Source organism: Cervus elaphus, chromosome 33 (genome assembly GCF_910594005.1).
Source record: "Cervus elaphus chromosome 33, mCerEla1.1, whole genome shotgun sequence".
NCBI lineage: Eukaryota > Metazoa > Chordata > Mammalia > Artiodactyla > Cervidae > Cervus > Cervus elaphus.
In genome coordinates this window covers 17,520,720-17,574,745 of record NC_057847.1, presented here as the reverse complement: position 1 = coordinate 17,574,745, position 54,026 = coordinate 17,520,720, and the positions used below count along the sequence as shown (strand labels likewise).

At 38.8% G+C, this 54,026-nt stretch overlaps 1 protein-coding gene and 1 non-coding gene across 3 annotated transcripts; both read right to left on the bottom strand.

Annotated features, from left to right (window-relative positions):
• Nucleotides 1-13,617: 13,617 nt before the first annotated feature.
• LOC122688847 lies at nucleotides 13,618-13,724 on the bottom strand. Its single transcript, XR_006339590.1, has one exon. It is a non-coding gene; the product is annotated as a U6 spliceosomal RNA (small nuclear RNA).
• Nucleotides 13,725-19,637: 5,913 nt separating this feature from the next.
• Nucleotides 19,638-53,277, bottom strand: FRZB (frizzled related protein). 2 transcript variants are annotated; one of them, XM_043894493.1, is made up of 7 exons: nucleotides 53,157-53,277; nucleotides 51,683-52,456; nucleotides 44,117-44,164; nucleotides 28,208-28,273; nucleotides 24,270-24,474; nucleotides 23,817-23,880; nucleotides 19,638-20,887 (listed from the first exon to the last, which is right to left on the bottom strand). In XM_043894493.1, exons 2-7 carry the CDS (start codon nucleotides 52,158-52,160, stop codon nucleotides 20,771-20,773), a joined length of 978 nt encoding a protein of 325 aa, XP_043750428.1. In that variant the 5' UTR covers nucleotides 52,161-52,456; nucleotides 53,157-53,277; the 3' UTR covers nucleotides 19,638-20,770. The 2 variants fall into 2 exon arrangements, with proteins under 2 accessions (XP_043750428.1, XP_043750426.1); XM_043894491.1 differs by having other exon boundaries at nucleotides 53,093-53,231.
• Nucleotides 53,278-54,026: the final 749 nt, after the last annotated feature.

The following is a 54,026-nucleotide window of genomic DNA, read 5'->3' as shown; positions in this document are numbered from 1 at the left end:
CAGTTTTTTGGGTCTTTAAGCCCCAATTGCTTCTAATTCTTGTTTCTTTACAGAGTTGAAGTTAGGTTGCTATGGTTCTCCTAAAGAGGAGAATGAAGGTGGAAAAGTAGGGGATGTAAAGAACCTGCCTGCCAATGAGGAGACCTAGGAAATGAGGGCTTGATCCCTGGGTCCGGAAGATCCCCTGGAGGAGGGCATGGCAACCCACTCCAGTATTCTTGCCTGGAGAATCCCATGGACAAAGGAGCCTGGAGGGCTACAGTCCACAGGGTCGAAAAAAGTTGGGCACGACTAAAGCAACTTAGCATACATGCGCACACACAGTGCTTATAAAAGCCTGATACACACGGTTCATCCCAGAGAGATGCGGCACTGGCAAGATGTGACACAACCAAAAGCCATCCTTTGCTTGCATTTCTCATCATACGGGGGGAAAACAGAGACTTTGACAACACTTCTTCAAAACTTCCTTTCAATCTTTTTACATCCATTAAGGCTTCCCATAGTCTGCTCTCCTCAAACTTCTTGGGTAAAACTTCTCTGCCTAGCTCAGACTTCAAAAGTTCAGACCTTCCCCTCTTCAGTTTTGATAACACACATCTTAACTTTTTTCTTAAAGTCCCTTCCCTCCACTTCCTGCCCTTTGGCACCAACTCTGTGCTCCTTCTCCAAATCTCCCCCCTCAACAACAGAAACACTACCAAAAGCTCTTCTAGGAGTGCAAGTACCTTAGGATACGCAGGATCTCCTTTGGGGCTGTGGTTCTCAAACTGTTGTCCTTGGGGCGGCATCCATGAGCACTGGAACTTGAGGGAGCCAGAAGCGCTCAGGTCCCACCGAGACCTACTTAAAAACTCTGGGGGTTAAGGCCCGGGGAGTGGCTTTCACGAGCCTTCCAGGTGTATCTAATGTGAGCTAAGATTTGAGGGTCTAATAGCAACCATCGTCAGGTGGTTCTCATTCAACACAGTGAGTGTAGATCAGAACTCCAGGGGAGCATTCAAGTCCAACCCCCAGAGACCAGTTTCAACTGGACTACAATCTGGTTCAGAGTTTCTAGGCGATTTTACTGTTTGACCAGGATGCTGTAACATTGCAGCATCCTCAAATAAGAACCAACTAGGGAAACAAAAATTTTTTTAATACTTTGGAGGGTTTCAGGGGTGGGGGAGAAAAGGGTTGGTTGTGGTTTCCTGGTTTAAGTTCAAAACACTTAGCTGTCTTTATAACCTCAATTCTAAAGTAGTTGCAGAGTATGGAGCAAAACTACATGTCCAATTTCTTAAATTTTACTTCAATAAAAAAAATATAAACGATCGTTAGAATTTCTGAGCCCATGTGGAAGAACTGCTTAAAATAAGCAGAACTATTCTGAGCATCATGGGCACCTAGGCTGGCAACAGAGCATTTGTGGTCCTTGATGGCTGGCCGGGTGCCCTCCCCCTCAACAAATTTAGCAACCCCTCAGGTCGGTGCCCTGGGCAGCTGGCCTTCTCCCTCCCTCTCTCAGCCCCCAATCCTTTGGAACACAACTACAATTCTGCTAATGTCTTCAGACAAAGGCATCATTTTATTCAGCTTTTATTAATAGCACCAAGTGTTAGAGACTTTGTAGACTGAACCCCGTGGGGGAAAAAGTTAGAGACTGGGTGTGGATTTAAGCATTATGCCACCTCATCAGGACATTTTTCCACTTTCTTTTCATAAGGACCAAAATAGACAATGGAAAAAATGCCAATTGCGATTTTCCAAACGGGAATGAGACATTGCTTTGTGAGTTCACTAGTGAAGTTTATGTTTAGATAAAATAACACAATCACACAAATCCTACCTTTTCTGGTTTTATCTGCCTCTATTACTATCGACTGATTTGATTTGGGGTCTTTTTTTCTTTCAGTTTAAGTAATCACTTGGCATTGTAGTTAGTAGTAATATAACCTTTTTGTTGCAAGGAACTTAAAAGTTGACCAACATATTCAAATTTTAGTATTTTCATTTTGGTTGCATGAATTACCCTGATTAGAACATCAAATACAACACATCCCCAAATCCTGTGTGTTATCTGGTTACCCCACAAAAAAATGATCAAGCTGCAGTTCAGGGAGAATCACTGAAAGTACATGTTATTTATAGGGAACTTGAGTGCCAGCCTGTCTCCATGCCCAATGACAATAAAACGTTTACAATATCTATTCTGTGCTTGCAGGAGGCTCAATGAGCATAAAGGAAACATAAGAGGAGCACTGTGGTTATCCTCCCGAGGGAAAGCACATCTGTTATTTTGCTCACGATATTCTAAACAGTTCTGGGAATGGATACTCACTGCAAAAACTACCTGCTGAGAATTCCATAAAGTCTTGGACCTTGTCTTTGAAATCATTTGCAAAACTCAGGGAAAACAAAAGTTGGAAGAAATGCTGTAGGGAGATAGAACTTGAACTCTGAGCTCACCCTCCTGACCATGAAGCGATTCTACTGCCTTATTGTTATGACCTCCTCCAAAGATAACCAGTGTATTAAGATCCCCAAGGATGTTTATCACCAAAACACATGTAGTACGAGAATGAATTTCTCGGTACAAGTTGTAAAAGTGAAAGGTGAGAGGTGCTGGGCTTTCAGATCCCTCTTTTTTTCACTATTTTCTGGGTACTTTACAATTTTTGATGCTTTAAATATATTTTTTTTCCCTCTGCATCTTTCTCAAATCATATGCAGACTGCCAACTATACTTTCTAAATCAGTTGTCATTCATTTGCTAAGTCGTATCTGACTCTTAAAGACCCCAGGGACTGCAGCATGCCAGGCCTCCCTGTCCTTCGCTACCTCCTGGAGTTCACTCAAACTCATGTTTTGAATCAGTACATTTGGCTTAAGACAAATGGGAACAGAAAAAAAGATATTTTGATGTTCTAACATTTTTTTAACCTCAGGGTTTTTTTTAGGCAATTATAATCATCTATGGCAACTTTGAGTCCTGCTTTACTCATTTAAATTATATCATAAGAATTTATTGCATTATTAAACACTCTTGCAAAAATGTTTGAATAATTGGTAGTATTCTCTCAGGCAAGTAAATCTTTTAACCAATCCTCTGTCATGTGACAGACATAAAGCTAAACTAAAGTTACCATAACTCTTACCTTCGCTCTAGACATCTAGAAACTAATCAGCAGGTACTGGTCTCAGAGCTGGTACCTAAAAGGCTATTGCAATCAGTAAATTACATAGCCTGTCACACTTGATCAATTTTTACCATATTAACAGTGATTACACGTTTCTCGTCTTTCACTGGGAAATCAAATAATTGACCACAGCTGGTAGTATTTTATTTTACATGGAACACGCGGCTGGAGGAATGCCAGGCTGGCCTTGAACAGGGCTTTAATTGATGCAAACATTTAGGGGCAATGTCTTGTGTTGGCTGAATTTTTTTTTTTCTTTGCTAACCTTCTACATTGGTGTCTGAATATTTTCAAAAGTACACACTGGAGTTACATAGCCTTCACCGAGGCCTAAGGAGAACCCAGGAGCCCAACAAGCTTTACCCCCAAAATGCAAAACAGCCCTCTGACCATTCAAGATATGTCATAGGAACTTCTAAATAGCAGTGTTTGGAAACTCACGTGATCCCCTCAGGTTTTACAGCTGCTTCATGTTGGTAAGTAAGAGTAGTAACTTCAGAGGCTATATTTTGGATACCAGTAATTCTTGCCACAGAATTTTTATACGCAAGAATGAAATAAAAATGAGAAGAGCAAAAGAAAAATAAAAACTTTTCCTACAATTTAGGTTTATAAACTCTTCCTGATATACACCATGTTGTACCTGAAATGATTCATTAAACAAAGAAAGGTTCTATGAGTGAGAAGGGGAGAGAGATGCAGATTATCAGTATCATATTTATTCATTCAGCAGAATATTAACATGTAGTTGCAGTCATTTTGTTATTAGAAAGAAATACCAAATCTATTCTGCCTACATAATCCACAGAATTTGGATTAACATGTTATATAATTTAGACTTCAATTTTCCTAAAGTTGATTCACTGGACACCGTAAGAAAAAAAAAGATCATAGGGAACATTCTCTAGGACATATCCTTGATTTACTAAAAATAGAGACAGAAGCAAAGAACCCAATCTTATTACAGCTGTTTTTTACTTCACAGAACAAAGAATGCTGGTGTCTACAGTAAAGGCACAGTTGAAGAAACAAAAATAACCCTTAAAAAATTAAATTACTATAATATGTCATCCTCGAATCTTTAAAAACACAATTAAGGATAAGTTTGAATGAACCGATTAAACTATTTTTACTTCTAATAAATAGCTATACACACACACACATCTACACTCCCACAGACTCTAGCCTTCTATGTTAATTTTAAAACTTTGATAAGTCAGCGTTTTAAAGCTTGTATATACTTTCATTATGTGCACATTAACATAAGAATGATTGTTAATTATTTACTTTTAATTTTAAATCCAGGGTTAAAATGTTTTTTTCGTGGGGTAACACTTTTTAAGCTTGTCTACTTTTAGCAGCTTTCAAGTTTTTACTTCAGTAGTTTCAAAATCTTACATTTAAGCAAATTGTTGACTGGTATCTTTAAATATTTCTCCAGGTCCTGTGGGCCAGTTTTCATGGCCTCTCCTGGGTTAACATGGTTATGTGGTTATCCCTCACTGTAACATACACTATACCACCAGGGAACAGCTTTAGAGGCAAAATATTAGTCTTATAGGTGTTCTGTTCCAGGGATTATATCAATAACACCTCAAACCGAGATGCCTTAGGAGTTTAGAACAGTTTATAAATACCTTTCAGTGATAAAACACATGTCAAAATTGTAACCGGTTAGTAACAAGAGAATGACTTCACAAGATTTTAGAAACTGGTAACTTAAATTTACATTACCATGGCACATCTACTTGCCAACAAATGTAAACTTTATTTTATGTTTATCTCGGCCTAGGCCTCTGCAGTCCACCGGTGTTAGATGGAGCTGTTGTGTTCAGACAGTGTCTTTTGTATCATCACATGTGGGAACTTAGTAACCTTTTCACCACCACAGTTAGAAATAACAAAGAAGCTTCATTCAGTATCAATTCTGAGCAGTAATCGTTGGCCCAGGACTGGTAGAGTTATTAGACTGGTTCATGTCCGTTCACTGTGTTTCCATCTTGGTAAAATAAGCATTCAGCAAGGGTTCCCCTGCTTGAGGCTAGACACCAGTTTATGGGGCAAAAGGCAATGGGATAATTTAACTTTTAGTTCAGTGTTTTTCCATTAATTGGGCCACACATTCTTACAAGCACCATTGCACACAGTTTGGTTCTGAGAAGATTTGCAGGCGTTTTGTGTGTCTTTTGTTAGTTCCAACATACAGTTTATCCTTGATTTAGCAGACTACAGTTACACAAGACTTTTCTTAATTGCTTTTCATGCACAGTTGGGAGAAACAGCAGGCAGCCTCTAAGTGAAGGTTTTGTGGCCCTGAAATGGCAGCCTGAAGTGCCTCCTTTCCTGTGTTTATTATTGACAATTCAATTAGCATGCCAAAGCAGCTGCAGGCTGCAGAAGGCAGGGTCGACTGAACTGCACAACAACTAATTTTATTAATACACGAAGCGGAGGGGCAGACCTGGCTGCCATGTATTTTTGTCACGTACTTACTGAAGAACACAACAGAGAGGGGCAAGTCTAGCTAGTTTTCCCAAATTTTAACCTTATGGAAAGTCACATATTTAAGTTTATTTTTCCCCATTAGTGGCTGATTAAAGTCATCCATTTTCTTACTCTTCAAGCTTTAACAAAAACCATACCATACTGGGCAACAATGAGATAAAGACCTCATATTCACTCAGGGTTTTCTTTTAATAAAAAGTGATTTTTTTTTTTCTTTAACCAAAGGCAAACAAAATAAGTATCATATAAGGGCTTCCCAGGTGGCTCAGTGGTAAGGAATCTGCCTGCAATGCAGAAGTGGGAGACACGGGTTCAGTTCCTGGGTAGGGAAGATCTTCTGGAGAAGGAAATGGCAACCCACTCCAGTTTTCTTCCCTGCAAAATCCCATGGACAGAGGAGCCTGGGGGGCTACAGTCCTTGGGGTCGCAGAAGAGTCAGACATGACTTAGCGACAAAACAAGGTTATTTTATGAACGACACATCCAGCGATGATATTTTGGGGTAGCCAGTGAAAGTGAAGGTTGCTCAGTTGTGTCCTACTCTTTGCAACGCCGTGGACTGTAGCCTGCCAGGCTCCTCTGTCCATGGAATTCTCCAGGCCAGAATACTGGACTGGGTAGCCATCCCCTTCTCCAAGGGATCTTCCCAACCCAGGGACTGAACCCAGGTCTCCCACATTGCAGGTGGATTCTTTATCATCTGAGCCACCAGGGACGCCCAAGAATACTGGAGTGGGTAGCCTATCCCTTCTCCAGCAGATCTTCACAACCCAGGGGGAGCCATAAGCATACTGAATTGTTTAGTTGTAGCAATAGTCCAGTGTAACCGGTGAAACAACCCAAACAGTGCCAACAGCTACGTCAGCTGAGGGGACTCCAGGGGCAGAGTGGGAGATGCTCCTGGGTGGAATCAGGCTCTGGGGGTGGATCTGGGGCAGTTTCCAGACAGATGCTTCATGTTCTACTGGTGCAGCCACTCTCCATAAGCCATGTAACATTGGTTCCCCGGGATGCCTGGTAGGGCTCGGAGGTGACAGCTGCAAATCCAGGAGTCGGCACTGAGATTGGCTCCAGCAGCAGGAATGACCCTCAGGTCCTCGACATGTCACAGCCAGAAGGTGGGAAGGGTTACTTTTCAGAGTTCATATTTGGTGGCATTGGCTTTCCACATAATAACACTCATGTTTTTTAAGCTAACACCAGTTATTTTATTTTTTGACTATGGTACACAGCTTGTAGGATCTTAGTTCCCCAACTAGAGACTGAACCTGTGCCCCTGCAATGGAAGTTTGGAATCCTACCCACGGGACTGCCAGGGAATTCCTAACACTTAATTCTGATGCCTTAGTTTGACTTTGCACATAACTCTTGGCTGATGGCTAACAGGAATCAGCGTAGGGTGGCTGTTCTGCTTGCTGTTTAGTTTACATACCAAAAATTCTGCAATGGGCAGAATTTCAGATTGCATTACTTTTCTTTCCAGCACCATCAGCAAGGTCTCCTGAATCATTCCATTCTAATTTGCATCATTTTGCCTCTTTTCCTACATTTATCGAAAATGTTTTTATCATACCTACTTTGCACTTCTTCAAGGTTTAACACTCCAGTGTAAGCAATCCCAAAAGTATTAATTTCACCCCTACTGGTCTTACGTTGGCTTTCCTGACGGGCTCATTTGTCTTCTGTTACCTTCTCATGCCTACCTTTTTTCCCCCGCTAGATTAAACTTCTTGTCAAATACACTAGGCTTCAAAATAAGTATTTCAGAAATTGTGTGTGAGGATAGTGAAGGGCAGAAGTTCCATAATGACAAGATATAAAAACTCCTAGATCACCAACTCTCATCAAAAAACAGGGAAGAATATAAAGAAAAGGGCTCTGAAATAAGATAGAAACTCATTTATATAAAATCCACTCTTGGAAGATTTCATATAGAGTTAAATGCTAAGTTGACTGTCATTCTTCACATTACATAGTTAAAGATGTCAGTCCTTAAGAAACTTATTTTGCAGCCTAATGATCTCCTTCCTGAATTCCAAACTTATTTCAATACCTCTATTTTCTAAAAGCCTAGTTAATGAATATAATCATTTAAGAAAAATATGACTTTTATTGCATTTGCAACTACCAGTTATGTTTATTGCTTTATATTCCCTAAGGAAAAGGTAAGAATTTTCTTAAGACAAGCATCGCAATTACTCTATCCTTACAGTTTTTTCTCTTCACAGCTCTTTGGAATTGTCTCTCATGCTGTATATACCACACACAAATATGGATTTTTTAGGATCCTAAACCCTCAGATTGTGTTTAATTATAGTTAACCTTAGAACTTTCAGTTATACTTGGAAGAAAGTAGAGAGCCAGATTAGCCAATACTTCTCTTCACTGCTTTTTTTGCAAAAATGTGTTTCTAACTCTAGAAAAACATCTCCTAATGAAACCTCCTAAAGTCAAGGTCTTAAGCCACAGGCAAACACAATGTTGGCCACATTTCACGTGAGCTTTCAAAGGCTGGTCTGTTCATTGATTGGAATGATTCAGTAGTGGTCATGTAATTGTTTCCCACAGGCCACTAAGAAATGTAAACGAACTCCGATGACAAAGTTAAAGTCTGATTTATGAAGATGGTATACATGTTTCACATACCTAATTCATTCCTGGGCACTCGAGTGGGATTAAGTAACGCAGAATCATGTCTAACTCCGTAATCCTGCTCTTACATCACCTTCAAAGAGATGTCAGCATTGCCATATTCACATATATAAAGCCCTAGCCATGATATTAATAAATGCCTTCCTAGATTTTCCTAACACAACTTGTGATTATTGCAACCTCCTGGCAATATTTCTGCCCCACCTCCAATATCTATTTATTAGTTCACCTTTTCTGTTTTATTTTCCCAGCTCCCTACAATCCAACCCATCAGCTATGATTTCAAAATCTGATATGTATCCTAAATCTTTCCACCTCCCTCCATAACCACTACAATCACCACTCGAATCTAAACCACCGTCTCTCACCTGGAATATTGCCACAGTCTCCTTTCTTTAATCATGCTGCCAACCTTGTATCAATTCTTATAGTCTGAGAAATCTTTTACAAACATAAATCTGATCGTGTCGTTTGCCTTCCCAGAACACTCCAGTGGTTTTCCGTATCACTTTGACATAAACCAGACTCCCTCCTGTGACCCCCATGACCCCCCAGGGTTTGCCCCTGGTACTTTCTCCAAATTTGCCTCCTCCCTCTCTCTCCTTTCTCCATTCTACTCCCTCCACACTTCCTCCAAGTGGTTAGGCAATTTCCAGCTTCAGAATTTTCAAATGGCCTTCAACCCAGCAGGACTACTACCCTCCCATCAAGCATGGCAGTCTCCTTATCCTAGTGGAATCAACCAAAATGTCTGTTCTTCAGAGAAACCTTCCCTGACCACCAGGCATGAATTCAGATGTTGCAAACTCTGAAGCTTATGTAATTTGGGAGAAGTTTTTCTAAAGAAAAATTGTAAATCTTAAATTTGTAACTCTTATTAAAAAACACACAATCATGGGGCTCCATGGCTGGAACAAGTGAAGGACTCTAAAGCTTAGGATCATTACCTTCGCCGTGATTCTTACTCCATGACTACCCTTGTTAAGCAGGTCCTCTCCACCTACCCTCACCTCCAGCCCACGGCCTCTATTAGCGAATCCTCTTTACCCTTCTTGCCACTTCTCACAATTTGTCAGCTGTCTTGTCTGTCTCCAACATCAGACTGTGCATTCCAGCAGGGTGGGTACCTTGCAAAAACTCCTACCACCAAACGTTGCATCAATGTGCCATTGAATAAGTGGGTGACGAAATGTCCTTTAACAATTAACAATGCTAGCTAAATGTAAAGAACTAATTTAACTCTGTACCTGATCAAAGCAGGCTTGTTTTCTGTCCCTCTCTCCCATAATAAGAAGAACCTTACAATATGTCATGATTCCTGGTATGGAGGAAGCAATTGCTACGTCCTCTCTATCTACTTCACGCCTCAATAATTTTTTTTTAATGGTTTAATATTCTTTTTTTTTAATTTATTTTTTAATTGAAGGATAATTGTTTTACAGAATTTTGTTGTTTTCTGTCAAACCTCAACATGAATCAGCCATAGGTATATATATATCCCCTCCTTTTGAACCTCCCTCCCATCTTCTACCCCATCCCAACCCTCTAGATTGCTACAGAGCCTGTCTGAGTTTCCTGAGCCATACAGCAAATTCCCATTGGCTATCTATTTTACATACGGTAATGTAAGTTTCCATGTTACTCTTTCCATACATCTCACCCTCTCCTCCCCTCTCCCCATGTCCATAAGTCTATTTGCTATGTCTGTTTCTCCCTTGCTGCCCTGTAAATAAATTCTTTGGTACCATTTTTCTAGATTATCCGTATATATGCATTAGAATACGATATTTAGCTTTCTCACTTCACTCTGTATAATAGGTTCTCATCAGAACTGACTCAAATGTGTTCCTTTTTATGGCTGAGTAATATTCCACTGTGTATATGTACCACAACTTTATCCATTCATCTGTTAATGGACATCTAGGTTGCTTCCATGTTCTAGGCATTATAAATAGTGCTGTAATGAACAATGGGATACAGGTGCCTTTTTCAACCCTGGTTTCTGCAGATATATGCCTAGGAGTAGTAATGCTGATCATATGGTGGTTTTATTCCTAGTTTTTTAAGGCATTTCCATCTTAAAAAACTGTCTTCCATAATGACTGTGTCAATTTACATTCCTGCCAACAGTGCAAGAGCATTCCCTTTTCTCCACATCCTCTCCAGCATTTATTGTTTGTAGACTTTTTGATGATGGCCATTCTGACCGGTCTAAGGTGATATCTCATTGTAGTTTTGATTTGCATTTCTCTAATAATGAGGGATGTTGAGCATCTTTTCATGTGTTTGTTAGCCATCTGTATGTCTTCTTTGGAGAAATGTCTGTTTAGGTCTTTTTCCCACTTTTTAATTGAGTGTTTTTCTGGCGTTGAGTTGTATGAGTTGCTTATATATTTTGGAAAATAATTTTTTGTCAGTTGTTTCATTTGCTATTATTTTCTCCCATACTGAGGGTTTTCTTTTAACCTTGCTTCTAGTTTCCTTTGCTGTGCAAAAGCTTTTAAGTTTAATCAGTTCCCACTTGTTTACTTTTGTTTTTATTTCTGTTACCCTAGGAAATGGGTCATAGAGGATCTTGCTTTGATTTATGTCATCGAGTGTTCCGCCTGTTTTCCTCTAAGAGTTTTATAGTTTCTGGTCTTACATTTAAGTCTTTAATCCATTTTGAGTTTATTTTTTGTGTACAGTGTTAGAAAGTGTTCTAATTTCGTTCTTTTACTGTCCAGTTTTCCCCAGAACCATTTATTGAAGAGTTTCTCTTTGCCCCATTGTATATTCTTGCCTCCTTTGTCAAAAATAAGGTACCCATAGGTGCATGCATTTATTTCTGGACTTTCTATCTTGTTCCACTGGTCTATATTTCTGTTTTTGTGCTAGTGCCGTACTGTCTTGATGACTGTAGCTTTGTAGTATAATCCGAAGTCAGGAAGGTTGTTTCCTCCAGCTCCATTCTTCTTTCTCTTCTGCTTTGGCTATTCAGGGTATTTTGTGTTTCCATATAAATTGTGAAATTTTTTGTTCTAGTTCTGTGAAAAATGCCATTGGTAATTTGATAGGGATTGTAGTGAATCTGTAGATTGCATTTGGTAGTATAGTCATTCTCACAATATTGATTCTTCTTACTAAGGAACATGGAATATCTCTCCATCTCTTTATGTTGTCTTTGATTTCTTTTGTTAGTGTCATAATTTTCTGTGTACAGTTCTTTTTGTCTCCTTAGTTAAGTTTATTCCTAGATATTTAATTCTTTTTCTTGCAATGGTGAGTGGAATTGATTCATTAATTTCTCTGATATTTTATTGTTAGTATATAGAAATGCAAATGATTGATTCAAGTTTATTGATTTTGTATCCCGCAACTTTGCTAAATTCATGGATTAGCTCTAGTAGTTTTCTGATACTACCTTTAAGGTTTTCTATGTACAGGGTCATGTCATCTGCAACCAGTGAGAGCTTTATTTCTTTTCCAATCTGGATTCCTTTTATTTCTTTTTCTTCTCTGATTCCTGTAGCTAGGACTTCCAGAACTATGTTCAATAATAGTGGTGAAAGTGGGCACCCTTGTCTTGTTCCTGATCTTAATCTTTCAGTTTTTCATCGTTGAGAATAATGTTTGCTGTAGGCTTACCATATATGGCCTTTACTATGTTGTGGTAGGTTCCTTCTGTGCCCATTTTTTGAAGAGTTTTAATCATAAATGGCTGCTAAATTTTGCCAAAGACTTTTTCTGCATTTATTGAGATGATCATATGGTTTTTATCTTTCAATTTGTTAATATGGTGTATCACATTGATTGATTTTCATATACTGAAGAATCCCTGCATTCCTAGAATAAACCCAACTTGATCATGGTGTATGAGGTTTTTGATGTGTTGCTGAATTCTGTTTGCTAAAATTTTGTTGAGGAGTTTTGCATCTATGTTCATCAGTGACACTGGCCTGTAGTTTTCTTTTTTGTGTCGTCTTTGTCTGGTTTTGGTATCAGGGTGATGGTGGCCTTGTAGAATGAGTTTGGAAGTGGTCCTTTCTCTGCAATTTTTTGAGAGTTTTAGAAGGATGGACATTAGCTCTTCTCTAAATGTTTGACAGAATTCTCCTGTGAAGCCATCTGGTCCTGGGATTTTGTTTTCTGGGAGACTTTTTTTATCACAGCTTCAATTTCAATGCTTGTAATTGGGTTGTTCATAATTTCTAATTCTTCCTGGATCAGTCTTGAAAGATTGAACTTTTCTAAGAATCTGTCCATTTCTTCCAGGTTATCAATTTTATCACCATATAGTTGTTCATAATAGTCTCTTATAATTCTTTGTATTTCTGCATTGTCTGTTGTAAAATTTCCGTTTTCACTTCCAATTTTGTTGACTTGATTCTTCCCTCTTTTTTCCTTGGTGAGTCTGGCTAAAGGCTTGTCCATTTTGTTTATCTTCTCAAAGAACCAGCTTTTAGATTTATTAATCTTTACTATTGTTTCTTTCATTTTTCTCCCGTTTATTTCTGCTTGGATTTTTATGATTTCTTTCCTTCTCCTAATCTGGGGGTTTTTTGTTCTTCTTTTCTCAGTTGTTTTAGGTATAAAGTTAGGTTGTCTATTCAATGTTTCTCTTGTTTCTTGAGGTAGGATTGTATTGCTATAAACTTCCCTCTTAAAACTGCTTTTGCTGCATCCCATAGGTTTTGAGTTGGCATTTTTTCATTGTCATTTGTTTCTAGAAATTTTTTTATTTCCCTTTTGATTTCTTTAGTCACCTGTTGGTTATTTAGAAATGTGTTGTTTAATCTCCATGTGTTTGTGTTTCTTACAGGTTTTTTTTTTTTTTTCTTGTAATTGATATCTAGTCTCATAGCACTGTGGTCAGAGAAGATGCTTTATATGATTTCAATTTTCTTAAATTTACTGAGGTTTGATTTGTGACCCAAGATGGGGTCTATCCTGGAGAATATACCATGTACACTTGAGAAGAAAGTGTATTCTTCTGCATTTGGATGGAATGTCTTGAAGATATGAATGAAATCCATCTCATCTAATGTATCATTTAACATGTGTTTCCTTATGAATTTTCTGTTTTGATGATCTGTCCATTGGTGTGAGTGGGGCGGTAAAGTTTCCTACTACTATTGCGTTACTGTCAATTTCTCCTTTTATGTCTGTTAGGGTTTGTCTTATATATTGAGGTGCTCCTATGTTGGGTGCATAGATATTTACAATTGTTATGTCTTCCTCTTGGATTGATCCCTTGATCATTATGTAGTGTCCTTCCTTATCTCTTGTAATATTCTTTAAATATATGGAATGCTTCATGAATTTGCATGTCATCCTTGCACAGGGGCCATGCCAATCTTCTCTGTATTGTTCAAATTTTAGTATATATGCTGCCAATCCAAGCACAAGCCTGAGGAATTTTTAAGGCCACCTAATTTCTGGAGATAAAAAATCAATTGTCCAAGAGGGTGGGCCTGTTTACATGGATCAGAATCACCATCCTCTGTGTTTTAGGGGGAGGATCTGCATCAACATGGCTGTGGTGATGCTAGTCAGGGGCCAGGGCTGCATCCTCTGTGGAGCCCTCAGCTCTCAGCAGGCTCAGGCCTCTCCTCTCTGGACATTTTGTGCATCCATTGCCTCATTATGTTCCCATTTTTGTTTGCAAGCCTGTCCATATCACTGGAAGAATCATTAAATGACTTCCAGCATACTCTTTTTGAAAATGGTTTAAGTTTGGTTTTATCTGGACTAGACAAGGATGATGGCTCTCAAGTTTAGAATGATACAAAAATCTTGTCTGCCTTTTATTGAAAATTCTTCAAAAAAGCATAAGTTACACAAATCCAGAAATGAACTTGAGGTTCTTCTGTATTTATATGAACAAACTGTATTTCACTTGTCAAGTGGCTCAGGATCTTTGCTATTCATTTATTTGTGGCAGATTAAACAGTCACCAGAGTATATATTCTATGGTTAAATTAACCTGACCTAGGTTAATTATGGTAGCAATTGAACCTCCATCAGATACCTTGCAGATTGGACCTTGGTGTGACCGTATTCCACTGTAAGCTACGGCTTACCAAACACAAACTTCTAACTGGGAGCAGTTTCAGAATCAATTTAAATTCAAATAAAAAGGCACTCCAGTGACAGGCACATTAAGATGTTTAAATTATGGGGCATGTGGGATTCATCAAGCAAGGGAAGCTGTTGTAAATCAAGCTTATGGTGAATGGGTTAAACACACAAGGGGGTTTTAATGCATGAGCAACACTTCCTAGTATCTTTTTCTAGTTTGAGCAACTTAAATGGAAATATTAAGGAAATAGCAAGGAGTAAGTAAGGTTTTACCAACTACCAACCACCATATTTATAGTTTTTCACTATTACTGTCACGCCAGCTTTAAAAATAAGTAATAATTAGCCCTAGGAACACATTTCAATACATGAAACTAGAATGAACTGGCGGGGCGGGGCCGGGGGGGGGGGGGGGAAGCGGAGAGAAATGAGACCGGCGGTTTGAGGGACTTTTAAAAAGAATTACCCTTTGTTCTTGCTTCCTTTGTAGATTCTGCCATTTTGTATTATATGTGGATTTTCCCTGCTGGATTATCCTATTCCACTTCTTACCTTCATTTCCTAGCCCTGAGCCTTGCAACTAAATCTGTGTTTGTGCAGAATGGGTGTGCAGTGAACAAAGTGGCACCCTCGGTCTGGATATCTGAGCACTCATTCATGCAGGACTTTATTCCTAAAGAATGTGCCTTTGCAGGAACAACCACAAAAAAATATTACTGGATGGTCAAATGGATCCTATGGATAATTGTTTAAAGCCAGGAGACAGACACGTCTGTTTCATGGCTCTCCCCTTTCAATCCCCTTTTCTTTATGCTAGGTACTATATATTCTCTGGCAGCTTCTAGGGCCTCTTTCAGACCTAGCTACTTAACTAATACTAAGGATGTATTAGTTAGTACTTATTTAATATTAGTTAATACTAATTAATATATTAGTACTTAATTAATACTAAGGATATATTTCCTAAGCCCTTGCATTTTAAGCAGATTCCTAAAGAGAACAATGTTCAACACATAAATTGAACTTCTAATGGTAAAATTTTAAGCAAAGTACTCCTTTAAGCACAAATCTAAATTTTCTTAGTAGTTAATTTCTCTATGCTACCAAAACCATCTATTTCATTAAATCCAACAAATGATGAAATAATTCAAACTAGGTGGGGAGCGTTTGATTAGATCCATGAAGACAGGCAAACTATAGCCCAAAGGCTAAATCCAGCCTTCCTCCTGTCTTTGTAAATAAAGTTTTATTGGAACAGTGCTCACTCATGTATGTAATGTTAGTATTTGCTTTTGAACCTCAGTAGCAGAGCTTGCAACAGAGACTATATGGCCCACAAAGTCTTAAGAATTTACCATGAAACTCCTGGGTTAGGTTGTTCCCTTTTTAGCTGGCTCCTGGGTTATCTTCTATTTTTCCAGTATGTACTAGTCCAAGTCCTTGTGAGTTATCCTTATTTCCAAGTTTCAGTAAAAGCTGGCTCTGTTTTGAGAACCCTCAGTGTGTAGCCTGGAATGCAGAGCCTGCACTTTTGAAACATAAACACTTTGTCTCGATATAATTTTAGTACTTCTGGAACTCCCCAGGAAACGAAAAACACCAAGAAGCTCCTCTGATAGAATTCAGCTCATATTGAGAACACGTATCTTTGCCAGAGGTCTCTCCTTGCTCACCTAAACCATGAACAATAACTTTTTCAGAGAGCCAAACTTTTACCAATAATTGAGAGAAAACTGTTTGACCTGCTTTGTCCCTTGATGTGAAGTAATTTCTTACTTCATGCTTATAATGGAAAATAGTAAAGTATAAATCCCAATTCCACTTTAGCATTGAGAGATTAAGTGAATTAGTTTAGAAGCTGACATCTCCATTGAGACAACCAGCACAGAGATAGGAAGTTTTCTATAGGTTTACCATCCTCTGTATTTAAAAGTGATTGAAAAAGTATTTTGGTGGGTTTCCAAAATTAATCATGTTTGAAATACCAGTGACACATTTGTAGAATTGAATGCTATGTTATTTTTACAAAATCCTATCTTTTAAAAAACTGAGTAAGTATTCATCTTGTCTCCTGATCATGTTACTTTCTAAGCACATCTGCCTGGCTGGAGGAGGAAAAAGCATTTCAATCCTCTTCAACTTGAGGATGAGTTGCAGGGGTGGGGGCAAGGTTTGAGTCTGGGACCTTAAAGATGGAGGCGAGAGCAGGGCAGGGGATAGGCGCTCTTGGGAGCCACTTTTCTTCTCTGGTTAAGTACTCTTGAGAGCCCTGTTTGAGAACAGAGTACCTCACAGGAAGTACTCAGAAGAGGTGAAACAGTTCTGACACCTCCCATGTTCTAGGCACTGCCCAGCGGGCTCCAGCCAGCTCAGCTCCCCTGATGTTAGAACTTCGCGCGTGCACTAGACAGCCAGCAAGTCACAAAGAGAGGATTTGCCTCCAGGTGCCCTAGCAAACCTCTTTTCAAGGTATGATAAAGGGGGCTATTTTGAATGACAAAATGTCTCTACGGAGAAAAAGAAGTGTGGGCAGCTCTAGCTCCAGGCTGATGGCACTAGGTGTTTACAGCGTCAGGAAGCGCATTTCTTTTCATTTTTAGTTGGAGGATAACTGCTTTACAACATTGTATTAGTTTCTGCCATGCGTGCATGCTAAGCCACTTCAGTCGTGTCCAACTCTTTGTGACCCTATGGACCACCGTCTGCCAGGCTCCTCTGTCCATGTAATTTTCCAGGCTAGAAGACTGGGGTGTGTTGCCATGCCCTCCTCCAGGGGATCTTCCTGACCCAGGGATCAAACCTGCGTATCTCATGTCTCCTTCATTAGCAGGTGGGTTCTTTACTGGTAGGCCACCTGGGAAGCCCCGGTTTCTACCATACACCAACATAAATCAGCCATAGGTATACACGGGTCCCCTCCCATCCCACCTACCTAGGTTGTCACAGAGCACCAGATTTGAGCTCCCTGCATCACACAGCTAATTCCCACTGGCTATCTGTTTTACATATGGTAATGATATGTTTCAGTGTTACTCTTTATTTTTTTTTTATTAGCAATTGCAATGGTGAAAAACATATAACTGGGGAATAAGAATAAGATGGTCTGAGGCCCAACTCTGCTACTTACATAACTCTGAAGTTCTAAACTCTTGATTTCTTTCTCTGTAAAATAGAAATCACAACTCCTCCTTCACAGATTTGCAAGGATTACATGAGCTAATATACACGCCAGTGTTGTGTAGCGTGCTTGAGCCACTATCAGACGTTATTACCCTAAAGAGGAAAATTATCAAACGTTAAAACCACACTGTTTCTGGTAATATCAGTATAGCTGGCAACCATATTTTAAAATCCTATCGGCTGGATTTCAATAACAGTATCACAAACCTCTGCTTTACCTCATTTTCACCCAGGTTCTTGAAAGTTTGTATGATTAAAATATTAAAATTCTGTCTAAATAAATACCACTCTTGAAATACTTTTCAGTCATTTTACTTGTTGAAAGATAATAGCAAATAATGTCTTGCAGAAGACAGTAAGTAGTGCTATTTACTCGCAGTGATTATAATTTTTGTATTTGCTTTCTTAATCTATAGCAGATGTGGAATGACATGGCTTTGTCCCACCCCACCCCCAAAAGCTGAGTGCAACATATGGCACTGAATCAGATTACACTCTGGTTGAGACACAGTGAAATACTCACATAACTGTGAAGAGAATCCAAGTTTGCTGTTATCTTAATTTTTACTAGTTTATTCAGCCTGCATCTAAAACATGATTTTGATGTTGTTATTTGGCTAGGAAAATTAAAATCCTAAAGGTGAACAAAATTTTCCAAAGAAATATTATATTAAATTTGTAAATCTCAAGGTTACTGACAAGAAAGCATGTGTATTAAAATTTTAGTGGCTTTGAAAGTTAATACCTGTCAGAAAAGCCCATAGAGGGGCATTAATTAAATGTATTTCTGATATGGCAATTACAGAGTAGAAATGATTTTGCAATCTGATTAGAAATGTTAAGATAAAATTTAAAGATTAAATTTAAAAGTTTAAAAATAAAAATTAAAGATAAAATAAAACTTAAGATGAAAAATCATGACACCCTCAAAAGAGGCCTATCCATAATTTATTAATGGAGATATTGCAACTACCAAACTGCAAAAGCAAGTGTTTTATTCATGGACCTTATACCATTAAAAACTGTAATTGACAGAGCCTAACACTGACGAGCCAAATGGAAAGTGGAAAAAAAACACTGCTGAATCTTAAATTCTGGTCCTCTTTTGCTTATAAATATTATAAGTGTATCTATATTGAGCATAAATTGCATCAAATCTCTACACAAATATTATTTCCTTCCCCCCAGAAAAAGAAAACTTGAGGAGCTGGAAACATCTGTGGCTTTCATTGAACATCAAAAGATTTTGCTACTTAAATTCCTCTTACTAAGGTTTGGAAGAGCTGATGACATTCTGTGGTTCTGAGAAACCAATTCCTTTGAATCTCCTGCAGTGATTTCTTGCCCTTCTCCCCATCGGTGACATGAAAAAGGCCGAGACCAACAGGAGAATGCAGAAGTATTGTTTCCCAGTCCTCAGTCCTTGATGCTCAAGTTGAAGTCAGGATGAACACTGAGGTGCAGTACTTCCTCTGCAGGACTTCACTACCACCCCACAACACCCAAACACCCCTTTTTGGGCTACAACATCAGCATCCAGGAACAGATGACCTGTCTTAGCCACCAGAGAATAAAGCCCAACAGGCAGGCGGAGACAATACCTGAAAGCAACCATATGGCAGCTCAAAGACTAAGTGGTCCTGACGCAGCAAAGATGAGAACTTCTTCTGGGATCATGGAGAGCATTGGGGTTTGGGGGTTAGTCAAAAGACAGGGGCATTCTCTTCCTTCCCAAAGACAGAATTTGGATGCATTGTTATCTACTATTTTAGGAAACTTGTTCAGGAATGAATTGCATTCTTGCAGGTTTGTCTTTATAGAAGGAAACAAAACCATTTGCTTCATAAGTGTTTCCAGCACACCACAACTTAGAAATTTGGTTCTACTAATATCAACTATGTAAATTTAAGAGAATGAGATTTTCCAGTATTGGGCACAGGCTCTAAAGAACCCTGCTGGAGGAAGAAGTAAGAGCATCATTTGTTCCCCATGGCCCCTGGGGGATCCCACTGCACCTTGGGTAATGAGCATTTGTTTCAAAAGTCAGAATCACCTCTCTCCTGCCAACCATAATTCCTTTTATTAAGCATATTTTACTGAGCATTAAACAGCACAAATCCAAATGATAAAGTGCAGGCCAGTGCGCAGGCCTGTCGTTCAGTTCAGCTTGAGTGTGAGTGTATAGGGACACACACACACGGATACACACACCCAGAATCTTGCACATTTTACCATCTTTTGACTATAGCATTTTATAGAGCTACGTATCTTAAAAATAACAGTCTGGTGCACATGCATATATGCTTTCTTTTCCTGGTCAAATGCAGCAAGGGAGATTTATTTTAAAAGAAGAAAAAAAGACCACCAGTAGGTTCATCTAAAAGGAAGCAAATTAAACAGAGCTATGCTGATAACAGCTGATGTCTGGTTACAATCCATTGCTCTAATGCTGATTAATATATTCACAAACAAATCAAATGTATTGCCAAAAGAAAAATGCTGCTGCTAACATCCCAACAACTACTAGTTTCAGTTGTGCTTCTCAGTCAGGCAAAATACTCTATCCCCAGCTCCTAAAGCTATTTATTTTGCTTCCTGCCAATCTTGCAAATAATTCATCTCATGTGTCATTTCCTCATAAATGCTTCCTGGAGCTTGATTGCTTTGCCTGTTGGCATTTGATTTCAAACTGCCGTTTTACCTTTATAAACATTTAGAACTTTCTAAGCGTGATGAGAATGCCAAAAAGCATGCAAAAATGAGGCTGTAATTAGATCAGCAAAGTATGCTTTACAGCCTATCTATCTTTCTCTGTATACCAGAAATCTCTCTTTGCATCCAATATTGCATTCCCAATCTGGGTGCAGAACAGCAAATTAACATTTACTCCAGCAAAGAGGCCCTGGTATCAACATGTTTAATTTATTATTATTGCAAAGAACAGTTTTCCCATGATTAGTGAAATAGAATACATATAATATATTTAAGGATCTGTACTCAGACCACATAAAAGGGAATGGGGGAAGGAGAAAAGCAGAAAACAAAAGAAAAAATAGAAGTAATATCAGTTACCACCTGATTTTTGTGGTTAAAAAATAGACTATGACGTGCAATAGTGCAATTTTCCTTTGCTAGTCCAGCAATGCAAGTCTTAATAGGAAGTCCACTGAGGAGTTTCTGCACTTCAGGATTTAGGTGCGCGCTTGCCGGGAGTTAGAGTTCCTGCCAGGCTTCTGACTCTGAGTGGAATCACTATGGCTAGAATCACTTTTATTCAGTCCAAGATGACGGAGCTTCATATCCCAGCGCTGTGAAATTTGAAACAGAAAACAGTCACAAGCACATATTACCGGGGCCATCATGTCTATTATTCTAACAACTAGGACTGCAAAATCAGATCTCAAAAGCATTTTTACTACTTTTCCAAAAGTATAATCTATATCCCGGGGGTAGCAATGAGATGGGTGCTATGTAAATGTAATAGTTTAATTTGAAAAAGCACAAAACTGGCCACCTATAATATATCAGTAATGGTTTCATATCAAATTTTAAACTTAAAATCTCCATGTCAGTAAATGGTGACACAAATAAACATTGACATCTGTGGGTATTTCCTGAGGTAATATACACAAGTCTGGTACTTCATGGGTGATCAACAAATATAAGATTTCCATAGAGGATTTGAAGAAAGTGCTATTTTTAATTTTCTTCTCTTGTGACACATAAGGGCACAGCCTTTTAAACCTAAGTGATTTGAACAGTAAAAAAAAATGAAAGTGGGAAGAGAGGACAGGGTACTTTAAAAATATCTTTCTAAGTTATATCTACCAAGTACAACAAAACAGAACAAATTTCTGCCCTCATTCTCAGTTTTATAAAGGACCACATCATAAATGGTTTTAAAAACTACAATCAAGTTTACTAATGCTTCATATTGACAACTTCAATAATGCTCACATGTAGTATAACAAATTAAAAGGAAGTTACATTATGGATATTATAGGTAGTAAATAAGAATGAGTTAGATATAAAATTCCTAGTCCATAACAAATTCTCAATTTTCAATTACTTTCAGTAATTCTTCCTTTCAGCACATTTTTACTCCACAATTTTATTGGGTTTCCATATTTAAAAAACAGTCTGATTTTCTACTCCCCAAGGTAAGTCAAATATCTTGATTTGAACAACATCTTATAACAGAGACTTAAGTTAAATTTTTTTTTTTGCATGGCAAGACCATAAAAAAACGTTTTTATTGCTCTTGATCTACGCAGAGATAAAAAAAAAAATCAGCTGAGTACAACTCTTATTTGAAAAAAAAAACAATATCCTCCATAAAACTCTTTCTTTACATCCTCAAAATTGACTGGAAAACCACAGAAAGAATTAAAATTACTCAAGTTATTTCTTCCCATCAGCAACCAGATGAAAATATAAGTGATTTCACAATAACTGAGAGCTCCCTGTAGAAAGCAATGAAAAAAAAAAAAAAATGCTTGCCTAACTAAGGAATAGGACCAACAAGCCATGATGTCCTGTATCTTTACATGATGATAATTGTTTTGGTACCAAAAGAGAAGCAGCAAGCCATGTTACATGCTTTGCAGCAAGGATGCTGAAAGCTCTTCCAACTGGTACAGGAATTTAGGACAAATTCCTGCTCTGCATTAGCAAGCAGAAAACTGAATTAAAAGGACAGTAAGAGATTCCCACATACTAAAGAAGAGCCACTTTTTAACAGATACCAAACTACTTCAAAAGAGATAAAAATAGAGAATTCTTGTAAGTAAACTTGAAATACATCATACTTTTGACATAATACTGAGGGGAATAAAAGAGCGTTTTGGAGGGTATTTTCTCCCTGCAAAATAATGCCCTCTATATTTTTGTAGGTCACTTAAACTGAAATGTGTATGCTGTGTCAAGTCCCAGATGTATAAGATAAACTGCCCAGGGGTGTTTAACTTATCCCATAAATGTTTCCCAAGCCTTCAAACTCACAGAAGGAAGAGGATGTATTATGTCTAGTACAATTCCCACTCTCCCCTCCCTATCCTGCCACTGCGTGTGTGCATGCACACGTGCACACACACACACTCACACACACCCTTTTTGATTCTTTGTCCCTCTGAATGCTACCCCCACACTCCTTTTGTTGAAACAGATTTACTTAGTAAAAGGAAACGATGCCTTTCATAATAAGCTGGTTTACTGTATTTTTCTTCTTAAAATGCATCACTTGCAGAATCTAAGAGTCATTGGTTTTAAAATAAAGCTACGTTACTGCTCTAAGAACCCAATTTGGTCAGATCTCTTATATACAGAAGATTGTGGCTGCACTTTGTACATAGGAACTGGTGTCTATACATTGGGACAATATCCACAGTTTTCTACCCATGCTTTCTTTTTCCCATCTTCTCTGACTCACAGAACTGCAACTGTTCAAGGAATCAACAAATCCAGCTAAAAAACAAAACAAAACCCTACATTTTCCAGCTTCTCTTGCAGCTAGGAATGGACCCAGTCCTAAGTAACATATGGTTGGGCAGGACGCTTGGAATCTCTTTTTACCTCCTTTTCTTTTCCCCTGAAATGTAGGTGTGATGCAGAGGTGGGGCAGCCATGCTATGACCTCCAGCTAAACTTGATTATGGAAGCAATATCTTTAAAAATGACAATATCTTCTAGCTTATTTAAAAATAAGCTAGAAGGAGCCTGGAGCTCTACTGAGACTATGAAGCCATAGGAACAAGGCTGGACTAACTACAGTTAGATTTCCCACAGTGAGAAGTCAGGTATCTGTAGCTAGATCTCTGATACACATACAGAGAATTTGCTCCTTAAATGAAACAGACATTACAGACAAAGTTGGGTTTTGAAACAAAAATATGTTTAATATTCCAAAACCTAACTTTGTAATGTCTGTAGTACACACACACACACACACATACACATATCAGGTTTTAATATTTTTCATGTAGTTGAAGGTAGTTATTTTGTTTAAATGACAAATGGCTGGCTTTCTACTTTAATTTTCTGGGTGTCACTTTCAATATAAAATTCAGGCTGAGACTTCCCTGGTGATCCAGTGGATCCACCTTCCAATGCAGGTTTGATCCCTACTCAAGCAACTAAGATCCCACAGGCTGTGGGGCAACTCAGACCCAATGCAGCCAAATAAATAAATAAATAATTTACAATTAAATAAATAAATAGTAAAATAAAATTTAGGCTTACCTTAACTTTTTTACCAAGTCGATCCTTCCATTTCTCAGCAATAGAACCTTCCACCAACAGTAATCTGTATTTTAAAGAAGCAGCCATTTTTGAAAAATTAAAACATATTACTGAAAAATACAAAGAATCATTGTCAAGAAGCACATACTGTTTATACTAGAAAGGGACAGCCATGTTTTAGAACAGTAATTCTCAACTACTTGGGAGTCATGGACCCCTTTAAGAACAAACGAAGTTACGATCCCTCTCCCCAGAAAAATGCACACCTAGAAATCTCCCACATATACTTTCCTATCCAATACATGAATTGAAGGATCCAACTAAAACTGATCTTTAATTCCCCAGAAGGTAGACAGATCCCAAAGAACAACCCCCAGAGTCAGATCTCTAAAGGAAGGCAATAAGCATAGGATGTGCATAGAAATTTTTCTGAATCCTCAAGGAGTGAATTACCTGGAGCGCTCTTCATCTTCATAGCCCATGATGAGATACTCCTCATTAACGTTAAGTGGCGGACACAGGCAGCCAGAGCTGGTATAAAGGTTCACAGTTTCCCTTGGAATGTTTACCAGAGACGCCTTTAAAATCTCCTTCACCTCCACGACTGCAGTCACATCATGGCACTTAGTCTTTACTTCTTTAACTTTAGCCCGAATGACTGGATAAAAGACAATAAAGCTGATATGGCAATATGATACACAATAGGCGCCCCATTCAAAAAAGACAAGTAGACTTCTTTCTAGCCAATTCATATCCACTTGATATTCAACGAATGGAGAGAAAAAAATCAGGCAGATATTTTCTCCTTAGACAGTAGTGAGTAACACACTATACAGCACACCTGCCCCTTAATATTCACCCCTGATCCCCTGCAAATTTGCATGTGCATTTATATTTGTGTGTATATATGCATATGTGTGTGCATGTATTTCATGACGAGAACTGTTTAGATATGTACAGTTTCAATTGTGCCAAGAGGAATTTAACCCATATTAGTTTCACTATATGTAAAGACCTACCACCTAAATATGCTTTGTTTCACTCTCAGCATTTTTTCCATCAGGTCTATTAATAGATTTTCTAACCAGTTAGGGTTTTCTTTAGTGTCGTAAAGTTGTCCTGTTCCACAAAGTTCTCGGGCTAATTCTGCAATCTTTCCACCCTTTTCACCTTAGCTCACTGTTCAGACATCAGCCCCTTTCCTCCTCTGTTTCAGTACAGACTATCTTTCACACTCTCCTTTAGGTACACTGCATTTTCTGCTTGAATAAAAACCGTCCCCACTCATGTGCTATGAAACAAGGTCTAACACGTCAATTGCATTAATCTACCGTCTCAGTGGGTATTCTGGCACCCCGTTTATCTCATAAGGTTGGGCATGACTTCTCAAAACAGAGACAAAACTGCTTTTAAAAGAATAAATTCAGTTGCAAATTCAAAACATTTGACCCAGAATCTAGAAAGTACTGTCTGCTTCTTTTCTGTATTTCTCTCCTTTGGAAGAGCCAAATTCTTTAGATTCCTACTTCGGGTAAATGAGCTTTTTACTTTTTTTTCCTAAGGGGATTTTGAAAAGGCCTAAGAAGAAGCAAAAAATGTCAATTAGTAAGAAGCCAACAGCTTTTGCCCAGGCAGCCTCATTGCTCTAGTTCAATATCCGTGGACTTTATACTGAAGAAAACACAACATATACAAATGAATGTACTTTTTAAAAGCCTCTTAGGCACATATCTGCCAACCACTTTCATCTGAGTTCCTTCCCACATATTTTAGGGGTTTTGGACTACAAAGGAAAAAGTAATCCATGAAAATATAAAGCCAGCTAATAAACCACTGCCCCCCATCAATGCCCCAATTCCATACAGAAATTTATTCAATAACATTCCATCAGTACAAGACACATACAAAAAGATTTAAGCTACTAATTCTAAAAACTTTAGAACAAAACCTCAATTTTGCTTCACAGGTATTTCAATCTTCAGAGAATTAGTTGTCTCAAGTATGAGAGCTTATAGCAAACAAAATGTAACTGCCCAGCCTCTCTGCTTGGTGTGATTTCTGAGTGGAGGGGTCTTTTTTTATTAGTGTTCTATTCTTATTTTAACAAAAGATAAGGTTGCCCTTTTTGAAATGTCATTTGGGAGAACCAGATGATAGATTCACAGCCCCAGCTAGCACACATTTTTGTGTGTCCTGGCTTATGTGAATGTGCTTCATAGCATTCATCAACTATTAGAGATTAGTGAACTGTGCAAACGTTCTCAAACTAATGATTTATTTACCCAGTGTGTCTACTATTTTCGTTAGAAATTTTTAGCACATGTACCCACTCCAAAGTAAATACCTCTCTACAAGACTTACTTTATTATTCAAGTAATTTTGTTAAAGCTCAAGAGCTTTTAACTGAATTAATCTGAATGAAGCCGAGGTTTCATCTGAATTATCAATTTGCTCCCACCTCCACTTTGTTTTCTCAACAGACACACACAGATATTTAAGAAAGATAAAAATCAACATATTCTTAAATTTAAAATATATTTTCTTTTCAAAAGTTTTCCTTCTCTTTTATAATTTCAGTGCCTGTCTTTCTCAAAGAAGCTCTGAGTAAGACTTAGATAAGTGAAAATTCTTAAACTATGGGAAATCTAGTTATTGTTTAACCATGAGAAAGAAATTATCTTTTTTCCACTAACTGTGATCTGTATCCTATTTTCTGTTATAATATTCACTCAGCTACCTTGTTGGAAGATTTTCTCTTCCTATGACTTGTAACCATTTTATCTTTTAACAAAAATAGTCACACTAACTGAGACTGGATAAAGTAAAAATTAATAATAAGTAAAACAAATACAAACGTAACAACAAAAGTAAAATTTCCCAATATAAAATTTTTCATGTTTTTGTCTTTAATACAACTCATTAACTTAAAAGTTCATATAGCATTTTTCAATCTTACAAGGTTAATCTCCTAAAAATTAAGTTTCCTTTCCTTGTGATATTTCACATCAATTTATAGAGGATAGCATCCTCAGATGAGCAGCCAGGCATCTGATTTCTTACATTTCCACCTTAGAAAGTATGTCTACCATTGGCTAAGAGAAACTACAGATTCCTATAAAGATAATTAGTAAACAAAAAAATAAAAATTGAATCCACTGAAGAAAAATTTGAGAAACTAGCTATATTTATTTTAAAGAGATTTAACTACACTGAATTTTTTACTTGATATCTTTCAATATACAGTATTTTCAAAGATATCAAAGGTTACTCTTATAGAGATTTATTCATTTCTCTCCTTCCAATTCCCAAATAATAGAAAAGGAGGAATAATTCTGTTGTGTGTGTGCTATATTCTCTAAAGTAAACTCAATAATAAAGCCTTCATTTCAGTAATGAAGGCACTTTATAAATCCATTTAACTGCCATGTTTATTCATTTACTCAGCATTGACAGTCTTCGGCAGAGATGGTAACATGAACTTTATTAATCTCATAAATGCCAGAGTGGAAGAATTATAACAAAATACCAACAGAATACAGCAAATACTGATTTGTTGCTTATCAACTAGAAAACTCTATTAATTGACCCTTCTAAGTATAACAGTGATTGATATTTGTGACTCTGAAGCATTCCAATACCCAAGAGTACATTCTGAATAATTAAAGGAAGGATAACTTAGGTTCAATAATCGCTGATGAAATAGGGATAATAGAACGTTTCATGGTGCAGTTGAGAAAATCACCTAAGACTGTGTATGGAAACGACCTAACACATTACCTGGCACAGAGACAGAAGGTTTTTCCTCCCCCGGTTAAATTTGTCAGCTACATTTAGATCGGTAGCTCTTCAGGTAACACTTTGCTTTTCAGAACAGCATGTATCTAGGTCAGGCTAGATAACAAAACATTTCATTGAATACTAACAACCTCTGTGTTACTTTCCAACTCTGTCAATGTTTTCCATGAGATAGAATGTTTGAAAAAATCCAGTTTGACTCTTTTAACCACTCCTCATGCATTGAAGTGCTCCTCTGTTTACCCCACTGACTGTTCACCCCAGTGAATCACAACTGATGACCCTCTGCAGCTCCATACCCTTGCCGGCCTATCAGAGAGGGAAGAGCATCTCTCCACTGCCTGAGTATGTCACTGCATGGTCCTAAGATGCCAGCAGCGCTGCCTGAAATGCATTACAAATCAAGCATTTGTTAGGAATAGTGCCCATATGAGACATTTTAATTGTTTAGAACAGAGAGATTATACTCTTAAAAGTTGTCCTTGCTTATTCGTTTTTAAGCCTTATTCGTAAGTTGTTCTATCAATCTACACATACACACACAAACCCCTTTCTGAACCTAGCAGTTCATAAGTTGATCATAGAGTTATCCTTACCGTAGTTGTAATTGTTTCGGAAATAGGTCTTCTGTGTAGCTCTGACTGGTTTACATTTGCAGCGTTCTAAAAAACATAACATTTTATCTATTATGAGCAAAAGTTCAACATTAGCTTTCTTTTGTTTATGCATATCTTTTGGTAAGATCAGACCCAAATCTAGTAGCAAGGAAGCTCATATTCTCTGTGTTTGGTCCTTTTTTCCTGCAACTACATTCACATTTATTCTGTCTACAGAGCTGCCTATTCAATGTCAAAGTTCCCAATCCTGAGGAAACACTGTTCACTACCATGCATGAAGAGACCAAGAATCCTGAAAGAGACATGCTCAGTGCTTACGGCAGTTGAATGAATGCCAACTGAAAGGCAAATGATGCTTAAGCTCAAGTAACTAATTACCCCTATTCAAGGCCATCTGCACTCATAGACATTTTACAGACTACACAACACACCTCCAAATATTAGTTTTTGGATCTAAAATCAACACAATAAGATAAGCACATGTTATTATAACCCAGTGAGCTTTTTAAAGTTCTTAAGGGGCATAACCTCCTTCTTTTTTGGATCTAATTTTTTAAAATTTTAACTGAAGTATACATGATTTACATTATCATAACAGTTTCAGGTGTACAACACAGTGAGTCTCACAAGCACTTTCTATAGGCAGAATAACTGGTATTTAACTCAATGATAGTTCTATGTTTACTGGAGGAAGTTACTATATAGATATTTTGAAATAAGATGTTCTGTGTTTTTTAAATATCTGGTGAGTAGTGACCAGAACATTTTCTATGTAATATAATACAAGCATATGTAACAAAAGTTTTAATTATCTCAAAGTGTTTCATATATAGGATAAATCATTTAGCATCTTAGAGAGTAATTACTACATTGTTTATGATAGATTACTTGGCTAAGAAATATACCTCATGTGTACATCATAACCATAATAAAATCTTAGTCATTAAAGTCAACCTAAAAATTGGAAATAATACACAATTACCTGAGAAAGCATTCGTTTATGTAAAGATTTCTGGGCACACAAATCACAGAAAAGCAGCCAACAAAAATTTTTTTGTTTAAAAAGTGGTTTGTTAGCATGGAGACCGGTAAAAAGCAGAAGTTTTTGTTGACAATTTGACATTATGTTTTCTAAGTGTGTGTGTGAGTCACTCAGTCATGTCCAGCTTTTTGTGACCCTAGGACTGCAGCCCCACCAGGCTCCTCTGTCCATGGGATCCTCTAGGGAAGAATACTGGAGTGGGTGGCCATTCCCTTCTCCAGGGGATCTTCCTGATTCAGGCATTGGACCCAGGTCTCCTACACTGCAGGCAGATTCTTTACCATCTGAGCCACCAGGGAAGCCCTTCCTTATCATAATAAATGTTATTTCCAGCTGAACTCACGGATAAGGTGCTTTGAAGTAGCAGTCCTTCGGAGAACAGCACCTCCCTACCCTCTTTTCAGCTGTAGAGACAAGCATCTCTCCTCCCCAGGAAAGAGGTGAGGGTGGCCTCAGCGCTACACACAGCAGTGCTCTTATTCTGCAGATAATTTTTAACACTGTTTCTGTGGAATAACGAGCTCAATAGACAATAGGTCGTATCAGTGCTGGTTGCTATTTGAAGAAGATTCCTCAAAAAATGATGTTTTTATTAGCAAAGCGTTTGTATTCCCATTTAAAACAGACTGAAAAGTTATCTTGTTCTACCGTACAGTTGTCTTCTTTTGTACCAAAATGTTACACGTTTTTAAAAGAGAGATTCTTGAGATGAGACTATTTCCGAAGAAATAAATGCTATGGTCTTTGACTTACAAATTATCCTCACCTACATATAGATATGGACTTGTGCTTTTCTCTTTTAAAATAGATATTACTCATTAAAAATAACACATGAAGATAAATTATCTACATATTTGTAATTCTTCAGAAATCTGCACATATTCTAATAAAAAATTCGTGGCAAAAATACACCAACTGCCAATTAAATAGATTTAGAAAAATACACCAGCTATTACTGGATTGATTCTAACATGATTACTTGAAGCATAAACAATGGATTTCACAAAACTTCCAAGCGGAGATTTTTTCCAAAATATTATATCGTAAAATAATTTAGGAAGTTTTCAAGTAGGTATTTCCACAACCATATGTACAACTACATATATTAGCTAGATCCCTAATAGCTAATGACCTAATATATCCATTATATTCTTTGGACTGAATTCTGTTCCTCCCCAATGCACTTGTTTCTCCTGCTGGCCTCAGAGGTAGAAATGCCATTCTATGTACATAAGGCCTTTCCTGTGTGCCAATCCCTAGCTCTTGCTAGAAGCAAATATCTGTCTAGTTGAAGTATCTAGTAGCTCAATAAAATAGCTGAGTAAAAAGGAGGATGGCATTTTATATCCACAAGGCTCAAATACAGAAGAACTTTCTTTCACTTATTTCTGCTGACTCAACCCAAACATATTCATACCTGAGGGTATTCATGAAAAGTATATCTTAGATCAACAGTTCTGGAGGAATATCTTTCTTGTAAAGTATGTCTACTCACATCTACATATATATCCCTGAAAGCCCAAGAATTGGGAAATGGCAAAAAAAAAAATCATGGAGGCATATGCTGCATGTATTAGCCACTCTAGAGCAGACTGCAACAGTTTCTTTTTGTTTACTACCAATAGCTGATTTCTGATTTGTATGTGGCCAGCAGCATTACCATCATATCTACTTTAATTCACCAATAATCTTGCCAGTAGTCTTCCTCCCCCAGCTTCCAAATGGCACAACGTCTAGGATTTGTTCCACTATCGTGGCAAACTAAAATCTATTCTTTTGCTGAGCTTTGTACAAAGACCAATAGGAATCGATTTGCTTGCATTCCACTGCTGAGAAGAAAAACATATAAAGGAACTGCTTTGGTGCTCTTATCTAAGGAAAAATACTGAAAATTTAAAGAGGCTGGCTGCGACAAAATAAAGTGAGAAGAGTTCTTCAAATGCGGGGAAGGTTTTAATATTAGCAATTCATTGCCTCCAGTCTAGGATTAAATACAACCCTCTTCAGTCGCATAACAGCATGTGGTCCTGTATCCCACAGCATCCTTGGAGCAGGACCAGGAAGCTCTCTTGGGGAGCTCTCCCTCGATCCTCTAGCTGGGTTCTCTCAGCTACTCTTCTAGAATCAATGATCTCCTACTTCTCTGCTAGTGAAACTGAAAACTGTTCATTATCCTAGTATGAACATGCGTCTACCCCACTAGAATGAATGTGAGTCTGGAACATTAATATGCCCAGTTCTGCATACAATCTGGTCTGCAATTCAGGGGAGTTGCCCTACTGTGCACTGCGGTGCTTGAGCTGGGAACAGCCTCACTCTCTCAATACTGGGCTTCTTAGAAACAGTTCTGAGTGGACGTCATCACATCCTTCTTTCTTCATTTGTTTACACATAAAAATCAGCTCATTTACTGAAAACACACAAGGGCAACAGTCTTTTTTTTTAAAGGGTTCTATAATTTTACAAGACCTAAATGTTATAAGTATCTGACAATTTTGAAATTTGATGCTCACTGGACCTCCACTATTTAGGGCAACCTTGTTTGAGTTCAAGCTTAAGTGTGATACAACTTTCTAACGAATCCTGACCTTTGTCTGAAACTGACTTCTCTTGGGTCTCCTCCAGAGCTGTAAGACTATAATTAACTTTGGCAGATTCCAAAACCCCTATAACTTTTCATGTCCCATGACTTTGGAATACTACTGTTAGTGAATATTTTTCTGCTTTTTTTGGAAAAGGTCTTAGATCTGTGCTCAAGATTTATTTTCAAAAAGTAGGGAAAAAAAGAAAATATAATTCTATTGGTGTTACAATTTCTATAATAACTCTTAATATTGGCTCTTTCTAATTGGGTCAGAGTTTAAATAATTTTAATTTGTACCAAATGAAATATATGTTTTGTATTTGATCCTGGAAGCCCACTTCGCTCCATTTTAAGACACATAGGAGCAGACCACAGCAATTTTTTTTAACAATTTTTAAAAACAGATATAAAAATGAATTATGATCATTAACTCTGACTTCGTTACTGAAGAAAGAAGTCTTCTTCTTTTTATCTTTGTGAGAAGACTTTCTAAGAAGTCTTCTACACTTTCCATTGCCTATAAATGAGCATGGCTTAAATAATTTAAACATATGTCAATATCTATCACATCATAGAACTGCCTTTCTTCTACAGAAAGAGTGTTTTCTGACTTTACAACCCTGGGATAATTATGTTTCTCTAAATATGAGATGGGAAAGGAAAAGAGAACATTTGTTGAACGTCTTGAGTCACTAATGTAATTCATTCACTCTACAAATATTTATTGAATGTCTCTTACATGCCAAGCTCTGTGCCAGGCATGTAGAACACCTGATGAGTAACACAGACAATTCAGAACAGGATACAGACATTGAACAAATAATTACACACAAAATAATTTATGTTCATGTATAATACATGGAATGAAAGAAAAGTATAATGTGCCATCAGAACATACAACTTGAGGACCTACACTAGTCTGGTCTTCAAAGTCCTCTAAGGAAACGACATTAAAGCTTGAAACCTGAAAGATCAGCTGTTATCTAGGTAGGAACTCCATCTTTATGTATAAGATAGTGAAGAAGTCATAAAGCCGACTGGGAAGGAGCACCCCAAAATGAGGAAGAAACACAGGAGAGTGCAGTCAAAAACCTAAAGGATGGTGTTGCAAGAAAACAGGTGAGTTCTCCTTGAGGAGAACACCCTCAAAGTTCAAATGACTGAAAAGAAAAGGAGGTCTATCAGATTCGGTTGGCAAGGGACCTTCCCTTACAGTCCAGTGGTTAAGACTGCATTTTCACTGCAGGAGGCATGGGTTTGATCCTTGGTCAAGGAACTAAGATCATTTAGCATGACATGACCAAAAAAAAAAAAAAAAAATTAGTTGGCAAGGAAAAAATGGGTGAAAATCAGAGGAACACTCCATCCACTGCATAAGAAGAAAAAGGAGAAAGGGGTACTGATGTTGACAGCTTATACATCTGTTGGTAAGGTGATAAGATTTCCTTCTGATAGCTTTTACTTTCTCATTAAAGGATGAGGTTATTAGCTGCAGGAGATGAGGGGCTAAAAGAAGCAGGGTATGGATGAGTAAGGAGAGAAGTGAAAGTGTAAAACTGTTACTGAGCGGAAAGGCAAATAGAGATACAAGGTAGTACTGCTAGGCAATGCTGATCATGTATTCGAATTTTATCTTGAATTTAAAGTAAAACCAGTGACCCCAGCTAAGTAATTTTCTCCAGCAACAAGAGTTGAGAATACGTCAGGTGACTATGGCAGAAGAAAAGATAGGCAAATGAATTGAAGGTATTTTCAACGGAACTATTACAATAGTTCATGAAATCTCAGGTAGGCAAGGAGGTTAGGGTTGAACAATAATAGTAAGTGGTACATGACGAGTAGGCAGTCCCAGCAGAGTAAAATTATAGCAATGATGATACTAGAGCAAATCTGCTGGGATGAAAAAAGATGGTAGGCAAAGAAGGGTATACTTGAAATTAGAATTACAGAACTGGCACTATTGCTAGATGGCAAGGTACAGAATGTGCCCCTGGAAATAGATGGCTGGGGCAGAACAAACAGGTTAGTGAAGTAAAGAAGTCAGTGCACTAAATGAATGATCTTTATCATCAAAGTCATCAAAATGGCAACAGAGTTGGGTGCCATTATAGAACATGCACAGACAGAGCTTAATGGAAGATAGGCAATTTATCACTAGACCTTCCAGAAATCAGTTTCACTACCCTTCTAAAAACAAAGAGATGGTGAAACATGCCTGGATTCCAGCCCTAGGACCACATTCTCTCTTCCCAAAATTATAAGTCATGAAATGGACACTTCATTGAAAATCTAAAGGATATTATTATTCCTGGTGCATTAAAAAAAAAAAAAAACAGACAAGAAAACAGAACCCTTGTGTCCTGATTTCAATGATGAAAGACCACTTTTATTTTTTTAATATTTGTTTACTTTATTTATTTATTTGGCTGCACCAGGTCTTAGTTGTGGAACAAGGGGTCTTCAGTCTTTGTGGAAGCATACAGGATCTTCGGTTGTGGTATGTGAACTCTTGGTTGGTGCATGTGGGATTCAGTTCCCTGATCACAGATCAAACCCAGGGCCCACACTGGGAGTGTGGAGTCTCAGCCACTGGACCACCAAGGAAGTCCAGAAAATTTTTTAAAAGAACAACAATGCATCTCTTACAGAATCAGGAACCATGCTGATCTATACCACTAAGTAGGTCTATACTATTGAGGCAGAGTACAGAAAATGCTATGATTAAAAGGATGGACTTTTATGATCAGACACAGCTGGATGTGAATAGCAGGCTCCATGCCTTACTATTTATGTAACTTTTAGTATCTAAGAAATGGTTATCTTGCTGAATTACTGAGAGAATTAAATAATAAACATAAAATACCTTTCACAGTACCTAGCACACAATGGCCCATAAATGTCGGATTTAATTTTGCGTAAGATTCACTGAGAATCCCAATCCTTCATTTGTAAAGACCATTTAATGAGTAAGGGAAGTAATATTTTCCCAAGGCTGCTTGCTACCTGCAAGAACTGTGGTACCTACCATAAGTAAGCAAAGTAACAGGATTTTTTCAACAGTGCCTGACTCTGCTATTTTGATTCAAGTTCACAAAGCTAATTTCTGTCCTGATGTAGGAAGTCCATTTGAACTATTATGTACATTTCCAAAATTTGAAGAATGGAAGTTAGCAAGCCAGAATGATCATATTATATGGCCATTATATTAATAATAAGCATTAGCGCAACAGAGTATGGCAAATTAAGGACACATGAGTTTAAATCCCAGCTCTGTCCCTCTTTGCTTATGTTGCCTTGGGCAAGTTACAATACCCATTCCTAAACTAACACTGGCTACCCCATCAGGTTATTATAAAAATTTAAACAGTAATTCACATAAAGAATTTGGCACAGAGCCTGGTATTTAATCACTCATTGGATGCTAGCTAGTAGTACTAGTTATATATAAACAAACAAGAAGATCAGAAAATACTTTATGCAAATTTTAGAGCAGTTTATAAAACAGAAGAGAAAATTTTACAACAAAAAAATCATCTGTAAGTTTGAGGATAACAATCTGGCAAATTTTTCCTGGAGATAGAAAGTTAATTTAGATTCTTATATTTAGTTTTGGAGGAACTGCATAAAAAATAGAATTTAGAAATCATATTGGTATTATGCTCACACAAAGGCAAACTATTCCACAATAAAATGATGCACATAACTAAATGGGTAAATCTCAAAAGCATCATACAAAAACAAGAGCAGCCAGTCCCAAAAGAGCAGGTGCTGCCTGATTCCACCTGTATTAAGCTGAAGAACAAACAACATTAACCCATGGTAATAAAAATCAGACCTGTGCTCAACTCATGGTGGGGTGGGTGATTGAGCTGACACAAGGGAATTCTCAAGGGAGATGGAAACGTTCTTTATCTTGATCTGGTGATAGCTACACAGGTATACATATTTGTGAAAGTTCAATATGCCATACACTTAAGAACTGTGCATTTTACTGTAAGTAAATTAACATATGAATTCATAATTATATGAATTCCTTTCATTTTCCCATAAATTAGAGTGTCATGACTTAGTGGCTGTTTATTACATGTTTAATATTTATTTCCTAAACATATACATTAGGCAAAAAATATCATATTAGATTTTATTCTGGATTAGAGTTGTATATGGAAAATGCAGTTAAGTCAATTGGTGAACTCAGGTAATATAATAAAGCTTTAAAAAGCAAAACCAACATTTGCTCAATTTAGCTGAAAAAACAAACCATATATTGCAATAAAGGTCTCAATTCACAGTAATTTGCACTTTGTAAAAGGGAATCGCTTAAGATTGAGGGAACTAACGTTATATTAAAAAGAAAAAGAAATTTAGTTCTATTTCTTTAGGATTTCTATCTTTGAAAAATTTTAAATAAACTACCTTTCAGAAGGTTTCTGGATCCAAGAGTCATTTGGGATACACAAAATGTAGAGAACCAAGGCAGTCTGCCTGTTTTCTCTTGTGAGATCTGAAATGCTAGCTTTGTGTGGTACAGGTCCTCTAAAGGAGTCAATTAAAAAGGAATTCCCTGGTGGTCCAGTGGTTAGGGCATCAAGTTTTCACTACTGAGGCCCAGATTCAATCTCTGGTCAGGGAACGAAGATCCCTCAAGTCATGCAGCATGTCCAAAAACAACAAAGCTCAATTAAGAGAAAAGCAAAGTAGGTCTTTCAGGACATCATGCATCTACCTGATGCCAACCACACAGAAAAGAGGTGGGAGAAAAATGCAATCAACTCCTTCACTCCCTCCCTGTTCTTGGCATCGAGTATGCCGGTACAAGGGGTGGTCATCACGTTTGTGATGAATGGTTGGGGTGGACGGACTAAAGAGTTTATTGGTAGATGGATGATGAAGGTTAAGTATTGAGGATCTGGGAAAACAATGGTGCCACATACTAAAACAAAAGTTGCAAGGGGTAAAATTTTAATGAAAAGAAAATTATTGAATACATACCCTTTGAAGGACAAACAGACTGCCCAGGTAGAAATGTTTATTGGAGGTGAAATATGTAGCGTCCAGCCTATGTTAACTGGATGACTTCCAACAGGGAGAACTCACTGTAAGCAGGAGCATAGGCCAAGCACAGAACCTTGGGGAATGCCCACAGCTGGGGGACAGGAAGAGAAGAACTAGGACGATTTGGGTAATAGCCCAGGGAGAAGAATTCTCAGGAATGAGTATTCATCCCAAGTGTCCAATACTGAAAACAGTGAAAAAAGCATATATTTGTAAGTAAGTAAGTGTTAATCGCTCAGTTGTGCCCGACTCTTTGAGACTCCATGGACTGCATCCCACCAGGCTCCTTTCTCCATGAGATTTTCCAGGCAAGGATACTGGAGTGGGTTGCCATTTCGTTCTCCAGGGGATCTTCCCAACCCAGGGATTGAACCCGTGTCTCCTGCACTACAGGCAGATTCTTTACTGACTGAGCTACAGGTAAGCTACTATATAATTACAAAATATTATTTTTAATCTATCTTAATTTTATTTTCAAATAAAGGGTCGAAGTTACCACAAATTAATTCAGACTTTATAGTGAACAAACATTGCACCAAAGGAAAAAAAAATTGGAATCCTTCCCCAGATTAGTAGGAAATAAATTGAAAAATACCCTGATGCTGGGAAAGACAGGGTAGGAGGAGAAGCGGGAGACAGAGGATGAGATGGTTGGATGGCATCACTGACTCAATAAACATGGGTTTGAGCAAACTCAGGGAGATAGTGAAGGACAGGGAAGTCTGGCGTGCTGCAGTCCATGGGGTCACAAAGAGTCAGACACTTAGCAACTGAACAACAACAAATTTGGAGAAGGAAAGAGAGAGAATGGGTCCATACTACCCAAGCTAGGCATTGGTTATCTCAGTAAGAGGAGGTTGGCTGTTGCAGGGCAGAGGGTGGGGTTGGGGGGGAGATGGCCAAGGCAGACCTAGCAGGTCCAGGCAGTCCGGAATCGCTAGTTACTCAGCTGCCCAGAGGGGTTTCTCTGAAGCACCTCTGAAAAGCGACCAGAAAGGCGTTAGTTAAAACTGCAAAGAGTATCCAACTCGTGTGAAAGTGTGTGTGTGTGTGTTGTTTACTCAGTCATGTCCAACTCTTTGCGACCCCACGCACTGCAGCCCGCCAGGATCCTCTGTCCACGGAATTCTCTCGGCAAGAATACTGGAGTAAGTTTTCATTCCCTTCTCCAGAGGATCTTCCCAAGCCAGGGATCGAATCTAGGTCTCCTGCATTGCAGGAAGATTCTTTACTGTCTGAGCCGCTAGGAAAGCCCAGCAGGTATTACTCGTGTTTCCCTAATTTGAAAATATACCAGAAATAAATATCAGAACTCAGCAATCAGTATTATCTGATTTTATATTTATACACAGACCCAGAATAACAGGTTAAGTAATTTGGTCATGCTCATATACTTAATTAATGTCAGAATTTACTAATTATTATCACCTCATTGGGAAAATGTATTTTTCAAATACAAAAGTCCATAAATTGGTCACCATCACCAAGTAGAAAACTGGGGCAAGGGAGGGGGATTCTTTTTCAGAATTGTTTTAATAAACAATTTATCTTTTCACTGCACCATCTGAATACCTGCCTTAATTTTCTGGGTTGATTTGACCAGACCAAGTGACTCAGCAGAACAGAACTAAAATTGTTTTTCTCCATATTCCATGTGATGAAAACTAGAGAGAATGTACCCCTTATTATGATAGTGGATTTACAACAGCAAAATACACTCACAAATTGGAAGCTGCTCAGATAGTCATTATCTCCAAAAAAAAAGAAGACTGCTAGGCTTTGAGGCAAAGGATAAATTAACTGGAGTGAAAGAATTTCTTTTCCAAATTCCAGACATAAACAGCTTGACACTTTTGAAAGAGAGGTTATGAGGGTTACAATGCTTTTGTGTCTTCCTCATTTCTTTTATCATAATCAACTTCAGCTGTTATTGTCCTCCAAAGTATGACATTTTGAGTGTGAACAAATTTTATTTTCTTCTTGAAACATGTGACCATGTCAATGTGTTTCTCCACAACCAAGTGAGCGTGGTTTTGCCTGTCTGTTTTTATCACTCCCATTACACCAGGGGACAGGAAAACATTCCTCTTTTATAAAGAGGAGCAGTAAACGCTGAACACAGGAATAACATATTCACTCCAGCTGTTACACATTGAACTATTTTTGTATTTAATTTATAGTGTCATTAATGTCTTCTCTCTTTCACACGTTGAAGTGCTATATTATTCTAACCGTAAGTTCTAGACAAATTGATAGAACATGCGTGTACTTGGTCTGAAATTTTGACTCACTAAGTGTACTATATACAATACAAATGAGCTTTCCAGTTTGTTTTGAGCAACCATAACAGGAGTAATCCTTAAAATAGCACCACTATTGGACACCAGTGATTTCCAGCTGATTTTACGACACTGTAAACACTCAGTTGCATTCAAAAGCAACATAATTCTAAATAAATCATTTTAATTCACTTGTGTTTTTAAAAGTTAACTGTTCGAGGTACCTTTGATGCACGTTGCCTTATGTCAAATACTTGTCACTCCAATAAGATTCAGTGGAAATCAACAGTGAAACTGTTCTAGTCTAATGGAAATTGATGCTTCAAACTTATTTACAACTTAATAAAGATTCCACTTCCATATATGACAACTTACAGACCAAATCAGTACAAATTACTATTTCAAGAAAGTAAAAAAAGAGCTGGTTGTAGTCACAATGCTTTTGCAGAAACAAATGCAACATTAGTCATACTTTTAAAAAAAACAGGAGAGGGAAAAAACCTAGAAATAATGCAAATTTCCAGGGCCATTAGAATGAATACATGAAGAGTGGTATATTCATGTGATAGAATACTATACAGTAATTAGAATTTAAAACTTCTGCTACAGACAGCATAATGAAGAACAGAGGAAGGCACACACATAGACACACTGTCTATCTATACATACACATAAAATGATGCCTCTCATAAAAGTTGAAATCAGACAAAATTATTCTATGCTGCTAGAACTTCTGCCAGAGGCTACCTCTGGGAAGAAAGGTGGAAGCAGTGACTTGGAGGTGGCACAAGAAGTGTTTCAGGAGTGCTGGCAATGGTGCCCATCCTGATCTGGGCAGTGGTTACATAAGCGTGTTTACTTGGTGAAAATGCGCTGGGCTGCATGTTTACGATGTGTTCCTTTTCTGCACATACGGTATACTTCATTTAAGGGCTTATTTTACGGAAAGATGGAGTAAGTAGACTCCATCACCTCTCCCCCACTGAACGCAGTTATAAAACAGAATCCGAGAAGCAGCTCCTCAAGGACTCTGAAAAGGAAACAGTAGTAGGAAGTTTGCGAAAGAAGCCCAGCACCATCAAACCGAAGGTGCATCTGTCATCCTTTCCACTTCTAGTACCTTCCCGCCTGGTTTCAGCACAGCCTGGAAGCAGATAGCATGCAGACAGTCCTCCAGAAAAAGCCCTCCAGTTCTAACTCAGGAAGTGGGAAGGGGTCTGCTGACACCCAGCCCTTCCACCCCATCTGCAGCAATCCTGGGACAGTGGTGGCCGCAACGGCTGCTGCAAGGGAAGTCGTCAGACGCCTAGAGCGCTGGCGGGGGAGAACCTTCCTTTCCGACGGGACACCGCGTGGTGCCGAGACTGGGGCAAGCCCCGCGGCTCTGTCCTCACCACCCGGCCCTGATATACAAGGAGTCACAGGAACTACGTCACAGGGCCGGATAAATAAAGCCCCAGCTTTCTGGCCAAAGAACCAAAAGGGGGAGCCCCCCAAAAGTGAAGGGTACTGAGACAATTATGGAGAGGGAGGAGCTTGGGAAACGATCCCATGGAAATATTAATGAACTGCTGGGCTCACTCCTGGGCATGTGTGACTCTGACACTAAAAGGTATACAATCAATCGACTTTGAAAACTGGACTATGATATAAATCACTGCCCTCATCTCACACTGGTCACTGAATGGCACACACATGGGACAGACCTGAAAGCCACCACAAATGCCTTCGGAAACCAACCTTCAGAAGACTAGTCAGAATTTGCAGCCTAAATCAAGTTATGTTGACTGCTGCTAGAACAAAAAAATATCATCACTCTCCATATTATCTTAAAGACCCAAAGTCTTAGGACATAATATTCAAAATGTCCAGGATATAAGAAAAAACTATTCTGCATATGAAGAACCAGGAAAATCTCAGGTTGTATGGGAAAAGAAAAATCAGATGACACAAATGTTGAAATTATCCAACAATGACTTTAGGCAGTTTTCTAAAAATTCTCCAAAAAGTAAATGGTGAACACCCTTGAAATGAAGCAGATGATAGAAAGACTCAAAGAAACTCAAGATATAATAAAGAATTTAAAAAAATAAAGAATCAAGAGAAAAATCTTAATTTTAAAAATTATAACTGAAAATTGAAAATACACTGGATGAGTTCAACAGCAGAATGGAGATAACAAGGAAGAAGTCAATAAACCTGAAGGAATACAAATAGAAATTATCCAATCTAAAGAAGACTGGAGGAAAATGAACAGAGCCTCTGGAACCTATGGGAAATACCAAAAGATCTAAAATTCATATAACCATATACTCACAAGTAGAAGAGAATGTGTTATAAAAGTAAATATTTGAAAAAATAACTGCTGAAAGTTTCCCAAATTTGAGAAAAGGTATAAACTTATAGATACAAGAAGTTAGGTTAACCCTGAATAGTATAAACCCAAAGAAATCAACGTCTAAATATACTGTAATCAAACTGCTAAAAACTAAAGACAAAGAAAAAATTATTGAAAGCAGCCAGAGAAACCTGATGCATTACTTACAGGAGAACAATGATTTCAATGACAACCAATTTCCCATGAGAAACACTGAGGACAGAAATAAATGAAATAGTATAAATGAATTCTATATCCAGTGAAAATATCCTTCAGGAATGAATATGAGATAAAGACATTTTTATATGAAAGCAAACTGATAGAATTGGCTGCCAGCAGCCAAGTATAAAGGACGTTCTTCAGACACAAGGAAAATGATACCAGAAGGAAGCCTAGAACATCAGGAAAGAAGGTGGAACAATAGAAATTATAAACATCTGTATAAATACAGTAGGCCATTTTTCTCCTCTTGAGCTATTTAGACATATTTAATGTTTGAAACAGACATTAATGGTTGAAAGAGAAAATATAACATTGTCTTATGGAAAGATATATATATATATCACACAGACACATACATGGATGTGTTTGTGTGTGTGTATACACACACGTTCACAAGGTTGAAAGAGAAAGAGGGAGAGATACATTCCAATAACCCAAGAGAAAGCTAGCAAATAGGAAACAGGAATGAAAAAGAGAGGGAGCAAACATAAAACAAATTAAAAAAAGGTGCTAAATGCAAACATATTAATAATTACAACATATGTAAATAATCTAAACATACTAATCAAAAGACAAAGATTGACAGAATGGATAGAAAACCAACACCAACCTAAAAACCAATTATATTATGTCTAGAGGAAATTTATTTAAAAGATAATGATATAGATATGTTAGAAGAAAAAGAATAGAAAAAGATACACCTTGCAAACACTGACCAAAAGAAAACAGGAGTAGCTATATTAACATAAAACAAAATAGACTTAAAAAGAGAAAAATTACCAACGATAAAGAGGAACATTACATCACTGGGTCAATTCACCAATAAGACATAAAAATATTAAATGTATACACACCAAATAGTATCACATTTGACTTCATGGAACAAAACTGACAGACTGAAAAGAGAAATAGAAAAATCTACAATATTTGGAAACTTAAACACTTCTCTCACAGTGATCAATAGATGCAGTACACAAAAAACTAACAAGAATCAACTAATCTACTTGACATTTAAAGAACATTCCACCCAACAATGCCAGAATACGTATTTCCCAAGGACACATGAAACATTCACCACGATAGATCATATCCTGGGTCATATGATAAATCTTAAAAAATTAAAAAAACTAAAATCATACAAATTATATTCTTTCACCATAATGGAATTTAGAATAAAAATTAATAACATAAGAAGAACAGAAAAACCTCCAAACAGCACCAAATTTAACAACACAGTCCTAAATAATGCATAAGTCACAGAGGTAGTCTAAATGGAAATTATAAAACATTTTGAGCTGAAGAAAAATCAAAATAAAACCTTTCAAAATTTGTGAAATGCAACTAGAGTCATTCTTAGATGCAGAGCAACTGGAACTCTTTAAGTATTGCTAGTGTAACAGTGAACACTCATTTGGAAACAGTTTGGCAGTTTTTTTATAAAGTTCAACATACCCTTACCATTTAACCCAATAATCCAATTCATAGATACTTACCCTAAATGAAAAATGAAAACTTATACTTACACAAAAACCTATACACAAATGTTTATAATAGCTCTATCTATGATTGCCAAAAACTAGAAACAACCCAAATATCTATTAAGACATAAATGGACAAGCAAATGGTAATTCATCCAAGTAAGAAAACATTTAGCAGCAAAATGGAATGGACTACTGATACATGCAAAAACTTAGATAAATCTCAGACATTTTGCTGTGCGAAAGAGGCCAGTGCCCAAAAGTTACATAGTCTATCATTCCATGCACACTACAATCTCAAAAAGACAAAAGCATGAATGAAATGCAATGAAAAACAGATTAGTGATCGCCAGAGGTTAAGGGTGGGAGAAGCTTGTAATCATAAAGGAATAGGATGAGCTGAACTGAGTTTTTTGTTTGTTTTGAGGTTATGGAACTGTTCTGTATCCTGATTGTGTTGGTGGTTACACAAATTTAAATATGTGTTAAAATTCAAAGAACTGTATATGGAAATAAAAGATCAAATTTTATCATTAATTTAAAACATAAAATTAATACAAACAAAGGAACATTTTTATAAGTTTCCATTTAATATGTAGGGCACTATACAGTCCGTGGAGTTCTTCTCTGGGCCAGAATACTGGAGTGGGTATCCTTTCCCTTCTCCAGCAGATCTTCCCAATCCAGAAATAGAACTGGGGTCTCCTTCATCGCAGGCAGATTCTTTACCAACTGAGCTATCAGGGAAGACCATGCAGGGCACGAACTCCCCCAAATAAGATTTCAATATCTAGGTAACATCAAGACTAGTCTGACCACAGTGAAAACCAGAAAGATAGTGGTATACTCACCACTGCTTGCTCCTCTACAGTTTCCATTACTAGAATCCATAGGAAAATCTGCAAGGAGATGATAGAGTACAGTAAGTCATAACACTCATTATTATTTCAAGAATTCTCACATTAAAATCTAATTCAGTCACAAGTTGACTTGGATAAGAACCCAGGTGCCTCAAGGAAATGGATTCTTATTTGTGTCGTGAGGTTGACACTATCATTTGTAGGTCAAATAAGGACAAGATGCATTCCTTCATGTGATTTTCATGCGACTGAAAGTTGATATACTCTTTTGAATCCTCATCAGCTGTGGATACATTTCTGGATTTAATAAAAAAGTTTTTGAGTTTCATGAAAATTCCCAACAGTAAAGCATATACTAGGTACTCACCCAACACTTTTCGTGATGGCGACAATAACTAAATACACCTTTTCAATAATAGATGTATCACACTTTGCTGGCATGGCATTTTAATTCTTAGTGCTTAAGGAAAACATGCAGGAACCATTCTTGTGTTCTCGGTTAAGTGCACACCAAACAGGTGTTTAGCAGAAAGGAAGTCTACCATCAAGGGACCACTCAAGCCAGTGCAATTAATAGACATAATAATAATTGGAAATTGCCACTGATTCTTTTTAAGATCCCCAAATCCCAGAAAATGGTAACACGATTAATGCTAATGAAATGGTGATTATGTTAAGTTCTTCTTTGTTCTAGTTAAGAAAGCAGCCTCTAATGAATAATACTGACTGCCCCAACAAAGCATCATGCTGTACATAATTATATGTTCTTACTGACACTTCAGCTCAGTACACTTACACCAGCATTTTACATTTGCATTAATACTTTATGTTAAATGAGTTTAATGCCTCTGTTTATCCTAACAGAAAACAATGCTCTTCCTCTGTCCTTTTACTTCATAGGTCATATCATAAATAAATGAAACAAGAAGGTATAACACCATTTTAGAACAATAACACTCAAAACTACAGTTAATGGATTACTTTCCCAGGCTTAGTAATCGTCAACTGGTATTTTAAAATCTATATCCTAGGGGGTTTCCTGGTGACATAGTGGTTAGGATTCTGGGCTTTCACTCCTGTGGACAGGGTTCAACCCCTGGTGGGTGAACTGATATCCTGCAAGCTGTGCAGTGTGGCCGAAAACGAAAAAGGAAAAATAAGAAAAGGACATCCCTGGTGGTCCAGTGGTTGAGAGTCCGCCTGCCAATGCAGAGGACAAGGGTTCAATCCCTGGTCCAGAAAGATTCCACACCCTGTGGGGCACCTAAGCCTGTGTACCTATGCTCAAGAGTCCACGCGCCGTACCTGCTGGGCTGGTGCACCTACAGCCCATGCTCCAAAATAAAAGAAACCACTGCAATGACAGGCCCACGCACTGCAATAAAAGAGTAGCCTCCCTGGACACAACCAAAGAAAGCCCACGTGCAGCAGCAGAGACCCGGTACAGCCAAAAGTTAAAAATAAATAAAAAATAAGAAAAAAGCTGCAGCCTAGGAAAATATGCACATGACTTATACAAAGATGATCTCTCTGTAAATTAAAAAAGTATACTGACCCACATTTAAAGTAATTGTTTAATGTCAACAGGTTGAAATAAAACTGAAAAAATTCTTCTCTTGGAAAATGAAAACCCCTTTAAAGCAGGTGATCCTAGGAGTTTGGAGTTTTCTTCTTTTATTTTTATTCATAGGAAAATGTTTCTACACTTTTTTAAAGTGCTTAGACATCAGCTGTTAGAATTATGAGAGAAAACCAAAGTTTTCTGATTATAAATAATCTCAAAAAAGCCTGTTTTCAGAAAGTTAAACTTAGGCATTCTAACAAATTATCCTAAATTAAAATAGTGGGCATTACTAGCAGGTTTTAATGCCCCAAGGATTTGAAGTAGGTGTCATAGAGGTTTCCAGAAGAAGGGTTCTAAGAAGAAGCTGGGAAAAGAAGAGAGGGTTTTCCAAATAGAAAACGGCACGTGCCAGAGTCTGGGGTGAGAAACCAAAGCACTCATGGGGTGGAGGGACCTACACGCCTTTCATCGGGGCTAACGGAGTAGGGTAAGTAGGCAGAGAGGAAACCAGAGGGGCAAGAAGGCGTGAGATCATGAAGGCTAGCGGCACATACCAGAAGATTTTAAACGACAGCTTTGAATTTCAGAATGATCACCCTACTGGAACATGGAGGGGCCAAACTGGAGGTCAGCAAGCCAATTATCATTCTAGCTCCACAATCCATGGAAGAAATGGAGAGGTCTGAACAAAGAAAGCAGCATCAGAGAAGAAGGGGAGGGAACTGTATTCGAGGTGACCTAAAGCACCTGATACCAACTGAATGTGGGGGATAAAGAAAAGGCGGGAGCAAGGCTGCCTTCAGACCTGGAATATGGGTGGGTGTGCCCCTTAACAATATAGAAAATACTAGGAGAGAACAGACCTGTGAAGGTAAGGACATGAGGAGTTCACTCTGGGGCCTGCAGAGACCGAGGCACTCAGAGATAGACAGGAGAGAACAGAACGTATGTTCTCTCCTGTCTCAGAAGTGCAGAGAAGTACTATCTCTCACCCCTTGGAATTCATTGTCCAGAGCTGCCTTCTATTCTCTAAAGCCACATATAAATCAAAATACAATGAAAAAAAAGTTGCTACTGTAACTGAAATCTGATGGTCAAAGTGGAAGTCGCTCAATTGTGTCCGCCTCTTTGCAACCTCATGGACTATTCAATCCATGGAATTCTCCAGGCCGAAATACTGGAGTGGGTAGCCCTTCCCTTTTCTAAGGGATCTTCCCAACCCAGGGATTGAACCAGGTCTCCTGCATTGCAGGCAGATTCTTTACCAGCTGAGCCACAAGGGAAGCCCAAGAATACTGGAGTGGGTAGCCTATCCCTTCTCCAGCAGATCTTCCTGACCCAGGAATCGAACCAGGGTCTCCTGCTTCGCAGGCAGATTCTTTACCAACTGAGCTATCATGAAAGCCCTTCTGATGGTCAAAAGACACCGATTCTCTGTACAGTTAACGTCACCTGTTTCTTCATAAGAGAGCAAGTATAACTTAGAACAGGTTCTGGTTTGAATCTTCTAATAATAGTTTTATGGACTTGGTTCACTTAGCTTCTCTATATGCCTCAGCTTCCCTCTCTGCAGATAGAAGTAATAGTTCCTACCATGTAGTTATTATGAAAATTAAAGAAATTAATATGCATCACCCACGTAGAACAGCACATGCCAAATACTAAGCGCTGTTAGTTCTTATTCTAACAGTGGCCAGTAATGACTCCTGGTCTGAGAATGATGTCTTCCCAATCACACTGCTGTTGTTTCACCCTTTTTCATTCACTTCATATCGCTATTTCTTTTGCTCTTCACAGTCTCTATGTTAATGCCACAAGACTTGCTCAAGGTATAACTTTTTTTTTTGGCTGCAGCGTGCAGCTCCCTGACCAGGGATCAAACCCATGCCCTCTGCAGTGGAAGCACATAGTCTTAACCACTGGACCATCAGGGAAGTCCCTCAAAGTATAACATTAATGGCAAATCTGGGATTCCAACCAAGGGCCAAAACTCTAGAACTGGTTTTCTTTAAACTGAAGACATACAGCCAATTTTTAATCATTCAAAACTCTCTATCTGTATGGTGCTAATTGGTCTCCTCTTTCCATACACCTAGTAGGAGGAGAAAGGACAAATATAACTTAGTCAATTTTGCTATGTGTAGCAAACAACTATTTAGAATTTTGTGGAAACAAGATAGAAAAGAATTCTTAATATACAATTTGGAGACTACCTAAGATCCCATTACCACTGATAACTGTGTTAGCTATAAACATAATTTAATATCATTGTATTCTAAGGTACTCCTTCCTACTCCCATCCAGAGTGCCTTTCAAAATTTCACTGAATTTTGAAGTCTTACCCTAAAATTTCCATTTCTCCTTTCCATTCCATTTTCCTCCTCATATCACACTAAATAATTCTCCCTTCTTGCTATTTGGCCCCTCAAATATTTGTAGACCAGGGCTAAAGAAAAGGCTGCCTGTTCCCCAGAAAGTGGAGAAATGATTAAACAGCAGTGCATGCATGTGAAAGTTGGCGCAGCTCTGCCAGGTGAGAGAGGGCTGGGAGAAATGTGCTGCGCAAGGGCTGGGTGACAGCAAAAAGCAGCAATAACTGAGGAGCGATTATAAAGCCCTTGGCATGGTAACCCAGGGGGCAGAATAAACGGCTGTGAAATATCATCCCATACATTTTCTTAAACACTCAATGTCTACATTTCTGAGATAAATTGTTTGTAATTAACAGACATCCGTCAAGCTCATTCTTTATTCCTATTGCTCCCAAAGGGATTTGTTCTTGAGCCCGAGGTCCAGGTCAATTTGTGTAAAATGAAATACTAAGTTTATATTCAGAAGAAATAAGATTGGCCTACCCAGTGAGTTCTCAATGTGAAGTTTGTTTCCCAGAGTTGAACTGACAAAAGCTCTAAGCTCTATCTGCATTTACCAACAGACTAGGTTTGTCCAAATAAAACAAACAAAAAAATAAATTTTAATAGCAATGATAATAACGGTAAAATAGCGATAGCAACAGCAGCAATTTGTTGAGGACTAACTATGCATGAGACACTACAGATGCTGTTTAACTTCATCTTCACCATCTCCGTGGGATGTAGACAGTATGTCCCCATGTCACAGATTAGAAAACTCTGCATTGGAGAGGCTATACATCTGCCCTATAGAAATAGCTGATATGAGGCAGAGTCAAGATTCAACATCTGGTCTTTCCCACTCCACGCCCATACCCTTTATTCATCATACAATATTAAATATTTGACTATTAACTGGCTGAATGAATAAATTGAACTGAATTCACAGATAAAGCAGGTGTACATGCAGTTACAGGTCTACAATAAATACAAAATGTAGAAAAAGAATAAATTTAATGTGAATTTATTAGTAATCATCAAGAGAATATATTTTCTGTATAAAAATATACTTGTCCTTAATACTTCAAAACAAAAAGTAGACTGAAGCAATATTCCATTCAATAAAATTCTGCTTTGTAAAATGTCCTTGAACTTGTTGGTGGAGTCATAATATCCTACAAGGGAACAGATTTACATAAATGGTAAGATTTGAAAATCCTCTTGACATTGAAGGTATGTAAAAGGTGGTTCTATTTTATTCAGGGAGACCTCATTTTTATAGTCTGCTAGATTCTAGGCGTAAGGCATAGAACTCTGTTTATTCTTAGAGGAAGAAGAAAAAAAAACCCTGCTTCATGAACTATCATATCCCACTGAAGCAAGGCGCATATTGCATCGTAAATTAAACTGGCCACATGTGGTAGTTCTTAAGTAATTCCAGGTGCCTGATAGTTTGACCTAGCATAGGGAATGTAATTTTCAGCAAGCTGCAGTCTTGGAAGCCAGGGGACCCTTCAGGCTAGAATCCACCACTCCTTTCCCTCCCCCCTCCCCTTCAGCTCCCTCCTGCCCCCGCCGTCTCTGATTCACACTGAGGGATACGGTAAGGGGAAGGGAGAACATCACTAACAAACGGTTCCAACTGCCACCTACCCCTACTTTTTTTTCTAGCAAGGGCAACTGTCAGCAAAGCACATTATGCCCTTTTAAAGCAGCTTAGTAATCAGGTCCCAAGGACTGACAAATTGTTTCCATGCATGTCTTATTTGAGTGCGTCAATGAGGCAATTGTTCTACATTTGGTCCACGACGATAGGTAACTCAGGGGCACTTGAGGAAACTGCTTCCTATCCATACTGACCATGGCTTTTGAGAGCCACTAACCTTGCCAAACCTCTCTCAGCTGAGGTCCATCTCTAGGAGAGGTTTCAGAGCAGGAGGAGGAATGCATTTCAGTGTAAACCGTGGCCACCACATTCCTGGCCCTTGGCCTGAGAGGGGTGTCTGCATTTAACTGATCTAAGTGCCTGACAGACCAGGGCAGCTCTCTCCTGGCATCTGCACAGCCTGTAACATTAATGGGCAGAAAAGCTCAAGTGCTCTTTTAGCCCAAAGATAAATAAGAAATACATTTCTTTGTGATTATTTTAAACAATCAGTTGTTGGTTGATTATTAAAACCAAGACAACAACAGGTGTAGTCAAAGGTGATAAACTGAGGTGACCATCAAAAAAATCTGAAAATCTTTCTATTCAGCTTGGTTTTGCAGCTATTTGTACAAGTACTTTTCCCCTCCCTAGTCCTCTGTGTTAAGTGGGGCACTGTGCACAGAAAGCATTTTTTCCAAATCAATTCCTTGACCAAGAACTGTTCACTTGGGAATGGACGAAGGACATGAGCTTAGGCTGAGCAAGTTGAGAGGCAAAAGAAAAAGTTGATGCCCAAGAAATGAATAGAGAAGGAGGTATAAAGTCATCACACCTAAGGGCAGAGTTGATCTGGGGAGGGTGTGAAAGAGGACCAGTCATAAAAGCTTGGGTTTATATTTAAAGTATATGAAGGGTGAAATTTTCCAGTTTTGGGTAATCGGTAGGAACGACATTGAGTTAGAATTAAATGGACCATAATGAACTAGGTTTAGTTGGAGTCTTAAGAGTTATGACTGTCCTAATTAGACCAAACACTAGTGAGAAAAACAACTTGTGATTGATTCCATTTAACACAGGACTGTAATCAAGTTTTACAGTAGGGAAAAATTGAAATAAATCTGTGGTTGATGCACACAGAGAAAGGTACTGAAGACAAATTATTTGCAGAGCATAAGAGTGGGATAAGGGGTGAGATTAAAAATAACATTACATGAGTGTATGATGATAACATGCCTTAAATATAACTCCTTTCATCCATATGTCATTTACGAAATGACTTGAAGGCATGTGGGAATGTGAAAAGAGCCCAGCAATTTCACTTCACCAGTTCTGTGGCTGGAGCAAGTCTCAGAAGCTAATTAGCAGTGCATAGCAATGTTTCACAGCTATTTCAGTCTGGAATGGAAGAACAATTTATCTCATTGAAAGGAGGGGGAAATTTAAGGTGAAGGTAATTGCTCAAATTGGATGTTGAGCAAACGCATAGCACTAACGTCTGTGGGTTGGGGTAAGGTTACTGAAACTATCTTGGCATTTTTAATGATAAGAAAACGGTGCTTCAGTCTTCTGTTTTCACCATACAGTCTTTACAAGTAGCTAAACACGAGGGATACAGAAAACTGATGGCTGAGAACGCAAAAAAGTTCAGTGATTATAAACAAATTAAGGTAGGAAAAGAGCACCCTATATGTGGTTACTAGGACATGTAAACAGTGGAAGTGAAGGGGCAGTGTTGAGCAGAAGTGTGATGGGAGTGGAATGAACTTGAGTGTTTTAGAAAGACAGATCGCCTATAAGAATAGAGTGCATCGGTTTAGAAGGGAGGTGAAAAGAGAGAAAAAAGGCACGGTGTTCGATAGAGACGTAATTAAGAAAGAGATGAAGCGAGGTGATCCGATTCCACAGAACCAGAGTAGAGGGGAGTAACAAGGACTCCGAGAAGCGAGCGGTTGGAAGCAGGGGCGAGGGGGCAGGCTGGGCAGCGTCGGACTCACCGGCTCCGTCGGCAGTGACGATGGCCTCCGGAGAGATGCACACGCCGCGGTCATAAACGGGCAGCTCCTCGCAGGCCAGGCTTTCCGGCCACGAGTGGCGGTACTTGATGAGGATGGGCTCGCAGCCCTGCCGGGCCCGCTCGCACACAGACTTGCAGGGCTTGATGGGCTCGTGCTGGAAGTCAATGGTGCAGATGGGCGCGTACATAGCACAGAGGAAGAAGAGCAGATCCGGGCTGCAGTGGGTGCCCAGCAGACCCTCGAACTGCTCGATGGCCAGGATGGCGTTGGCCTGGGTGCTGTGGTGCAGGTGGTTGGGCATCTTAGTCATGTTCCAGGGCAAGGACTTGCACAGGGGGATGCGGACCGGCTCACAGGCGGCCGCCCGAGCTCCGGGCGCGCGGAGCAGGCAGAGCGCAGCCAGGGCGAGTAGCCCGGCCGGCAGCGGCAGCATCCCGCCCCGGCTGCCGGAGACCATGATCTCGGCAGGATGGGGCAGGGTGCAGCAGTGCGGAGAACGCCGAGAGGCCCGCTCCGCCGTCTCCTCCTCCCCCCCTGGAAGTGGACACAATGATATGAGAGCTTCTCCTCCCCCGGCAATCTCACAGTTTCCCTGGATCAAATTCCCCCAATGGGGTCCCAAAAGCTGCGCCGAGCGCCAGCCGCCGCCGCCCCTGCCGCTCCGGCCTCTCCGGCTGCTCTTTCCCGACGTCTAAGCCTTCTGGGGCCGCGGCATCTATTTAATTCCTCGCTCCCTCTGGCAGAAGCGTCCGACTTCGCAGATGAGACGAAAACAAGAGGAACCGAGGGAGAAATAAAAACAAAAGTAGAATTCAGCTGAGGCAGTTGGAGCTCTGGGGAGTCACGTCCCCTGGATTACAAAAAGGTGCTAAAAGAAGCATGAAAGTCTCCCAAGTGAGGAGGAGGACGGGGGGTGGAGGAGGGGGGACGAGAGCGCAAAGACTCCTAAGTCAGGACTAGGGTGCAGGAAGAGTTTGCAAGTCTGATAGGCCGAGCAAAAAGACCCAGCTGCGGGTCTTTGGTGTGAGCTGCGGCTGCTGCAGCGACCGCCGCCGGCAGGAGGGGACCCGTCCGAGGAGCCGCGACGGGAGGTCTGCGCCTCGGATCCGCGGCTCTTCGCTTTCCTGCCTCCGGGAGAGAGAGGCAGCCCCGCCCCCAGCGCCAGCTCCCCTTCCCGGGAAGGGGTCTGTGGTTTGGAGGCGGAGGAAGAAGCCAGCAAAAGCAGAGAGGATCGATAACCCGAGACAGAGTGGACTTGAGACGACCCACACCCGGGAGCACCGCAACCCCCTACCCCCCGCTCCAAAGGAGAGCCACCAGCCTCTCACGGAAGAGCCCACCCCAAATCTCCACGAAGGAGTGCCCCCAGTTCCCTACTTGGGAACCCACCCGAGCCCCACGCTCCCTGGAGGTATTTTCTTTAAGCAACTTCGAGCCTCGCCTCTGTGATTACCGGCTCTGCAGGAAGACCTGGGGGGGAAGACTTAAGCAACGTCCCTTGAAAAATGTCCAAGTGTCAGAAAACAGGGACCCCTGCAGCGATGATGGAGCCTTATCAATCCAGAACTCCTGACTGCAGAGGTCTGCATTTTTAATAACTAGGTGGTGGCGGGGTGTGGGGGACCCGGGTAGGGGATGTGGGGGTGTGGGCGGAAATCGCCTTTCATAAAAAGAGAAGAAACGCTGTACATAATTACTAATAGGCCACAAGAAGCAAGCAACAGGTCTTTTTTTCTTTTAATTTTTTCTTTTGCACTGCAGAATTTAAACTTTCGAGTTTTGCATTTTAAGCTTTAAAGTGAAAACTGCTTTAAAGTACTTGGGCTTCCCTCACCCACCCACCCCTGATTTTACTAAAATAAAATGGCACTTATTAACTCTTCTACCAATAAATTCACCTCACACTTGAGACAAACGTGTAGGAAAATTACACCACACTGGTAATGATAATGATGATAAGGATAACAATAAAATCCTTTCCATCCAAATGAGCTCAATCCAGAAAAGAAAATGGAAAACAGATCCCCTCTTGGTCTGCTCCTTCCACTAATGAGCTTCCTCTTTCCCTCCCTCTCCCCCTTCCTCCCTTTTCAGGGCATATTGTAAATGGAATGACCTGCAGAGGCCCTCCTACCCTGCCCTTTCAATGGGAAATCACTGAGCAAAAAGATTGCAGAATGTCAGAAAACACAGCCTTCATTGAGAAGAGAAGGAAACAAACCCTAAACCAAAACAGGAAGTCACCTTTGCTCTGCATCACTGAAACATTTGGAGGCTTTAATCCGGCCATTTCTCACAGTCAGTAATAAGCAGACAAAAGATG

What these genes read in the sequence shown, in the direction of transcription:
- FRZB (XM_043894493.1), bottom strand. Translation starts at nt 52,160, where the DNA reads ATGGTCTCCGGCAGCCGGGGCGGGATGCTGCCGCTGCCGGCCGGGCTA. An exon ending in GAAGATGAAGAGCGCTCCAG is followed by an intron (nt 23,881 to 24,269) that starts GTAATTCACTCC and finishes TTTAAAATACAG; the next exon opens with ATTACTGTTGGTGGAAGGTT. An exon ending in GACTTGGTAAAAAAGTTAAG is followed by an intron (nt 20,888 to 23,816) that starts GTAAGCCTAAAT and finishes CAAATTTCACAG; the next exon opens with CGCTGGGATATGAAGCTCCG.